Raw genomic sequence first — 72089 nt, 5'->3', positions numbered from 1 at the left:
TTTCTTTGGCTGAATACCCAGAAGTGAAATTGCTGGATCATGTGGTAGTTCTATTTTCAGTTTTTTGAGGAACCTCCATACTGCTTTCCATAGTGGCTGTAGCAATTTACATTCCCACCAAATTTATGAAGAGAACATAGGAGGAAATCTTTGTGACCTTGGGTTAGAGGAAGAGTTCTTAGATATGACATCAACAGCAGAATCCATTAAAAATAGATACATTCAACTTTTTTATTTTTAAAAAAATTGTTTTAAGTCTCCTATTGTATTCCCATCATTTTAAAACTTTTTTTAAATTAAAAACTTTTTCTCGGTGGGAAAACCTTGTTAAAAGAATGACAAGACAAGCCATAAACTGTGAGAAAATATTTGCAAATCCCAGATCCAACAAGAAACTTGTACACGGAAAATATAAAGAACGCTCTAAAATTGAACAATAAGAAAACAAGGATCTGATTCAAAAATTGGCAAAAGACTTGAACAGACACTTTACCAAAGAAGACGATATGGATCTAAAAACACATGAAAACATGCTCAACATCACTAGCCATTAGTGAAATGCAAAGTAAAATCATAATGAAATATCACTACACACCTATTAGAATGGCTAACATGAAGAATACTGACAATACTAAGCGCTGACCAGAATGGAGTAATTTGAACTCTCATAACATTCCTGGTGGGAACAAAAACTGGTAAAGCTACCCTGGAAAACACTCTGGCAATTTTGTACTATAGGACTCAACAATTGCACTCGTGGGTATTTATCCTAGAGAAATGTAAACTTATGTTCACACAAAAAAACGTGTACATGAATATTCAAAGCAGCTTTATGTGTAATTACACAAAACTGGAAACAACCCAACATCCTTCAGTGGGTGAACGATTAAACAAATTGTAATACATCCACCCAATGAATTACAACTCAGTAATAAAGAGAAACAAGCTGCTGATACAGGCAGCAACAGGGATGGATCCCCAGGGGCTTGCGCTGAGTGCAAGAAAGCTAGTCCCTTGTGATTCCATTCCCTTTTGAGAATATAAAATTCTCAAAAATGACAATATTATATATAGAGATGGAGAACAGCTAAGAACATATAGGTAATGAGAGGAAATATATAATTATAAAGTAGCAACATTGGGAGTTCCTTTGTTGTGACAGAACACTTCTGTCTCTTGATTGTGGTGAGGGTTATATCCATCTGCACGTGTGATGAAATGTAATAGAATTATACACAAAGACATAACCCAAAAATGAGTGCATGCAAAAACTAGTAAAATCTGAGTAAGAGCTAAGTCTAGATAATTGTATTGAACCAGTTAATTTCCTGTTTTTGATATGCACTTTAATTATGTGAGATTTTACTGCTAGGGGAAACTGGGTAAGGGGACACAGGACTTCTCTGTGTTGTTGCAATTTCTTGTGAGTTTATAATAATTAAGAAATGAAAAGGTTTTTGAAAAGAAAGAAACCTTGAGTTGGTAGTTAAAGCTATGCCCTAATTTTCTAACACTCACATCGCCCTTGTTTGCTAAAGACTATTTGCCCAGGGGTGACTTTCCAGGATATAAACCTTGCCACCAGTGTCTCTATAGAGCCCTTGATCTTGGGGAACTACCAGACTGAAGAGATGGAACATTAAATATTTGGGCAGGCTCTTTCCTCTAAAACAAATGTTCTTAACCTGGAGTCCATGGACCAAGCTTTTCAAGTCTGTCAGTGCCCTCTTTGATATTTTAGAATGGTATTTTTGTTTCTTTAGAAGCTATACACACATGATAAAATATTTGTAATGTACGAATAGTTAAAATCTTAGATTAAAAGCTCTCCAGGGGACTTCCCTGGTAGTCCTGTGGTTAAGACTCCACGCTTACAATGCAGGGAGCATGGGTTTGATTCCTGGTCAGGGAACTAAGCTCCTGCATGCCATGGGGCATGGCCAAAAAAACCCAACTCCCCAGCCTCAGAACCCTAGTCCTTCTATCCAAATGTAATTTTACTTTTGACAATTTTGTGTATTCTTCCAGGAAAAAGAAAGATACAAGTGGTAGCATACTATAGTCACAGTTCCTACTTTTCACACTTAAGAACAAATCATTGAGATCATTCCACATCACTGTAAACTGGTACAGACACTATGGAACCAGTATGGAGTTTCCTCAAAAAACTAAAAGCAGAGTTGCCATATGATCCTGCAATCACACTCTTGGGCATATATCCAGACAAAACTCTGATACGAAAAGATACATGCACCCCTATGTTCATAGCAGCACTATTTACAATAGCCAAGACATGGAAGCAACCTAAATGTCCATCAACAGATGGATAGATAAAGAAGATGTGGTACGTATACACAATGGAATATTACTCAGCCATTAAAAAGAATAAAATAATGACCTTTGTTGCAACACAGATGGACCTAGAGATTATCATACTAAGTGAAGTAAGTCAGACAGAGAAAGACAAATACCATATTATGTCACTTATATGTGGAATCTAATGAACACAAATGAATTTATCTATGAAACAGAAACAGACTTGTGGTTGCCAAGGGGGGAGTGGGGAAGGGATGGATTAGGAGTTTGGGATTAGCAGGTGCAAACTATTATATAGAGAAAGAATAAACAATAAGGTCCTACTGTATAGCACAGGGAACTATATTCGATATCCTGTGATAAACCATAATGGAAAAGAATATGAAAAGGAATTAATATATCTGTATAACTGAATCACTTTGCTGTACAGTAGGAATTAACACATTGTAAATAAACTATACTTCAAAAAAATTAATTTTTAAAAAAGATCATTCCAGGGCTTCCCTGGTGGCGCAGTGGTTGAGAGTCCGCCTGCTGATGCAGGGGACACGGGTTCGTGCCCCGGTCTGGGAAGATCCCACATGCTGCGGAGCGGCTGGGCCCGTGAGCCATGGCCGCTGAGCCTGCGCGACCGGAGCCTGTGCTCCGCGATGGGAGAGGCCACAGCAGTGAGAGGCCCGCGTACAGCAAAAAAATAAATAAAAATTAAAAAAAAATAAAATAAAAATAAAGATCATTCCACATCAGCACTACAGCTCTACCTCTTGGTTTTAAATAACTGCTTAATGTTCTCAGAATTAACAGATGAACCACAGTTTATTTAACCAAACTTCAATGATGGACACTTAGTGTTTTGCCATTATGAAAAATTCCGCAGTATCTTTATATGCTTACACCATGACATGCTTTTGAGTATATATACATATGGTAAAGTCTTAGCAGTAGTCTTGCTGGGTCAAAGATACATAAATGGTAAATGCTGATGCACGCTGCAAAATTGCCTCCAGAGAACCTGTACCAATCATCCATCAACAGTGGAGGGTAGCACCTATTTCCCCTTATGCTTGCCAACCATGAGCATTATCAAACTTTAAAATATTTGTTGTCATTCTGTTAGACCACAAATGGCATCACTTGTTTATTCCTGGAGATAACTAGCTTTGGATGATTATGATTCTTCTGCAGTCTTTCTCCGAACTTCCCTCTTTGTCTGTTGTCCTTTATTTTTAATTAAATAATTGTATCTCTTTTTGTTAGACAAGTACTAAATAACATTCATTGCATGAAGACAAATCAAACAATAAAGAAGTATAGAGAGTAAAAGGGAAAATCCCTTTTCTCCTCCCCAACCCCATCAGTCCCACTCCGTCCTCAGAGCTGCAGAGACGCTGCTGTGTGCCCATGAGTTTCACTCTGCTAGATGCCAATGCACCAGCACTCATTCTGAGTCCTCTCATTTGGGACTGGAATGCTTGTGCCGGGGCATGGCTGAGGTTCAGCTTTATAATATCCAGAAAGAAGGGGGGTGCTGAGCACTTCAATACTAATAAAGACTGCAGAGAATGGCTAAACAATGTATGTGAACAAAATGGCTTAAAAGTCCTTCAAAAGCTTTAGAGGCACCATTTCCCTACAGCAAACCATAAATAATGTGTTTATGAAAGCAGAATCCAGAAGCACTTCAAGGAACCAAAGCTTAGTTAATTTATTTCCTATATGCTTTGAAAGTAGTGAGCTGGTTATTTAAACAGAGAGGGAGAGAGAGGGGGAATTAGTAAGAAAAGACAAAGGTGTAGTCTACATGTATAGAGACAGACTGGGGTAAATTATTTGACCCTTAATTTCCTCACATCAGATGGGAATAATTAGAAAATATCTAGCTCATAGGGCTATTATAGTAAATAATAATCTACGTAAAGTGCCAAGCACAGAGTTAGGCATAGAGTAAGTACTCAATAAATGGTAGCTACCCTTAGCTATTCCTAAAACCTTTCCTGGAAGGGGGAAGGTATTGTGGATAGGAAGCACGGAATGAATCAAAGCTTGGATTCAGTAATGGGGATAATGTTCTTAGGACAATGATGAGACCTGACCAGAAGTGGAAAATTTGTGCAGGAAAGGAATGATTGGGGAGGAAAAGTACTAAAGCAGTGGGGGAAATGGAGACATTTTAGGCAAAAATCACTGTGAGAAGTGGGCAGAACAGTTTGGGATGGGGAAGTCAGTGGAGCTGGGGTGCAGTAGGAGGCTGTGGCAGTACAGGAGACGGGTCAGGGATATACTAACACAGGAGGAACCAGAAGGCAGAAATGTTGTGAATTAAGATGAATGGACAAAGAAAATGTGGTATATACATACAACAGAATACTATTCAGCCTTGAAAAAGAAGGGAATCCTGTCACTTGCAACAACATGGATGAAACTTGAGGACATTATGCTAAATGAAATTAGCCACTCACAGAAAGACAAATATAAGTGCATGATTCCACTTATATGAGGTATCTAAAATAGTCAAATTGATAAAGAGTGGAATGGTGGTTGTCAGGGGCTGGGGGGATGAGGAAATGGGGAGCTGTTAATCAGGCATAAAATTTCAGTTAAGTAAGATGAATAGGCTGTAGAGATCTGCTGTACAACATTGTACCTATAGTCAACAATACATACATACAAGACAACAATATCATACACTTGAAAATTTATGAGTAGCTATCATGTCACATGCTATCACAATAAGTTTCTAAAAATAAAATTTAAGAAAAGAAAGAATCCCCAGACCCTGATGCCTAACTATTTAAGGTATTAGGAAAGAAGGGAGAAGAGAAAACTATACTTGTTTGCTGAATGGCTAGAGGGCTGGTTTTACTCTAGGTGGAGAACTGAGGCCAGCAGTCTGTTTCCTTCATATTGGGTATGTGTGCAGTGACTGCAGAAGACTCCAATTAGTAAGGTTTGCCTAGAGGTAAAATCAACAAGGCCAAGGTCTTCAGATCTCCCTTCCGGAATTTCTGGCCTCTAAACAGTTCCGATTCAGAATGGCTGACACGACTTATTACATGTAACCAAGGTTGCTAATTTAGAAACACTCACTATCCTCCTCAGACATTGTTTTTCACCTGCAGATTTCAGCACTATTCCAAAACCTCAGTCCCAGGCCTGGTGGACCAGGGGTTTGCTACATCAAGAAGGCTGCTTTGAGGCCTGACTCCAAAATGGTGCCCATTCCAACCTATGGTTTCTCTGGCCTCAGACTGGTTATGGTCCAGAGATCTAGACCCTTGCTATTTCAAGTGTGATCCAAGGACCAGCAGCAATGGTATTACCTGGGAGCTCATTAGAACTGTAGAATCTCAGGCTCCACCCCAGACCTGCTGAATCAGAATCTGCATTTTAACAAGGTCCCCACATGAAAGTCTGAGAAACACTGACCTAGAGCATGGTTTTGGGAGTCTGACAGGTTTTGGATTCTTTTGGGGCAGGACGGGGAGAAAATGACTTTGAATGCAAATGTAAAATAATGGTGTGATGAGTCCCAATTTCAGAAATTTGAAAAAGATACCAATTCATAGAATTGAGGAAATGTGGTAGTTATATATTCAATAAATATATTATTACTTCTGTAACCCAGCTAGATGATGATATTAGCAGTTAACATTAACTTTCATTGAGCACTTACCTTGTTTTAGGTACTATTCTAAGTAATTTCCAGATAGCTTCTCATTTAACCTTCAAAATAAGTTTATGCCTCACAACAAACCTATGAGACAGGTACCGTTATCATCCCCATTTAACAGATGAGGAAACTGAAGTGCAGGGTATTTAATTGACTTGCCCGAGTTCACATAGCTAATAAGTATTGGAGCCACATTTTCAAACCAGTATGTCTGACTCCAGAGGCCACAGGCTTAAATTCCATATGTCAGTTGACAAATTTTCCCCTATCCCAGACCTGGGAGTTCGACTGTCTCTCCAAGATGTCTATATTCTCAATGTCACTTGATCACTTTTGGCTCGAAGAACCCACTGTTACTGAAGTACTCTGCATCTCACTTGTATCTTACCTCCTGTGGCTGATCTCTTCTCCTTTCTCTGAAGCAATCCCTCCATGAGACTCAGTCCCTTTTCCTTAATTTCCTCCAAAATCACTCAAAAAAGACATCTGTGTAGGTAACAGACTTTACTGAAAGCTCCGTTCTTCACTTTTGGCATTGATCATTGGCTCATTATTAACCTTGGGTCTTACTTATCACCCAGTGCCCATTTGCATTCTCTTGCTCCCATGCCACAAATCATAGCCTATGGCTCTCGTGCCATTGCTGTGCTTTAGTAAGAAAGGGCTTGAAACTGTGACTTAAGGGAGTCACAGATTCTGGTTCACTCCTTCTACCTGTTCCCAGAGCTGCCATTTCTCATCTTCCCCAGTGAGGTTGCAGGTGAAAACATAGTTATTGAACAGTCATATGACCTGAGGCAAGTCCACAGGGGGCAAACCTCCTTTGGGCTTGGAGCCAGAGCCTGAAACAGGCTGAAGCTGGCTCAGAATAGGCTGGAGAACAGGAAGTCAAAAGCCCAGGAGAGAAATCATTCTGGAGGAAAAGACATCTGTGAAAAGCAATCTGCTCTAATAAATATTAAATGGGAGAAAGAAATATAAGGCACTATGAATCAGCATCACTCTAATTCTGTGTGTGTATGTACAAACTGTAATATATAGAACAAATACTAAAAATAAATTCACTAAAACCTTAACAGTGGTATCTCAGAGAGAAGGAATTATAGGTAATTTTACTTTCTTCACTATGATTTTCTGTATTTTTTGACAATGATCCTACATTTTATAATCAGAGAAAACGGAACATTATAGTTTTAAAAAGCAGACTGTTGCTTTTCACATGTCCCAGTGTCCTCTGTTGAGCAGTTGGGAACTGAGGGAGGTGGGTTCTGATCGCTAGATTCTAAGAACTTTACCCAAGGAGGGTGTATTAGTCAGCTCAGGCAGCTGTAACAAAAAATACCATAGAATGGGTGGCCTAAACAAGAGAAATTTATTTTCTCATTGCTCTAGAGGCTGAAGTATGAGATCAGGGTGCCAACATGGTCAGTTTCTGATGAAAGCTCCCTTCCTGGTTTGTAGACAACCACCTTCTCATTGTGTCCTCACATGGATGGCCTTTCCTCAGTAAGTACACACAGAGGGAGCAAGAGAGGGTGAGCTCTCTGGTGTCTCTTCTTAAAGGGACACTAATCCTATTGGGTTGGGTCCGGGCCCCACCCTTACAACCTTATTTAACTCATTACTTCCTTATTCCAATTACAGCCATAGACCCTGGGGGGTCTAGGGCTTCAGCATATGAATTTTAGAGGGACACAAATAGTCCATAACAGAAGTAAAGGGAAGGGGTCTACATAACTACTAAAGACCAGGCAGTTTAACAAATAATCTTACGAAATTCTCACAACAATCTTGGAAGACAAGTGTTGTTTTTCCTCTTGTATAGGTAATAATAGCAACAGTAAAATTTATTAAGCATTTACCGTGTGGCAGGCACAGGGTTATGGGGGAATCCCTGTTAAGTAGTGGAAAAAAAGCTTATTGAAATTGTTGCCTGAAGTTAATGTGGAAAGTAGAACACGAAAGTGATAAATTTGCATATTTACTCAACAAGACTTCCAAGCAAAGTGTTGAAGGTGTGGCCTGGTATTTTCTTGCTACCCATAGTAAAATGTGAGGGGAGAAATAAATTAAGAAAAAAACTGTTAAAACTAGAAGAAACCAGTACATGATTGATTCTCAGCCGCTCCAGATGGCAGAAGATGCAAAAATTAAGAAATGGCAGACTTCCCTAGTGGTCCAGTGGTTAGGACTCAGCACTTTCACTGCTGTGGCCCCAGGTTCAGTCCCTGGTTGGGGAAGATCCACAAGCCTCGTGGTGTGGCGAAAAAAAAAAAAAGAAAGAAAGAAAGAAAGAAGGAAATGGCTTCCAAGCACTCTTAAGAAAGCATGGCATTGAGAAAAGGCTGAGAGAGTGGCTGTACAACCTTTTGTTAAAACCTCAGAAAGATCAAAGGATCAGAGTGGTATTCACTCATACAATGGGCCCTTTCAAGAGATTAAGGGTATGCCTCCCGGAACCTTTCAAACAATAGGGCCTCTAGGAAACTTAAGAGCTATGTACCTAGCCATCTCAGGAGTCCAAGGTAGAGAAGAGCTTATCTTGAACAGATCTGTGTGTATGTATTTTTTTCTAATGGAGTGAACCTCAATTAAATCCACTGAAGACTCCTAAAGTTTTTGAGAAAGTTATTTCAGCAGAAACACTGTTAGCTTGGACTGAGACAGAGAGTACAAAATTAAAGAAATTTTGGACGCCCCAAAATTCTATTGGCAGGAAGCAGGCTGATAAAACTACTCAGCTGCAAACTTGTGCCACCTTTCATGAAAAAGGAAGGATAAGTCAGAGGGCAGAACCAAGCGATTCAGAACTAATCAGGGAATATTTAACATTTGCCCAGCTGGATTTCAAAATTGCCATGGACCCTTTGATGCCTCCCAAGACCCCCTGCACCCTTTTCAAATGGAAATGACTATAGTGGGTATTCTATGCCTCCCCACCATTTTCTGTTGGTTGTATAGGGGTAGATTATTTGTCTCTTTAGTTTTATAGATCATCATATTGAGAGGAATTATACTTAAAGGACCAGATTTAAGTGATGATACTCTTAAATTTAAGAGTATGATACTTGATACTCCTGTATCATACTCTTGTATCATATGATACCTGGACCTGATTTAAGTGATGATACTCTGGACTTTAAGCAGATACTATAATGGGATGAGACCTCGGGGAATTTTGGGAGGGACTGAATGTATTTTGAATGTGGGAGGGATGTGAATCATTGGAAGTCAAGAGGTGGACTGTGGCAGAAAGGCTCTAACATGGCCCCCAGAACCCCCATCATCACCATCCCTTTGAATGCAGGCAGGACCTGTGACTTTCTTCTAACAGAATATGGCACTAGTAGCAGGTTAGCACTTCTGTGGTTATGCTACATAATCTTGTAAGGAGCCTCCTGCTAGGACACTCTCTTCCTTACTGGCTTTGATGAAGCAAGTGGTCATGTTGGGGAGGCCCACAATGGCAAGTGTAATGGTTAGTTTTAAGTGTCAACTTGGCTGGACCACGGTGCCCAGATATTTAGTCAAACATTATTCTGGATGTTTCTGGTGGTTTTGTATGAGATTAATATTTAAATTGATGCCTTTGAGCAAGGCAGATTGCCCTCCATACTGTGGGTGGGCTCCATCCAATCAGCTGAAGGCCTGAGTAGAACAAACGACTGACCTCCCCAGAGCAATAGGGAATTCCTGGACTTAAACTACAACATTGGCTCTTCCCTGGGTCTTCAGCCTGCTGGCCCACCCTGTGGACTTTGAATTTGCCACCTCCCTTATCACATGAGCAAATTCCTCATAACCTCCTCTCTCTCTCTCTCTCCCGCCTCCCTCTCACTCTCCATATCTGTACACACACACACACACACACACACACACACACACACAATTGGTTTTGTTTCTGTGGCAAACCCTAACTAATACAGCAAAGAAGCAAGAGTGATCTCTGGCTGACACTAAGCTAGGAACTGATGCCTTCAGTGGGGCAGCCCACAAGGAATTGAATGTTACCAATAATCATGTGAGCTTGGATGTGGATTCTTCCCCAGGTGAGCCTCAGATGAGAGCCCAGCCCTGGCCAATACCTTGATTTCAGCCTTGCAAACAACCCAGCTAAGCTTTGCCAAGACTCTTGATCCACAGAAACTGTGAGATAATAAATGTGTATTGTTTGAAGCCACTAAGTCTGTGGTAATAGTGTTACACAGCAATAGACAACTAATAAAAGAAGGTATGAAAACTTGGAGATTCCTTTCTATTTAATGTCCTATTTTTTCTTTCAAGAGCTCTCCTAGGGGGCTTCCCTGGTGGTGCAGTGGTTGAGAGTCTGCCTGCCAACGCAGGGGACACGGGTTCATGCCCCAGTCCAGGAAGATCCCACATGCCACGGAGCAGCTGGGCCCGTGAGCCATGGCCGCTGAGCCTGAGTGTCCGGAGCCTGTGCTCCGCAACGGGAGAGGCCACAATTGTGAGAAGCCCATGTACAGAAAAAAAAAAAAAAAAAGAGCTCTCCTAGCTTTCAGTAAGTCAGTCCTGTGTAATGCTTCCTTAGCAAAAATAGCCAATAGCCTATGGAAATATTGAAGCGTCGTGGTATTATAGAAAGAGGCTCGGGAGTCATACAGACCTAGACTTGAATTCCACCTCCACCACTTCCTAACTGTATAACCTAGGATGAGTCACTTCACCCTCCCACCAGCATGTGCATCCCTTTCCTCAGCTGACATAGGGTATAATAAAAGTATCTGTTTCTCAAGGTTGTTGTGGGGATTAAACAAAATAATAGATGTAAAGCATGGAATCTACCACTTCAAACAAAGCAAGCACTCAATATGTGGAAATTTTTTAAATGCTAATTTGTGGAGGGTTCCTAAGCCTGCAAAACCCCAAGGATGAACACCATTGCCTGTGGCTGCCCCAGATCCAGGGCTACTTGGTCATCTCGGGTAACAACTGATAGTGGCATGATGTCACCATTCTCTCTAGATAGCAAAAGCCTGGAAGTACCAGGCCCAATAAATATTTGCTGAAAGAGTACAAGGAAAAGAAACAAAGAACCTCTACTAGCCTGTAAGCCCTGTGAAGACAAGGACCATGTCTGTGTTGTTGGCCGCTGTACATCCAGAACTCAACACAGTGCCTGGGACAGAATTGATGTTCAATAAATAGTTGCTGAATGAATGAACGAACGAATGAATGAATGACTACCTCATAATGGGGCATGAAGGGAAGTAGGTTGGGTGTTTATTTCCAACATGTGTCTTCTCCACTTGAATGGCTCCCCGGAGATCCCTGATACAAGTACTGGGGCCATCCAGGGAATCCCTTTAGACCAAATTATTTCTACTACTGTCTTGGGGAATAGTTAATTTCCCCCAAAGGGAGACAAATAACTGTGAGCAGAAGGGCCCTGGTTATTTAATTAGAGCGAAATAGAATGCCATTTTTTTTTTTTTTTTTTTTTTGCGGTACGCGGGCCTCTCACTGTTGTGCCCTCTCCCGTTGCAGAGCACAGGCTCCGGACGCGCAGGCTCAGCGGCCATGGCTCACGGGCCCAGCCGCTCCACGGCATGTGGGATCTTCCCAGACTGGGGCACAAACCCGTGTCCCCTGCATCGGCAGGCGGACTCTCAACCACTGTGCTACCAGGGAAGCCCCTAGAATGCCTTTTAAAGCATTTACTGGGTACCAGGCACTGCTGAGGTTTTTAACACACATTATCTGTCTCATTTATTTCTTACCACAACTCTCTAGGTTAGGTATTAACATTATCCCCCTTTGGCAGAAAAGATTACCGAGGTACAGAGAGGTTAGGTGCCTTGCCCAGGATCACACAGCTAGTAACTGAGAGTTAGGACATGAACTTAGGCCTGTCAGACTCCAAAGCCTATGCTCTTTCTACTACAGCAGTATTGGAATCTGGCAGTAGCCACAGACTTTTAGAAAGACAGCGGGCAGGGACCCTATCTTATTTGCCTTTGTGCCTTGAGTTCCGTCAGAGTGGCTGTCAAGTAGTAGAGATTCAATAAATGCTTAATAAACAAATCTATCAGTGAAGAACTCTTCTCATTCATTCGATCATTCATTCAATAAATATTTATTGAGTGCCTATAGTGTGCCAGGTATGTCTAGGTAGAAGCTGGGCATATAGTGGTGGACAAAAATCCCTGTGGAACTTACATTCTAATTGGGGGGAAATATACTACAAACACATAACTAAGAAAACCTCAGATGACGATGACTACTCTGAAGAAAAAAGAGCATGAAGTAATTAAGAATGACTGGGAGGTGAGGGAAGGCTTCTATAAGAGAGGTCCTTTAAACTGAATAATAAGAAGGCACTAATCATGCAAAAGTCTGAGGGAGGTACATTTGAGGAAAATGAAACAGCTAGTGCAAAGATCCTGAGGCAGGAATAAACTGGGTGTGTGAGGAACTGAAGAAAAAAAAAAAGGGAGTGTGCTGGTAGCAAGTGAGAGAGAGGCTGAACACTAAGAGATGAGGTGTATTAGGTTGTTGGGGCTGCCATAACAAAGTGCCACAAACCAGGTGGTTTAAACAACAGAAACGTTTATTGCCTCAGTTCTGGAGGCTAGAAGTCCAAGATTAAGGTGTTGGCAGGGTTGGTTCCTTCTGTGGCTGTGAGGGAGAATCTGTTTGTGCCTCTCTCCTAGATTCTGGCGGTTTGCTGGCAAACTTTGGTCTTCCTTGGCTTGTAGACACATCACCTCAATCTCCACCTTCATCTTTACCTGGCATTCTGTGTGTGTGTGCGCGTGCGCGCGCACTTGCTTCTAAATTTCTCCTTCTTATAAGGACATCAGTCATATTGGATTAAGGCCCGACCTACTCCAGTATGACCTCATCCTAATTTAATCACATCTGCAAGGGCCCTATTTCCAAATAAGGTCACATTCTGAGGTACTGGGGGTTAGGACTTTAACACATGAATTTCAGGTGGACACAATTCAACGCATAACATGAGGTTAGCAAGATAGGCCAGATGAAGGTCATGGAAGGCCTCAGAGGCCAGGGTAAGGGGTTTGGGTTTGCTCTGGATGTAATGGGAAGCTACCAAAGGGTTTCAAATCAGGCAACTGACATGATCTATCTTTGAAAAGGATCATTCTGTCTGCTGTGTTAGAATATGAAAGAAAACAGCCCCTGTGCCTGCATGAGTCATATGGCTCCCCTACTGGGGATGGGAATTCTCATCATAACAACCATTTACTGGACCTGAGGCTTTAATTTTCTTTATATATCATTAGTTTGCAAGAAAAACAAATTTAGCTTCCAACTGATGAGATGAACACATATTTAGAGCCACATATAAAAATACTGTTTTCTTTCCTGGATGTTTACTTTTAAAAAAATATAAAAGTGACATATGCTCCCAGTAAAAACTTCAAATAATACAAAGGGAAGTCAATTAGTAAATACAGGCCCCCCAGACACTGCTCCCCAACCTCAATCCATCCCCACTTCTCAACACAAGCACATTTTTAAAAAAACCTCTTTGGAGATCCCCTTCCTAGGATTGCTTCTGATCACCTCTACAAGCCTCTATACAGATTCTTACCCACAGTAAATTTTTAACACTAGGCCAACTGCCCAACCAGGCAGGCTCCTGTTACTCTCTTCCCATAAACTGGCCTAGAAACAGTCAGGATCAACAGGAGCACGTAGCCATAAGATTAGTCTGGATCTGGGGTCAAAAACACTGAGTTCCAGCTTCTGTTACAACACTTCCTGCCTCTGAGATACTGAGCAAATCACAAACAAGTCTTAGTCTTAGTATCCTCATATTTTGCCTATCTCACGGGGTTGATGTGAAGTTCAAGGGTATTTGTGTAACAAAATATTTCTAAGTATATTGCTGCTAGTGTAGACAACCCTCCTCTCCACTCCCCATATTCACACAGCCGCATCTGTTGGTATTCACCCACATACGAGGGAGTAACTAGAACTAGAAAGAGAAGTCATGCTGGAGGACAGGCAAGAAAGGAAAGGGTACAATCGACTTTCTCAGGCTGGGTGATACCTGGGGTAGGGAAGGGTTCTCTGAGTGGCTTTGCAGGCTTCAGCTGTGGTCAAGTGGGGGGCTGGAGCTAGAGGGAAAAGATATAGGTGCATCCCTCTTGACAACCATAGCTGACAGATTGGTTTGAGTGTAGCCGGGATGCCCTGATTCCAGAGTCTCAGAGGCAGAAATAATTGGAAAACATTTTGGTGGGAGAGGAGGTGCCAAGATTCTGCTAATACTCAGCAGAGGCTGCTAAGCCCACGGATATCGGACTTGGAAAAAAATCTCTTTGTCATTAGAATAGACTGCTGGTTGATGCCACTCTTAATTGACTGTGTTTTGGATTGTCATCTCGGGAATGGGTCTGTTTTTTTCCTTTCATTGAATCTCCATTGCCTAGCGGTGCTCAATAAATACTGGTCGAGCGAACTGACTATTCTCATACATTACCTCCTTTAGCCCTCAGGACCAAATGAATAACAATGATGTTTGTATAGCCAACTTGTAAAACCCTGTTTTCTTACCTGGTTTCATTCATTTCAACAGTCCAATTAGCAGGTTTTATCATCATTACTACTCTACGGATGAGGTTACTGAGGTCACAGAGGTTGAATCACATGGGGAATAAGTAGCAGAGCCTGAAATAAACATGCTCTTCCTCACTTACAAAGGTTGTATGACATGGTGCTTATCAGGTTGTGACTTGTAGTATAAATTATAAGAATTGCTTGGGGGTGGGTAAGCCTGGTGTCCCTGGAAGGTGGTATACATCTAGGGAAGAGACACATCTTCAGGCAGGCAACAGGAACTAAGAAGGCAAGTTTTACACAGGCTGCTATTCTACCAGTACTGCATTTTCAGAGGTCTTGCTCTGTGCTGGGCGCTCTATCTGGCACTTGGGATACAAGAGTGAACAAGAGGAGGGACAATGAATTCTCCCAGGTGGTACTAAGTTGATGCCCACCACGTAGAAGTCTGATAAAGCTTCAGGGCAGGGTGAAGCCTGTAATATCCCCCATATGGTTTTTCAAATACTAGTCCAAGACCTGGCACCAAACCACCAAGAATCAGTCAGGGTCAGCCCGATGAGCTCATTGCACATCACGATGGCTTCATTTTCCCCAAACTTTTAAATTAGAAGTTCTACCTCCGTCTCAGCTGTGCTATAGAGGCACTTTCAGACTAGAATATTAAAATGGAGTGATCTCCACTACACCCCAAGGCCAGTGAGGTAACCAGAAAGATTGTCTCAACAGGAAGGAGAATCTTATGGAACACACAGCTGCACTGTGTGGTCCAGGAGCCCCTTTTCAAGAGAAGACTCTTCCTCCAAGGCCAATCTCAGAGATCCTGAGTTTTGTTTGATGGAGAAAGGTAGCAATTCCTTTATAGGAAGCCTCAAGTCCAGGTCCCCTGGCTCCAAATTCTATGCTTTTTCCATTCTCTCCGTCTTCTATTCTATCTGCAGCCTCCTGAATCAAGATCCTAAAACGTCTACTTAGAGACACTAGCAGTGGGCAATGTACAGACACAGAACTTCCTCAACCCGACAGCTTGAGGAGGCCTAAGGGAACCCAAAAGCCATAAGTGTCTTTCTCTTACCCTGAATGTTGCTCTCTGCTCAGAGTCCTATTATTATTTTTGAGAATAAAATTTTTTTGCGGTTGTCTGAACACCTCTCTACCCCATGTCCCAGTAGCAGTTAAGAGGAGATTGCTTATTATGAAGGAGGGAAGAGAGGCCAGGAGAGGGGCTTTGGGAGCTCAAGGGAAGGGCAGAACCTTTGATCCTAGGGAAGGAACTTAGGAGCCCTGGAGCTAGAGTCCAAAGGACAGGAGCTGGAGATCCCTCAGGAAGAGGGGGTGACCACACTTCTTGGTTTGCCAGTGTTATCGACTGGATGTTTGTGTCACCCCCAAATTCATACATTGAAATCCTAACTCTCAATGTATTTGGAGGTAGGGCCTTTGGGAGGTGATGAAGTCCGGAAGGTGGAGCCTGAACATGAACAGGATTAGTGCCCTGATAAAAAGGACCCCAGAGAGCGCTCTAGCTCTCTTTCTGCCATGTGAGGATACAACAATTCTGTAGTCTGCAACCTGGGAGAGGGGATCTCACCAGAACCCCACCATGCTGGCACCCTGATCTCAGATTTGCAGCCTCCAGAACTGTGAGAAATCAATTTCTTTTGTTTATAAGCCACTCTGTCTATGGTCATTTGTTATAGCAGCCTGAGCTGACTAACACACCTGGGATAGTCCCAGTTTGAGCCTGTTGTCCCTGGGTAATTATTAACACCACCATCCCACTGTCAGAAGTGTCTTAGTCACACAATAAATTATATGGCGATCCTAATGAAGGAAGAACTGGAGTCCTTTCCTCATTGTTTTTATCTGAGGCACCGCTTCTAAAAAGAAACTACAACTTTCAGACACCAGGACGATAGGCTCCTTAAAGGCAGGGACTGCCATGTGATTGACTTGTTTTAACAATAAGAAAAATACAGTTTATTATGTACGTTAAAAAGAGAATATCTGATCAACTAAGAAATACCTTGTGATTGAATTTTGTATTCCCAGCATCTAGCTGTATGTATGAATTAACGCTTTTTGCCCTGCCTACTACCCTCAGAGACAGTTTTTTTCTGACCAAACCAGAGCTATACCAGTATTTTAATGATTGCACTGACATCTGGTGGTCATTTCCAGGTTCTTCTCTGGGCAGCTCCTGTACTAGATGATGGATTAATCTGTACCTTGTACTCCATCAAAGCCACTTTTATCTGAGCCCTACAGCAACTAGACATGATACTCTAATTCTTCGCAAGTTGTTGAGAGCTGGTAACAGCTAGATGCAGTGTTTTTTTTTCTTAGAAGGTATTTAGATTAGAGGCAGGGATGATGATAAGTGTGGAAGGGGTCCAGTAAAATGATAAATAACGTCAAAAACTGAAGTTTCCTTGTGGAATTTCAGGCTTATGAGGGAGTTATTTATACATAGAGGTGTCCTTCCTGAAATGATACCAAGTAGGCCAAAGTCATTAAAGTTCTTGGTAGCAACAAGGTATCAAGTCAACACCAGTGCAGATGTAATCAAATGTCAACGGGAGAAACTCTTAAATGAAAACTTGGACACACAGTAAACTGCCTTCCTGGTGGTCTGGCTAACAGAGAGAGGGAGGGAGAGGGGAGGAGGAATCAGATACAGGAAAAATAGAGCGAGAAAGTAGGAAAACCATACTTCAAAGTATAGCTTTCCTTTGTTTTCTGGGTTCCAGAGAGGTGTGAAATGGAAATGTTTGCATATTCAACCACTTCCCCGAAAAGCCCCACTCCTCAGTTACTTCAAAGGGTTTCCCACAGAAAACATTTTAATCCCAACCCACCATAGCGAGGATACTACTAGCCCTACTATTCATTGGAGGAACATTTCCATCACCCATCCTACTCCTTGTAAGAACTGACTATAGGCAAGAGGCCTGTCAAAGCCCATAATCTTACATCATTAAAAGCTTAAAAAGAGAGGGGAAAAAACACAGCTCCAGCTAATCCTCATTTCATCAGGAAAGGATCACCAATGTATGAGACAGGAACATTTAAGTAGCCATAATGAATGAGGTATCTGGAATCTCTCAGAAAATACAAGGTGCTCCTCATTTGTCTCCTTATGGTAAAAAGTATTACTCGATCTGTAAAACTAATTAAGTCTTTAATAAATCATCTTAAGAAGTGAGCCTTCTAGCAGGAATTTGCAGGTACCTTTTACACTACCCTTCCCCAACCTCCACACCGAGCTTTTATGATCAGAAATCAATAGCTACAAAATTGAGAGTCTTCAGAAACACACCAGACACCAAGGTGGATAAGGCTGTGCTTTATTACATGCATAATTACAAATCTGTGCTAAGTGAAAAATGTATAAAGCAATGGCGACCTGGGTTTAAGCCACACAGAGAAAGGGCTGGACAATCCCATTAACCTTTCTGCCAAAGTCCATTCCATTGCCTTTAATGTGATTGTTTCCTTTTCTTGCAATTTGCATAGCACTTACTTGTCAAAGTACTTTCCTTTCATTGTCTCAGTTTATCCTCACAACAACCCTGTGAGGTAGGTAGGGCAATTAACACTATCCCCATTTTGCAGATGGGAACACTGAGGCACAGAGCGGTTAAGATCTCGAGGCTGGTTAGTAGAAGCATAGGGAATAGAAACCAGGTCTCCTAACTCCCCAGCCCACATCATCCTTTTTAGACTATGTTCCTATGCTTGACCAGGGAGCAGAATGAACTGTGCAGTGAGCCACAGCTTTGGTACAGGCTGTGCCTATGAACAGGGACCAATGTCTCTAAAAGTTAGAATAAAGCTAAGAAAGCATGACTAAAGGGTTGGCAACACTCAGATAAATAACTGCTCTGAACAGCTCAGCACCAAGTTTCCTGTGGAAACTCTATTAGCTTTAGTTGACTCTGGTTTCTGGACGCCTAGCTACTGCTAATGTCTATACCTTAGCTTCGGTTGAACTTTTACCAACTCTCAGGAACTAAAATGTCGAGTCAGACAGGTTTTCTTTGGCTACTGCAGTTGGAGCCGGCCCTACAAATGAGCTTATTACAGAGACATTCATATAGTGGTCCATGGGCTAGAACCGGCCCCTCTGATCCTCCTGGCCTCACTGGCTCACCTGACAGGTGGTATTTTTCCCACAGCCAGAAATGAATGGACAGAGGTAAGAGCAGGAGGCTGGCCTTGGTCAAATGAAGAAGAGTCACCATCATTACATCAATGGCATCCTTAGGTGACATGACCAGGGTGCTGTCCATCAAGCCCAACTCCTTTCTGGCCTGTACCTGGTTAGCAGCATAGCTTCAAAAGACAGTTTAAAAGAACAAAATATTAAACAACATCATTTTTTTACCTAGAATGAAATTAATTCTTAATCATTACATAGTCCCAAGGGACCAAATATATAATAAAAAGTAAATATTTATTAAAATCTGAGTGCTAAAAAGGCGGGACAATGGGAAAGAGAGAGAAGGGATAAAGTGAAATGGAGGAGGGAAAAGGAACACTCTTGAAGGACCATATACTTGAGGTACACTCAATAAGATAATGAGGCTAAACATTCCTACCCTGACAAAACCATCTCGGGCCATTCCCTTATCTCCATTCTGCCAGGTGGCATTTCACTCATCAAACCCTAGACCGCCTCTGCCTTTCAACAGATTTGGACTAGTAGATGATAACAAGGTTTAGCAATGAATACTTCACATGTCTGCATTAAGATGCTAAAGCCCTGGACACTGCCAACAGATACCATTGGCTTTAGCCCCTACAGTGGAGCAAAGCCCCACTGGTCCCATCAACTCAGAAGTATCTTCCATTCTCTACTCTCGGAATGATCCTCTCCCTCCCCAAGGTCCACATTCAAAACAATACACTTAGAGTAACTGAGAAAATTTTTTGAATTCAGGGTATTGGGGTGAGGAGAGACAGGGGTGGGGAGGAAAGAGGAGGAGAGGCAGAGATCATTTATTTAAACCCTCGTATTTTTATACCATCACACACTTTCTTCCCCTTAAAAGGCCAAACTTTAGGCAAGGCATTCATTCAATGAGTGTGCACCCAGAGGCTGAAGACCCTTTGGCAGGAACTTAGAGGTAGGAATTTAAGACTGCGGGATTGGGCTGGATGACCTGATAGGTCCCATCCAAGAAACGCAAACTCCGCACATTATAGACCTTCTTTCTTTCTTGGGTGATTTGGCAAAATCAGACTACAAGGTGGAAAAACCGATTTTGCTCCCTACGTCACTTCAAAACTTTGCCGAGATGCAGATGTTTAGAAATGAGACTGTGACCAGCAAACATTTAGGGAGTAACTTGAAGTTGCTAACACCTACTAGTCCAGGAACTCTTCCCCTTGGGGCAAGCAACAAAAATCGAGGCTGAGCACAGCTCAGTGGTTACGACGGGTCAAATTTACACAGCTCCCTGAGCTCTGAGAAAGCCTCACCTTTTTCTTTTTAATCTACAATAAGTACATACCAGGGAGGCTAACAATATAGATTTTAAAAATATTTTGCTATCAGAATTCAAGATAAGCTACCTAAAGCTTATCACTCAGGCAATGGCAGTAGATGCTGCCCTCCTCCGCAAGAGGGTCTGGTCTTGGGTCAGCCCTCTCCACAAAAGTAGACTGCCTCCACCAAATGCTGCTTTGAGCCTCTTGGTTGCTTGGAAAGACTGGTCTTTGGGAGACTACTAATTTTTTCTCTCCTTGAGGCACATGATCAAGCAGTTTATAAATGTCGGGGCGTTTGGCTTGGGGCATGGAATGGCCTTCCTCCCACCATCTTACAAGAACTCGTATACTTGCTTACTAGGCTTTTTCCACTGCCATAACTTTCCATTCGCTCTCCAAAGGGAATCCAGGTTATCCCAGAGGTGGTTAAAAAAAAACCAAGGTCGTCGGACACTGAAGTTCAGACCACATATTCAGACACCTTTTTTTTAAGGACTCAATATTTCACCTCCCCTTTACTTTCGGAACTCCTCATTTTTTCTCAGAGTTTTTAAGAGCTCAATACTCTATGCACCACCATGAAAGATGCTCTCCTGCTTTCTCTGAACAGATGAGTGGCCTGTGTTTGGCTCTGATCCAGTGAAAGTAAACCGATTCCTCACAATACAATGTGGTCAGTCATCAGTAAGTACTCTGGCAATATAAAACACACTGGTCATGTCAAATTTTCAACTGTCTTCACTATCATTTATTAAAAACTCAACTTCAAAAACTGCACTCCTTGTGATTTATTAAAAAACAAAACCAAAAGATACTGTGGGGTAACAAGTACACCTTCCTACTCATCACCTAACTAAACAAATCAAGGTCAGGATCCAACCGGGACAGGTGATCCAAATACTTAAAACATACAGCAGTGATTACATTCCCTGATCGACTCTCTTGCACGCTGTTTTAAAAAACACATTTGCTCCCCCGACACCTGAATGGGTTCATAAATTCATAGCTAAGAATTACTTCACAGCCTTAGACCACACAAAGTCCCCATTACTTTATCATTCTTGTGTTCAAGCACAACTGAAGACTTGCTAGAGACATTTATGCTTCTTCTCTGCTCTTCCTGTAAAGGGTTCAGATTCAGCCTCTGGGGCCAAAAGAACGGAACTGCTTTGCAGCTCCATCAGCAAATTAATCGACTGCTCTGCCAGCTGGCAAATCCAAAGTACCATCAATGTCAGATTATCCACCAGAGGATATCTGCTCTGTGGATTATACCACCTCTACTCCACAGCTGGGCTGAGCCTGAAGGACACCAGAGCCAGAAAAGAGGGGGAGTGTCTGAACGTACATCCAAATAGAAGTGATCTTAAAAGTGGCCATTATTTTGCTTGTTCAGTCCCCTGCTTCTGCCAGTGGCGTAACTAATCATGCCTTAACTATTTCGGCTTCTTTAATTCTTTACATCACAGATCTGAAGATACAAAATATAGCAGTTAGACTTTTACAAATCCATAGACTCTCATTCCTTTCGTGGCCTGGATGCCTACCAGATATTTTGCCTTGGAAAGCCCTAACTCTCTCAAAGCACTTATTGGCATTCTTCTGTAAATCCTTTCCGTGTGTCGGGAAACCTTCTTTCTTATTACCAGAATCGACTGGTCTCGGCTCATACTAATTTTTAAATCACAGATTATCCAGTCTTTTGCCATTGAGGTATGTGGCCATTTGAGACTACTGACAGACCCCCCCCCATATCAGCTTTGTTGGTTTAAGTATGTCCAACTGCTGAATTGGCAATGGCAGAAAGAACATTTTCCTTTGCCTCAAGACAAGAAACTCTGAGGGTTAAGGTGCTGAGCTAGCAGTCTAGCAGAGAGCTCCACCACAATTAGCCAAACTTGGAGCCAAACCATCGGACTGGACATATAATGGATACCATACACTACAGCTACTTCTAGCATACGAGTTACAAGGATTCCTGAGAAGCTGAGGTTAATGAATGAGATTTATCAGGAGTGAGGTATCAAAGGGATATTATTCTCTGGAGGGCCAATCGGTGCTTAGTATCTAGAAAGTATACCTTGGCACAGTGTTATCTGATTTCTTGAATTTATTCTCTGAAGTAGCACCTGAACACTGGCTCATCTGTCTCAAATCAAAAACAGAGCCTAGAAGAAACACAAAGGCAAACTTAGACACTCTCCATATCACTGCTGTACTATGAAATGCGACCAAACCTTTCACCATCACCAAATACCAGAGATACTAACATTTCCTGTTTTGCAAACTTTAGTTGGACGGCTGATAAGAAAAGACAGGCAGTGAACCAGAAGTACACACTTAAGAACTTTGATTTGCGCACAACAGACGCGGTGGTCAGGCAAATAGCCTCATCTCGTGTGAGGGAATCAGTGGTACAGAAGGGACAAAAGACGTGAAGTTACTGAGTCGTGACTATAATATAATATAACCTAGGGAGGTTTTTGTCTTTTTCATTAAAATGCTAGAGTGATATACTTAAAAGGAGAAACTCTGGTGACTGCCTTGATATTTTAAAGATAAAAATCAAAATAAGCCTTGGCTCCCCAGTTCTAGGCAATAAAAGAATTTCAGATTTTGGAAAGATAAGAAACTAGGGGTAAAAAATCCTAGAATCAGAGATAGACAACTTTTAAAATGAGGTACGCTGAGGTGCCTGGAGTGGGAGGAGAGGCTGTGCCGAGTGACTGCTGATTCTAGGCTAGAAGCATGGTGGGGAGCGCTGGGAACAGACTTGTAAAATGGGAAAGGCTCAACGCCCACCCCTAGCATTTGAGTCTCACTGCTGTGGGCGTCAGCATGGAAATGGAGCTACTGGGCTATAAAGCAAAGCAAATGGTTGTGCGTCACCTCTCGTCCATGGGCTGTAAGATTGTAGAGGCTGGGTTTACAATTTAACTAGACCTGGGAGTTATTTTTTTTGTAACAGGAATGATTAACGGGGCACACTACTCAATCCCAAAGACAGGACTCAGGACTGAGGCGTGGGAAAGGGAGAATGGAGGGGGAACAACAGCACGTGGGTAAAACTGTAGAAAACGAAACAGTAGTCGGAATGATGACGGTGGCTCTGTAACTCCACCAGGTGTCCCTAGAGTGTGATATTTTCTACTGTAGTAAAGGTGGTAGGAAATTGAGACAGGCACCTTTTCAATTGTATACAAGCACCTTTGGTGTCACCAGGCCTTGTCCACACCCCTGGGTCTCAGGAAGGTTCTGCATTTTATTTAGAATTCTAAGGAGCCTCAAGAGAGTCACAGCTGCCTATCCTGTTCCAATGCCTTGAATATACCTGAAAGTACCCCAAGCCTAAATTCACGATCACGGGGACAACACTGGCCTGTTATATACATGTACTTAACACTGGGAGGAGGCATGAGTGCCCAGTCATTTTAGTACTGGTGGTTGTTATGAAGGAATGCATGAGAACGCAGATACAGTTCGGGATCTTCCCTGGTTTACCAGTATGCAGTCTAGACTTGGTTCCCTTTACTATTCTTACATATTCCAGAAGCCAAAAGCACCATCACTCATGGAGGTGGCATCTGGGTAAGAGTTGGGACCTCACAAAAATGTGAAAGTCCTGGTCATCGACTTTGCTTAGAACTTTACTAATCATTCGTTTCAAGGAAGATGGAGAAATCATTCCTTGCTACTAACAAATTCGTGGCAAAGTCCTTGTCTACTAGCTAACAAAGGCCATCTGGAAAATTACCCTTTTTGCAGACAAGGAGAAAATCCTATAACTTATCTTTTGTGCACTTCAAAAGAGTACCAGGAACAAGCAAGCTATAAAAGTCAACCTCTCTACATTCATTTAGAGGAGATTAACCAAAGCAGCATTGTCTTATAATCAGGTATTAAAATTAACATACACACACACACATAAACTAATAATGCTAAATATTGTAACAAGAACAAGATAACATTTGAACTGAATTCACAGTCTGGAAAATACCATTCCTATTTTCCTTCTGGCTTTCCTTTCTGTGGTTGGAAAAGCAAAGTCCCTGGTTTACACTTCATCTTCCACCAATGACAGAGTCCAAAAAAGTGACTTTTTCATGAGCTTCCTGCAGGCTATAGGTCAGGACGGTTGGAATTTTTCTTGCATAGTTTTCAGTGATTGCATATTGGCTAATACTTATGTTGTAAATTAAAAAAATCTTTAGAAAAAGAAAGAAAAAGAATTAAACCATAGCAATCTTGTTTACTCTTTCATGAAATCTTCCTAATGCAATATCACAGAAGCCTAACTGAATTTTCTCCTAAAGAGAAGATTAATTTCCAGAGATTATGTAGTGCAACTGGTTAACTTGTAGGAAAGAGACAACACACAAATATAACTTCACCATCCAAATGTGGGAAATGTTTTTTGGGTACCCAGTTAATAAAATATATCCATGGTCTGCAATGTCCTTCCTGTTTTATATCCAGTACAACCCTGTGATTCTAGTTGAAGAGAATGGAATCAGGATCTTGGTTCGCCATCTGTGCTATATGCTTTAGCACATCCTTTTTGGTAATGATTCCAAGCAATCGCCTAAAAGATAAAACAAGACAAAAATTAATCTGTAGTTAAAATAACATTCTCAAAGGTGACACTTTTTGTGGTCCTTTTCATCTTTGTCTTTGAATACTATCTGTACTTACAGAACGATGACAGGACTAGATTACATGTACCAGGTAAATGGGACAATGCATGGGTCCCGAAGCATGCTCTAAGCACTTCTTCCTCTAGGTCTTAAATCCTGCTATTTCCTGTGGTTTAAATATTCTTCTCTCTATATACAAATCTTACCTTTTGCAACCCAGTTCAAATGTCCCTCTTCCAGAACACCTTCCCCGATCCTACGAGCCAGTAATAACTGTGCCCTCCTCCTGGGAACAGCATGTTCTGTGCACACCTCTTCCGTAGCATTTGTCCAATTTGCTGTGTTCTCAGCTTCCCTATAAACACTGTATGCTCCTTGGGGGCAGAGAAGGGTCTCATTGCTTTTTGCCTCTCCCCAGAATCTAGTGGAATGCCTTCTTACATGAAGTACAGATTCAGTAAAGGTTGAATGGATCAGTTAGGAAAAGTCCCCTTACTGATCTCAATCCTGCAAGACATCTGCTACGCTATTCAGAAACTGTAGAGGGCGAAATTCTTATATAATCATTAGATTAACATACCAGGGTCAAAAACAACAACAAAAAAAAACAAAAACACGCACCCTTCTCCTCAACCTCCTTTCTTTTCCAATAAAAATAGCATGGCTTCCTTCACTGGATAAGAACTATCCCAGAAAGAAAGAGCCTTAGCCTTGGAAGTCAGAAGACTTGTGTTTAGGGAGTTCCCTGGTGGCCTAATGGTTAGGATTCCGGGCTTCCATTGCGTGGCCTGGGTTCAATCCCTGGTCCGGGAACTGAGATCCCGCAAACTGTGTGGCGAGACCAAAATAAATAAATAAATAAAGGCTACCACTACTAGACAGTAACTGGGAGTCCTTGTGCAAATCTTTAAACCTCACTGGAACTTGGTTTTCTCACCCTCAAATAATAACAACAAAGGTATCGTAAGCACCAAATACTATACATATACTACCTAATACCATTATAATTTCAGCGCTGCCTGTTCATGAGGACATAGTTGTTTCCTTTGTGGGGGAGGAACTGAGTTATTTATAATGTGCAACCAGCAGTTCGCATGTCTCAAACCCACTATCTTCCCCAAACTCCTTTTCTATTAATTATGACAAAAAAAGAAACACATTCATCTTCATCTCAGAGCTTCAAAAAGGTCTATAAATGCTACAAATATTCACGTGAGTTGGGTTCTTCTTTCTTTCTCTCTCTACATTCTCTTTTCCTCCCAAATCCAATTTGCCTTCACCAAAGAGCTCTCACCCATTGTGTGTAACCAGGCACTGCCGCAGTCCCAGCTTGCGGAAGATATCTACCACGATCTCCATGGGTGTAAGGTCAGTCACAGTGAAGGGGCTGAGATCCAGGATGTTCCGAAGCTTGAGGGTAGGTGGGGTGTACGGTGGCACTGGAGGAGAATGCTCGGTGAAATAAATGACAGAAGTGCTCACAACTCCATCCTGTTTTTTTCGAGCATTTTCTATTTGAAAAGTAGAAAACAAAAGGTTGAGAAAGGAAGGACTACTTCTAAGCTTCTAGCCCCTAACCAGTCCCCTCTCCACTCTGTCCTTCCCCTTTTCACGCATGCATGCATGCTTAGTGATTGACTGACTGATTGTATAGTTGATTTACAATGCTGTGTTAGTTTCAGGTGTACAGCAAAATGATTCAGTTTTATATATATGTATATATACATATAATTATATATATATCGATATATATAAACATTCTTTTTCAGATTCTTTCCCATTACAGGTTATTACAAGATACTGAATATACTTCCCTGTGCCATACAGTAGCCTTGCTGTTTATCTATTTTATATATAGTAGTGTGTACCTGTTAATCCCAAACTCCTAATTTATCCCTCCCTTCCCCTCATGCATATTTATTTATTTCCATAGTGGATTCCCTTATCCCATTTCTGAAATCCTTACCAATTGAAATAATGAGGTCTCTTCGGAGGACAAAACCCACAAGTCTTTGGGACTCCCGGGACACCACAACTGGGAAGCCACTGTAAGTGGTTTCACTGATTATGGTCTCTACGTCTTCCACGGTCATACTGTCCTGAGTAAGGACAGTCAGCAAAGGATCATTTCTCCGGGGTTTCATCACATCCATTGCCAGGGTCTTGTGAGCAAACTCTTCTTTGGCTTCAAGAAAGGGGTATCCGTTGAGACGGATGTGGGCATCATAGATGCCCTCCCGCCCAAGAGCATCTGCCACCCACTTGCTTGTCATGGCTGCGGCCATCAGAGGCACAATGTATTCCAAGCCACCAGTTAGTTCAAACATTATGACAACAAGAGAAACAGTCATCCGAGTCACCCCGCCTGCAAAAAACAGACACAGGCTACTTACTGAAGGGAGCAAAAGTATAGGATTCATTACAGTTATGGGCCTGTCACAGGCCCCATCCAGAAAAAGCTACTTACCAGAAACATCACTAAAAGGAGGCCTCACCTGTAGACCCCTGCAACTGCATTCAAGCAAGTTTACAGTGAACATGAGTCAGACTTCTAAAAAAAATCTCTACAAAAGTACAAGATACCTCCTTCATTCATCTTCTTTTTTTCATTTGTCTGTTGCTCCCCACCCCCCAATTATATAAGTAATTGCATAAGATCTCTATGATTTGTGTAACACTACAGATATGAGAGGTTCTCTGGGATGTGCAGGCTCACTGTGGAAAGATCAGAAAATACATATATTTTTAAAGTGTATAAAAGAAAGCCATTATCCATAAGCTCACTGCCTAGAAATATGCTGAGTAAAGATTTCAAATGACTTTTTTCAAAAACGTATGTTTTTATACAGATGAACTCGTATTATACGTTTAAATTCCCCACCATGCTTTTTCTCCTAACTTTATATTAGGAATACTTTGTATATTAGTACAAATGTATTTAACATTGTATGTAAAGATATTAAACGTATTAGCATCACATTCAGTGGCTGTATGGTATGGCATTATATGGATGCACTATACCATAATTTATTTAACCAGTCCCTAGGTTGATTCCAGTTATTTGCTATTACACATAATACCATGATGCACATTCTTGTGCAGATCATCTTTGCTCAAATTTCTGATTATTTCCTCAATATGACGGAATTTGAGAGAAGAATTACTCTCAAAGGGGAGGAATGGAGATATACGGTAAAGAATGCTTTCTTAAAGCACTTGAAAATGGCAAGCCCAACAAGAAACGGAGAGTCATCTTTAAAAAAATCTACAGTCGGGCTTCCCTGGTGGCGCAGTGGTTGAGAGTCCGCCTGCCGATGCGGGGGACACGGGTTCGTGCCCCGGTCCGGGAGGATCCCACGTGCCGCAGAGCGGCTGGGCCTGTGAGCCATGGTCGCTGAGCCTGCGCGTCCGGAGCCTGTGCTCCGCAACGGGAGAGGCCACAACAGTGAAAGGCCCGCGTACCGGAAAAAAAAAAAAAAAAAAATCTACAGTCAATTGTGTTTAATATCACTCGTCTTTATAATGCCACCTGGGTAGCAGTCTCTTTGGAATCAATGCAAACAGTACTCACCCAAGCAGGCTGCAGCCCCAACCATTGCATAAAGGCCAGGGGTGATACAATCCGCTCCTTGACTGCACCAGCTATTGAAGATGGCCCAGTCATGGTGGTAATAAGCCAGCTGTTCCATCCCTACTCCCAAAAGCCGACCCGCTATAGCACCAACAGCCATGCTAGGGATAAAGAGGCCGGAAGGGATCTGCAAAGAGAAAGCAAAAGATGGTCAGTGAGAAGTGACGTGATCGTCCGGCACATGGTAAGGGCTAGAGGACTGACCCTCTGCGAAGCGAACAGGCCAATGACAATTTAACTATGCACTACGCTAGCAAGTGGCTGCAAAGATTTGTGTAACACTACAGGGACTAGAGGTTCTCTGGAACGTGCAGGCAAGGACGACTGCAAAGACGCTTACCCTGATTCGGGGTCCATCAGGCAAGAGCCTGAACTCTCCAGACCAACACAGAACTGGAGGCAGAAATTAAGCCTTTCCCAAAGAAAAAGGAAAATAGATGGAGTTTCTCATATATGCAGACATTTTCCCCAATTTTGAATTCTAATCAACAACAATTACCCTTTATTGACTATCTACAATGTTCAATGCTGGATGCTCTATGGACCAGATTTCATGGGTTCTTTACAACCACCCCAGGAGGCAGGCGTTATAATTCCCAACTCGCAAAGGACCTAAGGTGCAGAGAGGTTAAGGAACTCACCCAAGGCCAAGATTTAGTAAACGCTGGTACTGCGGTTTAAATGCAATGCTTGTAACCACTCTCATGTATTGAATCTTGACCCATTACTCACACAAAAAGGATGGCACATGAGGTTTCAGTTTATTTTAACAGTATAAAGAAAGAATAAATGATTAAGTTTTCTTAATGAGATAGTGACTATGGTTGCATGACTGTCCCAAAAAGGAACCCCCATCTGTCTCCCCACTCTTTTTTTTTAACACCTTTATTGGAGTATAATTGCTTTACAATAGTGTGTTAGTTTCTGCTTTACAACAAAGTGAATCAGTTATACATACACATATGTTCCCGTATCTCTTCCCTCTTGCATCTCCCTCCCTCCCACCCTCCCTATCCCACCCCTCTAGGTGGTCAAAAAGCACTGAGCTGATCTCCCAGTGCTATGCGGCTGCTTCCCACTAGCTATCTATTTTACGTTTGGTAGTGTATATATGTCCATGCCATTGGAAGCAACCTAAGTGTCCATCATCGGATGAATGGATAAAGAAGATGTGGCACATATATACAGTGGAATCTTACTCAGCCATAAAAAGAAACAAAATTGAGTTATTTGTAGTGAGGTGGATGGACCTAGAGTCTGTCATGCAGAGTAAGTAAGTCAGAAAGAGAAAAACAAATACCGTATGCTAACAAACATATATGGAATCTAAGGGAAAAAAAAAAGGTCATGAAGAACCTAGGGGTAAGACGGGAATAAAGACACAGACCTACTAGAGAATGGACTTGAGGATATGGGGAGGGGGAAGGGTAAGCTGTCCCCACTCTTTTTTGGACTCCTAGGATACAACAGTGCATTCTCAATTTTCTGTGCTAAGAGAGGGAAAATGATGACAGAGATAATCCAAACAGCAGATTATTTTAAAATGGCTTGTATTCAATTCTGGAATATATTTGAATCAGGGTGGGTCTGATGGTCTGCAAATTCACTTTAGATGAAAGAATGAAGCCACGAGGTAAAAAGTAACTCAAGAAGCACTGCAAATCTGTCCAGCGTGTTGAGGAGGATGCATATCAATTCAGAGATTACAGTACTGCCTAAACCGACTTGCTGGCTCTTATTTTCTGGTTTGAATCTCCATTTCCCTAGAGAAGAGGAAATACCTTGGTAGCTGAGTGCTAAAAAAAGAAACAAATGAAAACCAAGGAAGAGGAGGAAAATACTTCACAAATTTTCCTTCCTGGTTTCTTCTGACACACGGAAATGATAAGGGGTACTGAAAATAAAAGATGCTGGCCTAATACCAGCTGTTGATAATCTAAATACTAATTTAGGATCACCTGTGAAGTTCTTGATAATTGGACACTGATAACTGTAAAAAATACATTTAGCTACCTATTGGGTTGAGCCATATGAAATTGCTATTTTAGTGGTCAAAATGGTCGGCAACTTCTTTTGGTTCAACCTATTATATTGCTTTATTCGTAACTCTAAAGCCACTTGATAAGGACCAAAAATGTGTTGGTCAGATATTGTTTCGATATAAAATGCACTGGAATAAATACCTCAGCATCCTTTTCGAGAGGCAAAATATGTTTTCCACAGAAAAGGAGAAAATGTTTCTACTTGAAATCTCATCACTGAGGTCTGCATTTGGCCTAAAACTGGGCTTGCACAGTTTTAGATAGAGGTACAATCATCTAAGAAGTTATGAGAACACATGGGGGTAAAAAGGGATTTGGGTCTTTGAAGTTGGATGCGCCACACGAACTATGAGAATCGTACAATATCTTGGCTTTGCCCTCCAAACTTACAGCCACACAAATATCCACCAAGGACCAAAAGAATCTCCTCACCTTCATGCCAAAAGTGAATATAGTGATGACAATTTTCAGTATGAGTGTCAAGGCCAGCTGCCACATTGCGCTGTAGACTCCCACACCAGCTGGTCTGTCGGGCAGCTCACCCGCCTTGCTTGTGTTGAAACGGTTCTCATAATCACAGAGCTTAGAGGAGTCCAGAAGGCCACAGTCATTGAACAGCTCGGAAATGAGCTCACTTGTGCTCATACGGGTGTACTCATTGGGGAAAGCCAGGATGGCAGTGATGGCCGTCATGACGAGTACCTCTATGACAGGATACTTGCCCAACTGGGTGGTCTTACGCTTCCGACACCAGGCAATATTGGTGCGGATAAACAGAGCTCCCCACAGGCCACCAAATATGCCCAACAGAATGAAGGGCACGAGCTCAAAGAGATGCCATGGGGTGTGAAACTCCACATAAAATAGAACCAGGCGGCTGTTCCCAAACGGATTGATGGAGCGTAGGGTGAATGCTGCCACTAAAGCAGCAAAAAACGAACGCCACAGTGTTTTGAGGGGGAAGTAGTAGCTGACCTATAAGAGAGAAAATGAGAAAGTAAGCTCAGTCAACGTGCATAAACTGGGGTGAAAACTGGTGCTGCAGGAATTAGAGTTGAGGATGAAAATGGCCTGGAGATCTCCGGCCCCGTGGCAAAGCACTGGAGTTGGGCAGAGCACTTTGGGACTGCAATGTACACAGACAATGGCCAGAATTCCTGGCACAAAATCATGTGCGTGGCTCTACAGACAGATAAAAGTATTACCTCTTCCAGGCTGAATAATACTCCGCCAATAGGTGCCCCGAAGGCTACAGATACACCGGCTGCAGCTGCAGCTGACAAGACCTATGATGCAAAACCCAAAATTAGTGAATAGATCAAGGCCACTTTCCTACCTTCAATCACATTTTAAAAAGGAATGTTAGTGGTCACTAAATAAAAAAACAATTTTATATGCTCCATATCCAGTTTATCAAAAATGAAGTTCAATGTATATTTACTTTGAGAGCAAACACTGTATGCTGAATTTTGGACACATGGTTCACATGCTGGTACATGTAGAGGGCCTTCCTTCGTAATTAATTTAGGCATGTACTTGATCCCAAATGATGCCCCCATCCCCAACACTCCCAATTCCGTAACTGATTTTGAGTCTGCAGACCTATTTATCACCTAAATGAAATACTTCCAGTGATGTATTTACATAGCACTTTCTTTATAAAGGAAAGCTTTTAAAATGAGATTTTAAAGGTTCTAATGATACAAAACTGAAGTAATGACTGGCTCACAGCTAGTCAGAAGTTGAAAATATTCAGACAATAAGTATTTAGAGTTTCCTGTACTATGTGCCCTACTCCATGCCTAGTGACCTATGGAAACAGAAGTAGGGGGGCAACTAGAGGCAAAATTGGGGATAGATTTTGAAAGGAAGAGAAGACCTAAATGTGTTTAGGTGTGGCAAGGAAAAGGGTGAGGAGGGAGGGGAAGAGGAAGAAGCTGTGAGAGAGAAATTAAAAGGGACAAGGAGATGGGGAAAGAGAGCAAGTGATATTTCGAGAGCACCATCTTTGTATGTCATAGGCATTGGCGTGTGTATGTAAAAGGTGCATGACAAACACACCAGAATTAATAGAAGGATAAAGTCCTTTCATTGGATTCTGGTTGCTGTGGGGTGGTATATAATTTGTGGTAGTGAGGAACTATTTTTAAAAGGAAGTTGAATAAAATTAAGAGTTTTTGAAGAAAAAATGGTTCTTGGCAAAAATAAATAGGCAGGTTTCTCTGGGAGTGCAGGATGGCCAAAGAAAATGAAGGGGAGGGGAAGAGTGATCTCTGGTGCTAGCTGGGGAGGACTTTGAAATTCAAGGCTAGAATGACTTTCATCTGAGAAGGATGAGGACATTTAACATGGAACTTGAGAAAGGGGATTTCAGTGACTTTGTTTAGGTTGAATTATGAGGGAGAAGAAAGAATCGAAGTGGCCTATTTGCCTTAATATTATGCTGTAGAGTAGGGTCTATCTACACCCTACCTTCTCAAATCTCTATTTTACTCTCAACCATCTGGCCACTTTGACAAGGCCCTGGGACATAAAAGGGTTACTGCTGATGGTGAGAACAACAGGAAAAAATAACTACAAAGTCTGAATAAGCAATAGGAAGTGAATGACATTCAAATATTCATGAGTTTAGTTAGAAATATATATGACATCTGTACAGAGAACCAGCCAAATCAAACTCCTCTCTTATTTTATAAAGAACTATTTGAACAAAAATGCCAATTTTTATGGAATGAAAGTAACCAGCAATCTACAGTTTCAAAGTTACCTCTACCTATGCAAAACCAGCAACAATCAACACTTTACTCTTGACAGTTAAAATGTTTTTTTTTTCATGTCTTTAGCTTCTGTTATACATTATTCCTGTCTAACAACCTCACTAATTTAATACTGCCTTTATGTCCCTCTACATTTGACAGATAGGTAAACAACCTACCCAGATTTCCCCCTCTCTCTCCTGCTAGCCTACCTCTCCTGCCAGGAACTTTCCCCCTTGAACTATCAAAATGTATTCCATATTTGAAATTTCAACATGTTTGAGTTTCCTTCCGAGTGTTACGGTGAATTTTGTTTTGTTTTGTTTTGTTTTCAGAACAAATCATTAGGTTCCAATTTTGTGAAAAATCCTTTCCAACGAAATGACCTTGGTCTCGACCCATTCCATATGTGATTTCTTTGTAATTCAAGGAAAATAGAGCAAGAACCATTTTCTTAAATCCTTAATTATAGCAGGACAAAAGTAACCAATGACTTGGAACTTTTAAAAAAATGTTCTTCCTCCTCAAAATGACATACATTAACAACTGTATGAACACGAGAACAACTATAGAGATGCTGCAGCGGGGTTAATTTAGCGGGGTTGAGCCAGAAGACAAGGGAGAGAGAGATCCAATACAGAGAGAAACCAATGCAGCGTCCTGTTAGGTAGAAATAAAAGATGGAAAAGCTGGCATCTTAAACACATGCTGAATTTTATATTCTTTCACAGGGATAAACAACTTTCTTTTAAAATAATCTTCCATTAGTTTTGTACTTATTTTGTAATAGAAATAGCACATGCTTGTATAGAATTATACATAATAAAACGTTGACGTCCTTACTTCTCCCTCACTTTCCCCCTCACCAGAGGTAGACATTTTTTAACAGTTTGGGGTGAAACCACTTTCCAGTCATTTTCTTTCTAGGTGCATATATACATACTTTTCAAAAACATTAACTGATTTTTACTATACACATTATTCTGAGATTGGCTTCTAAAAGTTTAATGGTATTTTATAGCCATCATTCCATGTGAGTATACATAGCATTATCTCATTCTTTTTAACAGTTGCACAGTATTCTAGAGTATGGACAGAATATTGTTTATTTAATCAGTCCCCCATTGATGGACATTTTGATTGCTTCACTTTTTCACGATGTTGACAGATGCTTCACTGTCCATCCCTATACATCTTTGTGCACACATGGTAGGATGTCTGTAGGATACATTTCTAGAAGTGGAACTTCTGGGTCAAAGGGCATTTGCATTAACACTGGTAGAATCTCCCAACTCTCATCCCCAAGGTTGTACCATTTATGCTCTCACCAAAAAAGAGACTATTAAGGCCGTTTGTTATTACCTCTCTGCGTTTGGCTTCATTCTTCCTGTATTTGTTGAAGCAGTGGCACAGGATGTTCCCACAGCAGCAAGCCACGTGCACTAGGGGGCCCTCTTTGCCCAAGCTCAGGCCAGATGACACTGCCAGCACCAGTGTTATGGTTTTGATAATCAGGGTCCACTTACCCAAATAGCCCCTAATAATGAAACCACTCAAGATAGTTTTTATCTGCAGGTCAAACACAGAGAGATTGAATACAGACTAAGTAAGGAAACAAGGCTAAGAAGCTATAAATCTGGTCCTCGTTATAGAAACCGCACCTTTTGAAAACAACTGATATATAAAGGCTTGACCCACAGTGATCCCAGTTTGGGAGGGAGCCCAGCAGCCCAAGGAAGTGAGAAATGTTCTTTAAACTTTCATGTTCCTTTTTTTCTTTTTGGCCACGTGATAGCTGGGCAAGGTAGTATTGTAAGTATGAGAGTGCATTGTATGGAGAAGGGGTGGCAGAGAGGGAGGGTGTTTCCCTTACTTAATCCTTACAGGCTAGTATAGCCCTGACTCTCTACCAAGGAATATGTAACTATGACTTGGTCAGGAAACAGAGGGGCAAGGTCATCCAGGTAACCTAAAATCTCTGTGGTTTCAGTCACTGTCAAGCAATCTAAACCAAAAGTACTTAGAGATAGGGTTTTAGTCACCCTCCTTCTAGCCCAAATCATGTTGCAGGAAATGTAGCAAAACAGTTTTATTTCTTCTGCTCTAACAAAGTTGACAATACCACTATTTTTTCAGACCAGAAGCCTGGGATCTACCCTAGGAGCTTCTTGGTTAGGGAGTCGGGGAGGTCTTCAGGGGGCCTGGTTCACCAGGAACCCGGAGGAGGCTAGGAATCAACTCCCTTTATTTATTTATTTTTAAAATATTTATTTATTTATTTATTTATTTATGGCTGTGTAGGGTCTTTGTTGCTACGCTCAGGCTTTCTCTAGTTGCGGCGAGCAGGGGCTACTCTTTGTTGCGGTGCACAGGCTTCTCATTGTGGTGGCTTCTCTTGTTGCGGAGCATGGGCTCTAGGCGCGCAGGCTTCAGTAGTTGTGGCTCTCAGGCTCTAGAGCGCAGGCTCAGTAGTTGTGGCACACGGGCTTAGTTGCTCCGTGGCATGTGGGATCTTCCCGGACCAGGGATCAAACCCGTGTCCCCTGCACTGGCAGGCGGATTTTTAACCACTGCCCCACCAGGAAGTCCCTCAATTCCCTTTAATGTCCAGGTAGCCCAGCCTGGGAGGAGACTTAAGGGAAGATCTAGAGAGGCCCCAGATTGCTTCGTGATCTGATCCTGCTTGATATTCAACTGTGGTATATGCTGGAATACATATTAAATCGTTTTAACTAAAAAGGATTCATTATTGTTACCATTTATAAACCATTTTAGAGACTCACCTCAGGGATTCCGGAGCCACAGGCGTATGGTGCGAACACCTTGACAAGAGATACGGCAAGGAAGGCAAATAGGAGAGCCCAGAGGACATACATGAAGTAATTGACTATGTAAGCAAAGGCTCCCTGGAACAGGGGAAAAAGAAAGACGCTTGTTTTAGCCCAGACAGCCTCAGTGAGGCATGCATGTCTTCTGAGGAATGGGTTTTCAGGAGAGGAGGTCAGAAAGAAAAAAAAAAAAACAATATTAAATTGCTCAAGATGTTCCTTCCCAGACTGTCAGCAAAGCAACTGTCAGCCCACTTGCTACTGAAAATGACAGGCTTTGTTACACCCAGAGGACACTGACAATGCCTTCTAAGGATGAACAAGAACGAAGAAGCAAATTCACTTTCTATATGAGTGCTTTGATAGATTTTGTAGTCAAATATATATGATACTATGTCAATTTCATTAAGAGTCTTAACAGCCCTTTTATTGGAATGGCTGAACCTTGACTACACATTTGAAGTGAAGACTGGCTCCAGAGTTCCATTAAATTCATCCTTGCCTACTACCTACCTTGGTGTCAAATTCTCATAGGTTAGAGTATCTAAAATTCCTTGGTGTTTTTCTTAAAATAAGCAATGACATTCTGTAGAGACCACCACATCTTTGAGAGAATTTTGTCACTGTCGTAGCAAAGGTGTAGTTGCTGAGTGGCAACAAGAAAATGCAGTAGAAAGTTTTGGGCTCTGACCATCAAACAAAATCAGTGAGATGCCAGATATCCCAAAGAATAAAACAGCAACAGCTATTTTTAAAAACGGAGAGAATATACTTATGAGACTATCCCCCTATTATAATGAAATCTGCCAGAAATCTAATTTTGACCACTAGCAAGCATTCACCAACATTAAAGGGCTCGCAAAATAGCTATGCCTTACAAAAAAAGATATTTTGAACACTACCAGATGATGCTTGCTCATAGAAACATTTGAAGTTGAAACTCACTCAAATTACATGAAACACAAAACTCAAGGGACTTGCGACTTTTTAAAACCTAAAACACTATCAAAATAATTCATTGGCCTAGACAAGGAGAACCAAAATGCTCAGGTTTTTTCTGAGTTATAATTTTGACACAGGTTTCCCATTATTTTAGTCCCTCAGAGGAACAAACAATTGCTCTCTTGGCCTTTAGAATGTAGCTAGGGAGGAAGAATACTCTAGAAGTAGGAGACAAAGAGGAAAAGGGAGGGAAAGGGGAAGTAGCTGAAACTGACTAGAGGCAGAGACCAGGAGGTCAAGTTCTTGGCAGGAGAACTCTTCTTAAAACCTAGAAGACTCTTTCCCCAGGCAAGAATTTCATTCATTAAAAGGAGGGCCAGAGAAAGTTGTCACTTGTGCAAATCTCCGGCTCCAGTTTGAAAGCTATGGTTGGAACACTTAAACACATGCACACAGCTCTCAAGGAGTAGCATGGGGGAGCCTTGTTGTGATGGAACAGTAGTTCTACATCTTGATTGTGGTGGTGGCTACACAAATCTACACATGTGCTAAAACTGTGGAGAACTACACACACACACACACACACACACACACACACAGACTCACCCTAAATCCGGAGCTTCTCAAACTTTTCAACCCAAGTACATACTCCTAATCTAGGAGAGAGGATAGGGGGTGGGGTACCCAGAGCAGAGCTGAAATAGATATTCTGTTTTATCTTAAACATAGGACTTTTGCATTCCTTTTTAATGATTGTTTACATTTAATTTTTGAAAAAAATTTTCTTCCAAATACTGATCAGGAAAAACTGATATTCTGGGAAAGCACATAGCATGTATCCTGAGGTTTCACATACCCTCTGGTACACTGACCTAACCCCAGTCTGAGAAGCACAGACTTAAACCCTCTCACACATACAGTACGTAGCTAACCCAAGCCAATATGCACAGTCAGATATATGTACATAAACACTCTTATTTCTGACTTTATTATTTTCTTATCCTTCTCTTACCTTCACTGAATCTGTGGGGGTGTGTGCCATTTCAAATTGTTTGTGGACCAAAGTAGGTAGGAAAATAAATTTTAAAAGTACAAACAAACATCCTAGTCTTGTCCCCCTCACTTTACCAACAGAGTAGATGAGGAGTGAGCCGAGATAGTACCCGTTTTAGTTGGTGGAAGCCAGAGTGGAATTGGGCGTTGAGAGTTGTTTTGTGTGCTTTCGTGTTTAGTAGGAGAGATCTAACATACAAACCAAATGGTAAGAGAAAGGTAAGGAACCAAAAAACAAAATTACTTTTACATCCAAAAAGATATGCTAAAAGACAATGACAGATGAACATTTTAATTTAATCTCAAAATGTATGGGCAATTTTATTCCTGGGTTTCTGTTATTTTGCTATGGAATGTATCATAATTTTTTTTAATGTTCTAATGCAATGCTCAGGGGAAAATCGCTTAAACACATTTTTAACCCATTCCATCCTTTGTTAGAAATTATAGCTTACCTGTTGGCTGACTGACATTTCTACGGAAATAGCTAGAGAAAGATTCAGTCACACGGTGTACTAACAACTAAGAAGAAACATCAGGCTTGTTTAAAACAAGCAAAACATTTTAAGTTGTTGTGTAAGCATCAAAAAACTCCACATGTCAGAAGAGATAGAAATAGGACTGCACTTAAACCACAGAGAAAGGCAGCTGGCACTGGTTCCCCTTTTCATGAAAAGGAAAATAAAGGAAGCTTCCACATTTGCCGCAGGGACAGTATAAGAAATGAAGTAAATGTAAGAATAATTAAATCAGTGGTTCAGAAATCTTCACTACGTGTTACCTCATTCGTGCTGATGATAAGCTGGGACCAGCTATTCCACTCTGGGCATCTGTCTCTGTCTTCAAAGGTGACGTGCTGGGAGTTCCAGCAACAGTGTTCATGGTTAAACCAGATTCCCCCTGTGCATATACCTTCTTTTAAGTCTGTCATCCAGTGAGCAGAGATGTCTATCAAGCCAGCTAGGGAACCTGATTTGAGGGGAGGGAAGGAAAGGCCACAGTTGTCAGAGAAAATGAGGGAAAAGGAATCAAAATAATGGACAAGTATACACTTTCTCATTCCATCTGCAACCTCCTTCTGATTGTCTGTCTGCTTGCTTTTCACCTTTTATCTCTAATGGATTTTACCTGTTATTAAATGCCTGTTCAAGAGGGGAAAAAATAATAACAACAACATTGTCTGCATTAAACACTGTGTGTGCAGGATCTTTATTGTATATGGGAAACTTAGAGGAGAGCAAAGTGGTGGGGTGGGAGCGAGGGGCGAGTGGATTTGACTTTTAGCTGCTTCCCCTGGCAAAGACTCTGCTTTGACTTAGAGTTGATGAATACTGATCCATAAAGACGGTCAAGTTTCTTAAAGTTTATTTTATTCTCACTTTATACATAAAACTGAGAAATGTGAATTGCCCATGTTGAAGAATATTATATGATATTTATTTGAGATGGCTTGCCAAGGGCAGTTGATGAACACTGTGAGGAAAAGGGCTCAGTCTCCATGCCGATTTGGCTCCAGCAGCGAGGGAATTTGAGTGGTGGCAGGAAGGCATTCTAGGCTAAGGGAACTGAAGTTATAAAAGCACAAACTGTGATGTACATGGAAGATTAGATGAAGCTGTAGGTAGGCTGAAGCCTCCTGAGCCTAGGATGTGAACATTCTGAAGTTTTCTTAGTGACAAGGAGCAAATAATATTTTATACAGAACGTTCCTCAAAGAAAATTATGAGAAAATGAATGGGGACTAATGCACTGCGGCTAATAGACTGATAGGGTTAAGATAGTTATAGTACTTTCAATTCTGCCCTTCTCATCATTTCTGCTGTCCAGGTGAAGAAACGCTGGCATAAAGAAATTAAATGGTCTAGAATCATGCTTTAGGGAAATAGCAAAGACATCATAAAATTCACAGCCCCTGAATTCCCAGACTGTTCCTGCATTCTGACACACTGCTTCTATTGTTGCTCACCAATGCTTAAAAACAAAATACCCTGTGTGTATGAGGGAAAGAAAAATATTCACTGACCACCTAGTGACAAGACATACATTAAAAATTTGAGGATATTACGCCTACGTTCCAACAGGCTGGAGGCCATGTCATGTGTATGTTTTGGTAGGTGCTAAGAGTGTTAACACACTCTCTTAGTTATTTACATATTTGAATAACCTAGTCAAATCTAACAAATTATTTGACACCTACTCTTGGCTACTCCAGTTCCCGCTGTCTCTTCCTTCTAACTCATATTGCACTTACTGCCTGGATTCAGAAAACTAACATGATGTTAAAGGGTTTGGCTAATTCTCTGGTTGTTTCACGTGTGCATGTCTTATTCTACCTAACACTGGTACCCTCCATCCTATCTTCCCGTCTACATCTCTCCTTCTCCTTCTTTTCCCAATTGGCTCTTTCCTCTCTGGTTACAAATATTAGCAGGTTTCCCCTACCCTAAAGAATGAAATGCTTCCCCTTGTCTATGCTACCATTTCAAGCTTCTGTCCCTTCTCTCCTTCCAGTGACTACCCAGTATCCCCAAAACTTCTACAATGGTTGCCTTCCCTTGAAATCTGGTTCCTGGGTACTCCCTGGTGATCCAGTGGTTAGGACTCGGCGCTTTCACTGCAGGGGCCTGGGTTCGATCCCTGGTAGGGGAACTAAGATTCTGTAAGCCGCGTAGCGCAGCCAAGAAAAAAAAAAAAAGAAATCTGGCTCCTAATATTTATCTGAGATGCTTTTTCAAGGTCACTGGTATCCTCCTAACTGCTGAACTACATAACCTTTTCTCAGCCCCCTTCCTTCTTGTCAGCTTCTGTGCAATACTCGACATTACAGACCACTCAGTCTATTATGAGCCAGCTCTAAATTGTCCAGACCACGTCTCTCTTCTGTGCGAGCCAGAAAAGGGACAGCATTAACACCCTAGACCATGGGTTGGCAAACTATGGCGCGAGGGTCAAATCTGCCTCTGTGTTTTTAAATAGAGTTTTTCTTGGTCACAGTCCAGCTCGTTTATTTTCCTACTTTCGATGGCTACATTCTTGCTATACAGACAATTTGGCCCACAAATCCTACAATATTTACTATCTGGCCCTTTACAGAAAAGGCTTGCTGACCCCTGGCCCAGATAATCTTTGAAAACTCTGCTATGGATGAACCATTTCTCATTTGCTGCGATCATTTTATACTCCATGGCTCATGAACTATCTCTAGGTAACAGCAGCATTGTGAACAACTGGGCACTGTGTTGAGTGCTGTATCGCTGTATTTCATTCAATTCTCGCAACAAACTTGTAATATAGGTACTCTTATCCCCATTTTACAAGTCAGTAAACTAAAACTTCCAAGGGTTAAGAAACTTGCCTGAAGTCACAAAACTAGCAAGCGGTGGGGCTGGGATTCAAATCCAGGTAGCCATAAACTAGAGCCTGTGCTATTAACTACCATTCCATCCCAACCGCCATCCAATTTCCCACCTTTTATTTTAGCTCAATATTCTAAATCTTCCTAGGCCCATCTTCTAAGGCCACAAGGATATAAGTCTCAGCATCTCTGCCTGGTATTCTTGGCTTTCTGCTTTCCCCATGGGAGGGGAAGTCTGCTTGGGAACCTGCTTTAAAGCTGTATTGCATAGCAAGTGTGCTATTCGTGTTTAAGATTATATATTATTTGGAGTGGCTTAGGAGGTTGATGGAGAATATAGGAAAAGGTGGTACCATCCCAGTCCTCGGCCACCATGAAAGAGTAAGAATTTAGGCCCCCTAAGGGTATGAGCCATATCTTACATGCTTTTCTTTACTCCCAAATGAGAGAGTAGATATTTAAGAAATAGCTACAAAAATCTCTCAGGAAGTCCTCTTCTACATGTTCTTTCCTAAACCCCATGCTTACTAATATGTTAAAAAAAAGGAGGGGGATTCCCTGGCTGTCCAGTGGTTAGGACTCAGTGCTTTCACTGCTAGGGCACGGGTTCAATCCCTGGTCGGGGATCAAGATCCTGCAAGCCACGCGGCATGGCAAAAAAACAAAAAAAAACCCTGTCTCTAATAGAAAGGTTCTTCCTCAAGACAAGCACCAAAAGGCAGTACTAACAGCACCTTTAAATGGATACAATATTTTATAGCATACAAATGCACTTAAATGCATTTCCTCATTTAACCTCATTTATTTAAAGAAGGAGATGAGGTATTACTACCTCTTTATAGACGGGGACATCAAGCTTCCCAAAGGTCCACGAACAATTCCGTTCATGTAGGAAAATAGTAAAGCACAGTATTCAATTCAGTTCATGACTTGGGAGAGGGGCACACCACAATTTTAGGAGATTTGTTTAGAAAGCTCACATGGTTTACCATACCTGATAAAAGCCCAATAAGTAGCATCAACAACCAGCCAGAAAAAGCATCGCTCACACTGTGAATTAAGGCCCATGTTGACTCCTTGCTTTTATTGGTAATCTAGGGAGAAATGAGAAAACATTGATACATTCTACACATACTCTTGCTTTTTTACCTCAAAATGTGCGATAAAGAAACACAAAGACAAACCTATTCATTGGGAATAGAGTCCAATTTAGAGTTACTTCTCAAATCTTTGGCTGAACCAACGCCACCGCGAACTTTGAGCTTTATTGAACCCTGTCTTACTGAACCCACCTTCATCTCCAGTATTGCAATGTCTGCAAGTACCTTATTCAGGACTTCCCTATTAGCTGCTAAATTCTTATAACATCAATCTGTTTTGCTTATTGCAGCGGTCTCTTTCTAGCCTGGACATCAGATAGTCCAAAGATGGTCTCTTGACTCACAGCAAATAGTTTGATTGTTTTTCAAAGAATAAACAAACACGGGCTTATCTGAGGGGTTAAAAGTACAATTTGTGGTTTTCTACCTGGGGCTGTGCTTCAGGTCAGGCAAATTCCAAGACTTGATACCACAAACCTCTTACTGTACAGTGATCACAGATGCTAAATGATATCAGGGATGATCTCTTTCATTTTCAAAAACCTGCTGGGAATATCTGCAGCTTTCAAGAGGTACAGAAATTTTTACCTTTTAGGTCCTAGCCTTGTTAATTTAACCCTTCAGTGCCCACACTTCAAAACCAAGCATTCTAACAGCTTTGTCATTAGTACTTCCCCCTTCTCTGTACCTGTTTCTTTTTTTTTTTTTTTGGCGGTACGTGGGCCTCTCACTGTTATGGCCTCTCCCGTTGCGGAGCACAGGCTCCGGACGCGCAGGATCAGCGGCCATGGGCTCCGGACGCGCAGGCTCATGGGCCCAGCTGCTCCGCGGCATGTGGGATCTTCCTGGACCGGGGCTCGAACCCACGTCCCCTGCATCGGCAGGTGGACTCTCAACCACTGTGCCACCAGGGAAGCCCTGTACCTCTATTTCTTATCTTTGAAAGTGTAAGTTAGCTACCCCATCTTAATCTGCAGTAACATCACAAGTAATAAATTATTATAAAATTTTAAAAGCAGTTTAAAATTTCATTTTGACTTATGACTTTAAGTTTCCAATTTAAATGCTGAAAGTAGATGAGGTGATACTTTTCCCCATGACATTGCTTCCATTCAGATGATGAACAGTTAATGCTAAAAAAAGGTCACCTTTGAACATTTGATAAACACATTTTAATTGATTTTAAATTATTATTAGCTGATATAAGGTGCCTCAGATGCAACCATTTTGATATAACGGGAAATGTGCCCTTGTCATATCACAGGTGGCTTTCACAATCTGAGTAACATGTTGAATAAGCAAATGGTGACAAACTGAACTCTGAATACAGATAGCAAAAATTCTAAAGCCGTAAGATTCTATATTTTAAAGGCTGCCTGATGAATTGATATAACAGAAAGCATATGTGTGTATGTTCCCAAATAGCAGGAATCTTATAAAAAAACGAATGTTTTATAGAGATCACCTTTTTGAGTTAGGAGAAGAAAACTCTATGGGATTATGACAAATCCAAGGACTACAAAGAAATTTCTCAAAACCTGTACCTGGGACAACCTGACTCCTGGGTTTAGGTGGTCTTGAGAAAGCCTGTCAGGAGCTCGGAAAGGAATGAAAAGTGATCTGAACCTGACTGCTCAGGAGATTCACTCAGGTCTAAGAGGAGGAAATCATGAATTTAGGAGAGAATGGAGTCAACTTAAAAATCGATTTTTAAATTTGGAATCAAAGCAGAAATAGTAAGGAAGAAAAAATAATCATACTTACTGTTGGCTGAAGAAATGTTCCCTACTGAATCAGGATGACTGGGGCTGGGGCCCTACCTTTTGAATAAGCTCTCTATGTGCTTATGACACAAACTAGAAATCGTGGTTCCCTGATTTAAATGATACAGAGCAATAAGTTAAAGGCAAATGACCTTGGCGGACTGCTCCGAAAAGTTTTCACAGTACTTTGAAAAGAGAAGAGTAGGAAGACTCTCTTGTCATATTCAAAACAAACTGGGCCATAGCTATAAGTACCATCTATCACCTATCATATTAAAGTCGTTGATTTGAATTTGATTGGTCTTGTGGTTTTGTGTGAGCTGAATGCGTAAATTTGCTTTGGTTTTATGGTTGTACAAGAGCTATAATCACGGGTTTACCCTGTAAGCTTCAGTAAACACTACAGCTCTGAGATTTTTTTTCTTTTATTCCTTTAAAAAGAGCCCATTTACTTTTCTTAGGTGTAAAAATCCTGCTTCAAGGGAAAACCATAAAAGAGAGGTGAGATGGGGAAGGAAGATCTTTGAAATTTAATTTGGTTCCTCCCACCAACTTTGTTTTCACCTCTCTGCACAGGCATTTATACCCAAGGATCCTTTTCAACCACTTACTATTGGGAGATAAATCATCATTAAATATAAATTCTTTTCAAAATCATATACAAGATACCTTAAAAATAAAAATATATTAAAAATAAAACCCTACATGTCCAACAGAAAACAGATTCAGCCACATCCAGTGTTGAGGGAAAGAATACATATAAAGAATCTATATCTTCAACTTCTTCTCCTGAAGTTTCCTAACACTCACTCACAAAGCATCTTTCGTCTTACCTCTCGGTGCCTATCCCGGTCTCGAGACTTCTCCCTCACCCAATCAATTGTATTGAAATCATCATAGGTCCCCACACCAGGGATTGGCTCCTCCAAGAAGTCCATCATCCTATTTGAAGAACCTATTCCTCCACCATTGTATGACTTGTCCTCTGGATTGAACAGAAAACAGACATTAGTACTTCAGACACTCTGGACATTTTTAATACCTCTTTTCTGAGCACCAAGAGGTGAGCCCTTAAACTATCAGATGACTACTGTTAGGGTGTGCTGATAAAGCAGAATAATCACCTGGTCGGAACATCCATCACATTCAGAAGTTTCTGTGGCTTAGGCACAAAACGATGAGCATCTCGAGGCAGTGTGAATGGAAAGGGACGTATGAGAGCCACAGTACAAAGGGAGAATTGACAGGGGTTGAAGTTCAGTGGGAAAGGATTTGTGAAACAAAAAACAGGAGCTTGGAGCAGCTTAGGTATTTCAGTTTCTGTTCTAGGATGAAGACAAAAGGGTCAAAGGTCTTTGCAGACAAATCAAGTCAGAAACCATTTTACATTTATAAGGCAGTAATTCCATCCTCAGAGGTGGCTTTTGCCTGAGTGGGGACTCCAAATAAAGCATGTAGGTCTTTTCTAGAGTTAAGCTGCCTGGAATGTACATATTTCCCTTCCATAGACATAAGACTTTGATTCCTGATGCCATGGGTTTGTGGAAACTTTTACTGAGTATACCAAGACAGTCTAAGATTTCCAAGTAGAGATTTTAAAAAAAGTGCATGGCTCAGAGATGACATGTTCCTCCCTGATCCTTCAACTGGAAGAAACATATCCTTTTGGCCAACAATCACAGTCCTTCACCTGCTTCGTTTTTAGCACTTCTACTACAATTACTTAAGCAAATGCTTTATCTTCTTTTCTAGACTATAAGCTCTTTGAGGGTAGCCCTATTATCTGATTTACCATTGCCTTCTCCAGTGTCTAGCACATGGCTACGACCCAATAAATATCAGCTGAACCCAAGTTTGTTTGATGAACAGTTGGGATGAGGGAGGAGTGTCCAAACTCAGAAGTTGCACTTATACAAGGTTCCTTAGTATTGCTTAACAAACTTCTTCAAAATATTTCCACAATCCTCTGGTGAAACAAGATTTCACTATTAAACACAAAATGTAAAACCGTATTCAGGAATGCATGCAAATGCACAATGAGGAAAAATGCAGAGTAACGCCATCAATGAACTCAACCAGCCACAGCTCACATTTGCAGCATCAACCTTGGCAGGGACAAAGTTCTATCGAGACTGTTTGGTGATGAATCCCTCTGTGAAGAAGGCCAAAGTGGGCCTGAGCTGACCCCCTCTTCCCCCATCCACACCCCCACCTTCACTCTAAACTCCTAATAGACAACTTGAGCACCCTCAAAGGATAAGTTTGAATTAACACCCGAGTTGCACCTGGTTTACAAAGTCTAAGTCTCCTGAATACCTAGTTCAGCGTACCTTTCACAAGCAACACACACACATGAAAGGAAAAGCTCTGCAGAATCCAAATCATAATAAGGGTGGGGGTGGGGTGAGGGTGGAGTGGAGGAGATGAACAAGTTAATCTTAAAACCCCTAACCAAAGTTCTTTCCATATCTTCAAGCATACCTGGCCATAAAATGGTTGGAGGCTTAATCACCAGCCCAGCATTTCCTATCATGTCAGTGGCATACTGATAAAGATTAATGCTGGTGCGTTGTTTGAGAGCTTGGAGGGAAACAGCCAACCGGGAAATGAGGGCAGAAAGAGACTAAAGTATGTGGGGCAGGGGGGAACCAAGCTGTTTCAATTCTCAAGACAAATGCTGACATGAACACAGGACACCAACCAACCAGAAACTGACTTTTTAAAGCAGGTTAATGCTTCAATTGAATTTGGTCTGGTTTAAGTGTGCTCCTTTCAGGAGAAATTTTCAAAGGATTTCGTGAAACTGATTTTTAAAAGCACCCAATAGTTACCTAACGTTACACTGTATATCAAATGAGGCCCCCAGCTGGAAGAATATTAAGACAAAATGAAGATCTGCAACAAGCTTCCTAACAGGAAAGAAAAAATCCTATTACATCACTAGGTAACATGAGCACTGCATCATCCTTCTTTGTAGATAGTCTCCTATTATAAATGCAAATTGTCAGGCAGCTCTAAAAGAGCAGGCAGTGATTAGAATCCGACAACAGACTGCTTGTGATTCTCCAGATCCCCTTCTCCCTGGGGTCACGCTTCGGTCCTTGGCCAGGCTCAAGTCTGCTTACCTTCAATCACAGCTTTCTTTTTTTCTGCCTCAAGGAAGAAATAACCTTGGCAGCCCGCATTTGCTCATTTAGGTTGAGGAGCTTTTACAGAAGGAGCCCCTGTCTGAACTGCTTTAGAAGGGCACTTGCTGCATTCTCTGCCTTTCACAGGAACAAACGCCACCTAAAGAACCACCAGTGTTCCCTGGCGGTCAGAATGTGATGTCACCGTTGGAATCACGTGACCAGAACCTTGGACCAGCCTTGGAGAAAGGAAGATTTTTAACCGAGCACAGAAGCCTTAAAGATGTAGTCTCATCTAAACAAATGTCATCAAACTTGGGGCAGTCAGGTCAGTTCAGAAAACTGGGATCCAGAAGTTTTAGTTTTCAGACCTCATTTAGCAGGAAATCTATGAAGGCAAAGTAGAAATATCAGAAAGCATTTAGAGTTACAGGGACCCTAAGTTTAAAAAAAAAAAAACGAGGCAGGGGAGACAGGCAAATATAGAAAGGCTTTTTAAAAAAGGGCACTGGATACCAATAACACAGATAAAATCTCACAAATGTAACAAGCTAAATAAGTGAAATGAGTGACAGATGCTGGACACAAGAGAGCACATAATATGATTCTATTCATGTAAGTTCAAAGTCAGCCAAACCTAAATTATATCATTTTAGGACACAAATGTAAGTGACTACATTCCAAAGAGAAGCAAGAAAATGACAGAAGTAAAGACAATAAAGCCAGAAGTAAAACCAGAGGAGAGAGGGGGTCGCCATCTGGATGGAGCACATGGTGAGGGTGGGGCTTCTGGAAGGCTGGCAATTTTTCTTAATCCGGGCAGGGGTTACCTGAGTATTCACATTATAATTATTCTTTAAACTGTACACACATGTTTTATGTCTTTCTCTGCACACATCATAGAGAAAATTATGAAAAACTGAACCACATATGAACTTACTATACAAATCAGTTCTTTAATACCACCTAGTAACTTTGAAAACTCAGAAAGCAGTCGAGAAAATGAGGCGTGTTAGTGATAGTGCTCTACCTAGAAAGCAACATCAAGTCTGATCTCATTAATCCAACCTGAGTAAAAGTAGCTATTTCAGCCATGAAAATTAATTCCCTACTACAGTTGCATTGTTTCAAAGGCTTTCCCTTCTCCTGTCTTATTCCAAAGGCTATTTTTAAGCAGGTTTTAATAAACTGTGCAGTAGGGCTAGTCCAGTAAAGAAGAATGAAATTGCCATCTCTCACTATACCTACCGCTGCTGTATGATATATAGGAAAGTTGTTAAGAGAGTAAATCCTAAGAGTTCTCATCACACGGAGAAAACTTTTTCCTTTTTTCTTTTCTTTCTTTTCCTTTTATTGTATCTATATGAGAAGATGGATGTTAGCTGAACCTACTGTGGTAATCATTTCACAATATATGTAAATCAAAGCATCCTGCTGTATGCCTTAAACTTATACAGTGATGTATGTCAATTATTTCTCAATAGAACTGGAAAAAAGAAAAGAAAAAAACTGCCATCTCCGCACTCCTTACATGAATCCACAGGACAGCTGCTGTTGAACATTAATCTAGTCAGTGTGCTCCAGTAATCAGACCTGAATGTAGGGCTTTCAAATGTTGTGATTACTCTCATCAGTTCTTAAGGCGCAATGCATCCTGAAATGTCAGTACAACAAAACCTTAGGAAATGTGAGGCGCTTCATGGAACCTGTATGCTTTTGGTCCGTCCATCACTATGATGATATCTCAGTCTCTTGATGAACTAACCTAGCACTAATGAGAAGTAAAATGAAGTGGCAATGGAAAGTATTGTGGCAAAGAACTAAAAAGCGTAAAAAGCAAAGCCTATGGCCCAAGTGTGACTGTCTTATACAATTACACTTTTAGAAAAGTATGTATATCTTACTTAGAGAGGATGACAGGGCCAACCTCACAAGCCTCCTTCAAAGTTATTCTTTACTCAATAGGATTCTGCCTATAGTATCTGAAGCCCACTACAGAATTAACTTACTTTAATAAGATTTACATTATCTTTTTAGATTATTTTATACTTTAAGATACTATCTTTTTGGTACTTAAAAAGTATGTAGTTCTTCAATGTACAGTGATTGGATTGCATAACCAGTACCATGTCAATAACTTTTGATGAAAGTTCATGTGTTTTTCAAATACTCCATCAGTGCTTCTAGGGGAGGAACTTTTTTATTCCATGTAAATTTACCTCTTTTGAAAACTAGAGGGCTGATAGCCATGACACAGTCCTCATACTAAAATGAGATTTAATTACAATTCAGATTAAGAAATGAGGCACTGGATTTGTAGCAACGTGGGTGGACCTAGAGATTATCAGACTAAGTGAAGTAACTCAGAGAAAGACAAATAGCATATGATATCACTTATATGTGGAATCTAAAAAATGATACAAATGAATTTATTTACAAAATTAAAACAGACTCACAGACACAGAAAACAAACTTATGGTTGCTAAAGGGGAAGGAGAGGGGAATAAATTAGGAGTTTGGGATTAGCAGATACACATTACTATATATAAAATAGATAAACAACATGGACTTACTGTGTAGCACAGGGAACTATACTCAATATTTTGTAAAAACCTATAAGGGAAAAGAATCTGAAAAGGAATACACACACACACACACACACACACACACACACACACACACACACACACTAAAATTACAATGAGAATTGTTGTATTCAATTTTTTTGGCTGTAATTTATGCAATTGCTTTTTGTGATTTTTTAGAAAAGGAGGCACCTGTGTTACTTCATTATTGTAAAATTTTCTTAACCAAAATTTGGTGAATTTTAGTAGTCTACCTCACTTTTTGCTTATGATTCTAAATTGTTTTAAGTTGTGTTTACAGTATGTTCTTGTCCTTTAACTTGGTGAATGTAGTAAAATTCTCTCCCATCCCCCCCAAAATATATATGAATCACTTTGCTGTACACTAGAAACTAACACAACATTGTAAATCAACTATACTTCAATTTTAAAAAAAAAAGAAATGAGGCACTGGTATTCAGAATTTGACATATTTCTTTTACTCTTTTCTACCCCTCTATTCCCTTCTCTGCCAAATTTGTAATCTCTAGCACATGTTTCTTTATACAGACTGCCAGGTCAACATATTATTATGGAAATAAGAGAAAGAAATGCTTACCAATTTTTAATGCATCCTATGATAAAACCACAATGATAAAGTTAATATTTGGGGACAAACAGAGTTATCTTTGTGGAACACAGATCTGATCAGATCATTTTCTGTTTCTAACACGTTAGTGGCTCGTACAACAATGTTTTTAAAACTTTCAACATAGGAAGACCACTTAATGAGCATTTGGCACAAGTGTGGACTAGGAATTGTAAGATATTCATTATAATTTTTAGAATAGGAAAAAATTATTTTATTTTTTTAAATAAGTGAATTTTTAAAAAAGAGAGCAGTGTTGTTTAAAAAAAAGATCTTGAAATATTTTTCCAACCACTTTGGAAAAAAATATTTTTAAATGTCTAATAAGGATGATGACAATGACACTACTAATTTTTTAAGGTTTTACCAATGAGAGGGATGAAACTGTTTGCACTCTTTCACAGAGGTATCTATATCTGACTTGATGACAAACAGCTTAAGCTGTGGGTCTTATTCCACATCCAATTGGTTTCTTTTCTTAGCATTTTTATTACTTAGCAGAAAGAAATATTAATGTCATAAAACTAAGTTGTCAAGAATGGCAGTAGAGATTATTCCATTCAGGACCAACTACTGAGGTACAAAGAGAGTAGTAAAACACAAAAGGCGGGCTTCCCTGGTGGCGCAGTGGTTGAGAGTCCGCCTGCCGATGCAGGGGACACGGGTTTGTGCCCCGGTCCGTAAAGATCCCACATGCCACGGAGCGGCTGGGCCCGTGAGCCATGGCCGCTGAGCCTGTGCTCCGCAACGGGAGAGGCCACAACAGTGAGAGGCCCGCGTACCAAAAAAAAAAAAAAAGGAATTAAAAGATTTAAGCTTCTGGTGTGTAAATACTCTACCAAGGGAAGAAGAGTAAAATTAAACAACGACCCTAAATATCAGATTGGGGTGCTTATTAGGCAACTCTAGATTCTTGCCTCTATACAAAAAAAAAAGAGTAAAACTTAGGTTTTTGAAGGCATAGTGTGCCCTTCAAAGTAAGTTCTATTTAAAATGATTTAATGCTCTAGCAGGAAAATGATTCAGGTTAAAGTACATCTAGCTCTTAAATGATAAAAGTCGCCCAAAAGCTAACCTGGATTGCTTGAGTCTGGGAAAAACCGTACAAAAAACAAGTCAGAAAAATAAGTCAACCTTGAAACAGCTTTCCCAGTAAGTTACACTTAGGTCTAAAAACTTAATTAATGGGTGTTTAAAAGCACACTGCTTGAATGAGGAGGCATATAAATGAATGGATTTAGCTCATTTTCCTTTATGGAAACCACTTTCTAATTTTTTTCTAAAAATCACATGATGCTTAAAACTGGAAAACCCCTTAAAATACAAGAAAAGAAACTCCAATTTGAGAATAATGTTTATTTCAATCCCTAACCAATATGCCATTAGACATTTCCCTGGGGAGCTGAACAGTAACTGATTAAGTGAATTAGTTAAACACTAACAAAGACACAAGGGGAAAGAGGATAGAAGGAAACCTCGTGCACCCTGAAGTACTGCTTTAGCGATAACCACAGCTGCATGAGGGCTCACTTATTGGCAGCAGCCTAAAGAAAGAAAGAAGCACTCAAAGAAATGGAGCAGGGCTATTGGTACATATCACAGGACTTGAAAATAGTTCCATTTTTAGAATGTATTTCAGTTTTTACAGGGATATATTGTATTTTTGCAAGGCTAAAAGCACGTGTACAAAAAAGTCAACACCCGACCTAGCACACATCAGCAGATATTCATCCTGCAATCTTTTAAACTGTACCTTCATTCAACAGCAAGTACTAAGGGTCTATTATGAGCCACTTCTCACTTCCATACCTGCACCCTTTTCCCTTCTTGTAGTGGTTCATCCATTCCAGATCTCCCAATAAGCCATGAACCCTTTCACATTCCATTCATCTCTACGTTTGAGAATACATTACAGTTGAATCCCCAATAATTAGTCAACATTTTTAGGACCTTTCTATATATCAGCTTGTGCCTCCATTTTGCTTCCCCGCTTACCGAAACCCAGTGGCTGAAAAGCAAATGCTTTTTTTCTTTTCTCCCGGCCACACGGCCCTGCGGCTTACAGTATTGAACCCAGGCCCACAGCAATGAAAGAACAGAGTCCTGACCACTGGACCGCCAGGGGATTGCCCTGAAAAGCAAATGTCTTCCTACGTAAGCCCTGGAGAATGTCACAGGACCATGTTATGTTTTAATATACTATCTTAGTTTGGCCCCAGGACACTTATTCAGGGTGACTATTCCACTGATACACATCTGTACAGCCATACTGGTTGTTAAACAGTGAAATACCTGTGGCTGTAGATAAATAACTACTCTTTCCCAAGGACTCTCCTCCCCCACAACCATCCCCCCGAGGCTCCTGAACTTTCCCATGATGCAGCAGCTGGAACACTAGGAGGCTCCAGAACACTACCCGCAGCTATATCTGACATCCAATCTGACGGGTCAGTGCCTGTGTTGTTTTGACTGTCACTCTGCACCCATTTCATTTAAGGAATGACTGCTTGGTTCCTGCTCACAGCACGTTAAAATGTGAAGCTAAGAGGCAGGAAGGACAACAAAGAGGAAACTCTCTATCCCAGCTCTGCTGAGCTAGACAATCAGAGAGGTGGTGAGAGAGGTGGGGAACGGGACTGCAAAAACAATAATGAATCTAAGATATGTACTATTAAAATGAAGTGTGAGGGCCATGAGAAGTATATAGGAAGGTGGGGCATGGGAGAAAGGGATAAGGAAAAGGCTTTCGAGATATGCGTGAATCTAGATTCTTATACCACCTTCAGACTCCTTGGTTCCCATTGGATACAGCTCTGCCCCCACTGGGTTGTAGACATTTGCTTGACAGTGTACCTTTTGTGCCTTCTATTCCCAGCATCTGCTCTAATGCGGAAGTTCCCCCACCCAAATCACTTTCATTACCAGTGGAGCCAGGGTGCTAATTGCCAGAGTTACCAGTGTTAGGAAAAATAGCTTGAGGAGTGTGGCTTGATATCTGCAGACCCCCACTGTACAAAATCAATGTAGAAATAGAAGTAGAGGGGATAGGTTTGACAATGTTGCTGAGAGGGTTGTCCACATAAAGAAAATAGCCCTCTGCTCCATTACTTGTTCTTCATTCCTTCCTTCTCAAATTTATACATAAAAGGGACTGACAAGAAGACTGGTAAATGTAATGGGTAGGGAAACCCTGCTCTAAAATGTACATTCCATACCAGAGTATTGAGAAAGCCTTTGGCTAGCACGATCCTGTGTGACTACTTGTGTTTATTATTTTAGAAGCAGCATTTCTCCAGTTCTTCTATATTGAGTCTGCATTGGTTTCTCTCTATTAATCTCCAAAAGGAAGTTGGGGAAAAAAGATTAGCAACTATTCTTTAGCAGGAGAAAAAACTTCAAGAGAGGAAATACCAAGTAGGAGATTCTTCCTGGATTCATGGGAATAGTGTGATGTCGTGGACAAAAAAAAAAACAAAACAGTTAAACACACACACACACACACACACACACATATAATCTAGGAATTGCTCTTAAGGAAACACTTGTACCTGTGCATACCAATGTTTGTATGCTATTCACTGCAGCACTGGAAACAATGAAAGAGTCCAGTAATGGGGGAATAGCATAAGGATAGCAGTAGACTGATGTATACTGAAATAGAAAAATCTCCCAAACTTACTATGTGATAAAAGCAAGTTACAAAATAATAAGTAGATTAAAAAAAAAATTAAAGTGTGTGTCTCTGTGTTAACTGGATAGAAAAAGAATTGAAAGGGTCATAACTGAGTTATTTTGAAGGGTTATCTCTGGAGTGGGAAGTAGTGAGGGAACTTTCACATTTTATATACATGTGTATTGTTTGAATCTTTAACAGTGAGGTGTATTTATGTGTTATATAAGTGTTTCTAAAAATAAAAATAATGATAATGCAGCTAGAAGAGTAGAGACAAGACATTGCAAAGGGAAGACTTCCATTCTGAGAGGCAGACCACTGGGGTATTTAGAAACAAAGCAGGTGACAGTTTCTGTAGAACACTAGGCGGAAAGCACCAAGAGGAAGATGACTTAACTAAATTTTTACATGAAAGTCAATGGGAGGACTTCCCTGGTGGCGCAGTGGAGTTAAGAATCCTCCTGCCAATGCAAGGGATACAGGTTCCATCCCTGGTCTGGGAAGATCCCACACGCCGTGGAGCAACTAAGCCCGTGTGCCACAACTACTGAGCCTGTGCTCTAGAGCCTGTGAGCCACAACTGCTGAGCCCACGTGCCGCAACTGCTTAAGCCCACACACCTAGAGCCTGTGCTCTGCAACAAGAGAAGCCACCGCAATGAGAAGCCCGCACACTGCAACGAAGAGTAGCCCCCACTTGCCGTAACTAGAGAAAGCCCACGCACAGCAACAAAGACCCAACAAAGGAAGGGAAGGAAGGGAAGGAAGGAGGGTAAGGAAGGGAGGGAGGGAGGGAGGGAGGGGGTGGGGAGGGAGGGAGGGAGGGGGTGGGGAGGGAGGGAGGGAGGGGGTGGGGAGGGAGGGAGGGAGGGAGGGAGGAAGGAAGGAAGGAAGGAAGGAAGGAAGGAAGGAAGGAAGGAAGGAAGTCTTTGTGATCTGACCCACTGTCCAGCAGTGAGAAGATACAGATTCCAACCCTAGCTCCATAACTCACTAATTGTGTCACCCTGGGCAACTGTCTTGATCTCTGTGGGTTTCAGGTTCCCCATCTGTAAAAATGAGGGCATATCAGCATGTATGATTTTTTACGGTCCTTTCCAACTCTCGTACTCTATAATTTTAGCAATGATTATTTGTGGGTTATTCGTACATTGTGTTGAATGACTTCTGAGAAGACATTAGCTTTGAGGAATTCCAAATGGTATTTTGATTGCAGAGTTATCACAGAATACCCTTCTGGCAAGATCAATAAATGGTACTACCAATCCTTAGGAAAGTAAGATTCAGCTGAGAGATGAAGTAGAGCACAACCTGGGACCCAACACTTCCGCTCTGTGCCTAACTAGAACTATACCAACATGGCCACGGTACCTCTGGAGTACCTGCTAGCCACAGACCCCGGAAACACCCAGCACACACTCCTGAAACATCACAGCAACCCTCTCATCTCCCACATGATGCCATAAATTGGAACAAGGTGAGGTTCATAATAATCCACTCAGGATTTATTAGAGGCCAAACGCCCTCTAATTTTTTTCTCCCTTTGAGAGGGGACCAAAGTGGTCTCACTAATTAGAAAATAAACGGGGAGCTTCCAGATTCAGCTCTGGCAAGTAAAAAGCTCAGAAACTGTCTTGCTGTATACCTGAAACTAATACAACATTACAAATTAACTATACTTCAATTAAAAAAACAAAAAAGTTGTTGCTCCCATTCGTACAGCAAGAAAAAGCTAGACAAACTGAAAAATCAATAACTTTTCTTGGACCCACCGGAGAACTGCTGCAAGGGAAACTCTGACCCCCAAATCTGAAGAGACAGGCTTATCCAAAAAGACACAGAGAGATCTGCTTACCTGTAGTAGAAACTGCTAGAAGCATAACTGGTAGGGCTACTTAAAGGCAACTTTGATGAATTGCTGAAGGCTGTGTGTGGACTTGTGTGAGAGTAAGGATCTCCTGAGCCTATACTTCGGTGGCTTTTATCTCCAGGAACCCTACCAAGTTCTCAAAATGAAGAGCTAAGAAACATGTCCTCCTAGCTCAGAGGAGGAGAAGTGAAGAGCTATCATTGTGAAATAGGCCAGACCTGTCTCTGTAACAAAGGCCTATGCTCCAGGGGAAAATACTTTGCCTGAGCCTTATCCCAGTTGGGGGAAGGGCATTCTTCCCTCTCCAGCCCTAACCCGTCTCACTTAAGGGAAAAAAGCAAAGTCAGTAGGGGTCTGGGCTTCCTGGAAATGGGCTGGGAATGCTGAGGTCAGAGACAGGAGTAGGGGGCAGGGAGAACAAAAAGCTATAACACCAGATTACACTTTGTGAAGGTTAAAGACACAGGTCCAACAGACACTGCAATTTAATCAGAAGATTATAAAATAACCTGCTCCCCCATACCATACAACTACACCAATGGGGCTCCCATATCTTAATAACAGTGGATTACAGCTGCAAGACACAGAATCTCTTTCAAGGAATTGTACTTAAGGAAACTCAAAATCAAGAGAGGAGACAAAAACAAGGACACTACAGGAATTTAACCCCTGGCACTAATAATTACACCAAACATTAAACAAAGCCCAACTCCTAGCCAGTTTAACATAAATCTTAACACAAGGGAATTAAACTAGAAACCAGTAACAGAAAAATAGCTGGAAAATGACTAAATACCTGGAAATTAAGCAACATACTTCCAAATAACCCATGGGTCAAAGAAGTCTGAAGACAAATTTTAAAACATTTTGAAGTAAATGAAAATACAACATAAAATTTGTGGGATACAGCAAAAAGCAGTACTTAGAAATTTATAATATTAAATGTGTATACTAGAAAAGAAGAGCTAAAATCAAAAGATCTGAACATCACCAAAGAAGACATACAGATGGCAAATAGCAAATGAAAAGATGCTCAACATCATTTGTCATTAGGGTAATGCAAATTAACAACAAGTTCCCACTACACACCTACTAGAATGGCTAAAACCTAAAACACTGACAATACCAATTGCTCACAAGGATGTGGAGAAACAGGAACTCTCATTCATTGCTGGTGGGAATACAAAATGGTACAGCCACTTTAGGAGACAGTTAGGCGATTTCTTATAAAACCAAACATAGTCTTACCATATAATCCAGAAAATTGCATCTATATATTTACCCAACTGACTTGAAAACCTACACCCACAGGAAAAACTACACACAGATGTTTGTAGCAGCTTTAGTCGTAATTGCCAAAAGTTGGAAGAAACCAAGATGTCCTATAGTAGGTAGGTGAATAAATAGACAAACTGTGGTATAGCCAGACAATGGAAAATTATTTAGGGATGAAAAGGAACGAGCTATCAATCCACACAGAGACATGGAAGAACCTTAAATGCACACTGCTAAGTGAAGGAAGCCAATCTGAAAAGTCTATGTACTGTATGATTCCATTTATAAAGACATTCTGGAAAAGACAAATTTATAAAGATGAAAACGGATCAGTGGTTGCCAGGGGCTCAGAAGAAAGGATGCTGAATAGGTAAGACACAGGAGATTTTTTAGGGCAGTGAAACTATTCTGCATGATACTGTAATAGTGGATACATGTCACTATACATTTGCCAAAATCTATAGAGCTTTACAGCACAAAGAGTGAACCTTAACGTATGCAATTAAAAAGAAAATCTCAGAATGGAATGCAGAATGTGGCAAAAGAATCCAATTATACTACAAATTTGTGAAACAGCCTCACTAAAGGGGTAAAGGAAAAAGATGCTGATCCAAGTAACTGGAAATGAGTGGAGTCTGTAAGACTAAAGGTAAAAGAATTTTGTATAAGCACTTTACTGTAGTTGATAAAGTAGTTTCCCACGGAGGGTATGGGTTAACAATTTGAAACCATGCACGTACACTGGAAATGAACAGTTAAATATTGGATGGTGGATGGTGGGAGCCACGTTTCTCACTACCTGGAGGGGAAGGTTACAGATAAGCAAGGGGAGGAGGCAAGAATGATCCATGTGGTAACGGATTACAGTTAGAGACACCAGTATGATCTCATGTTCAGCTTAATATAGATGCAGATAGTTACATACAGATAATCTATTTACAGGTATGTGTAAATACGTGGGTCAGAATACACATATATTTATATTTCCTTACTGAGAGGACCTAGAAGCAACAACACTCCAACAGCAAAAAGCACACCTCGTGCCCAGATCTTGCTTTCTAATACCAATCTCCGCTGAAAGGAACTAGGGCTCCTTGGAGAAATGGCTCACTCTAGGACTGAGGCAGGAAATATATAACATGGGCCTGGAGCATATTGTAGTACCAGAAAGTAAGTAAGTGCTTAAGAAACCTGCACAGTGACAGGGGTATATCAAAGGGAGACAGAGCCAACTGAAAGAGCTCCAAATGCAAAGTCAGAAAAATTTGAATAAAATAAAGTAATAATGGATTATAGCCCAAAGTATTAAACAGATGAGTCCCTACTGATATAAATAAGTGAATGAATAAATAACTGAGAATAGAGAAATCTCCGATGAAGAACAATTCCAAATAGTGTTTGTAGATACTTCACCCTCAAGGAGGTAGAGAATAACTTCCTTATTCTTAAGTGTCAGCTACGCAGTGACTTCCTTAACCAAAGAACACATTATGGAAAGGATGAAAAAAGAGTAACTTCACAGTGGAGAAAACTGACAAACACTACCTCAGCCACGTGATCAAGGTGAACATCAGAAGTGATGAGTCATATTGATGGTATATACCTTTGATATGATGTGGTAAGAATGACACTTTACCTCTAGTCTTCCCCCAAGCCCCAGTCCGATTATGAGAAAAACATCAAACAAATCCCAACTTAGCAACATTCTACAAATACCTGGCCAGTAATCCTCAAAACTGCCAAAGGTCACCAAATACGAAGAAAGTCTAAGAAACCAACACAGCCAAGAGGAGCCCGAGGAGACACAACTAAATGTAATGCGGTGTCCTGGATGGGACATTAGGTAAAAACTCAGTAGACCTGAATAGAACATATACTTAAGACAAAAATATAAATATATAAATGGGGGAGAGATTAGAGGGCATACATTCTGAAATCTGACCGGGTATTTTCCCATTAAGGAACCTAAAGGAAGCCTTTAAAGCCTATGGACCATCACCATAGGCCTCATCTTATGGGGTCAGCATATTAAAACAGGTGAGGTTTATGGCCCCACGGAGCTTTTGATAAGGGCTACTTTTTCTTTTCTTCAAGCTCAAAAAGCAGCGATAACAATTGCCATTCTCCTAGGCTAAGCGTTTAGGGAAGTTTGAATATTATGAGGGTGACGGTTCCCAAATTCCCTTTCCTTCTCCTCCTGGCACCATCCACACAAATGAGTCAGTTTGGGAGAGCCTAACTGAGATGATGAAGGGAGGATTCTCCATGAGCTGAAGCCTAAGATGTTTTCTGTTTCTCTCTGAAGGAATACTATGATCTTTCTTTACAGCGGGGCAGAACAAACAGAACCGTTTCACAGCTTCCATGGTGGATTTCATGCACCGTCATGTTTTTCATTTTAAAAGATTTTTCCCTTCCCTGGGACATCGGGAGGTTATGCTGAGGCTGGCAGGGGTGGTCTGGGCATGTTCTCACACGTGAGGGGGAAATGGCCTCCACCTGGGCTTTGAAGTCATCTGTGACTCTTCTGGTTTATTCTCCATGTCTAATTGGTCCTATTGATCCCCACTCTGAAATTTCTCCAGAACTTATTCTTTCCCTCTCTCCATTTCCTGCTGCCTTAATTCAGGCCTTTGCTCTTTTGCCTAGATTGTTCAAAACTAACAGTTTAACTGGTCTTCCAGTCTCCAGCATACTCTTCCCTTGAACCTATCTTCCACACTGCCATAATTCTCTAAAACACCAATCTGATCACATCATTCCTCTGCTTTTAAATCATTTGGTGACTCCTTGGTTACAAGATGAGGTCCAAAAGCACAGACAATCTGGACCCCCACCTAGATTTCTAACTAGATCTCCCAGCCTATATCCTGCTCCAACTCTCACCATCCCCACCCTTGAAGTCTCAGGCCTCAGACAGACAGACTCTGTTTCTTGAGCAGAGGACGCTCTCTCATGCTGCTATGTGTCTTTACCTGTGCTGCTCTTTCTGCCAGGAATGTCTCCTCATTCTACAGTTAGGGGGTAGCAGCAAGGTATGCTAGGTAGAAAGACAAGGAAGCGAGGGGGAAAAGAGAATCGAAGAACATTACCAAAACAACACAGTTCGTATCTGGGTGTTCCATAAATGAATGAATTGCTGAACTGCTGACCAGGAGTTCCAGGCTGCGGAGGCAGGCAAGTGAGAACAGATGGACTATGAGAATAGCTCTGAATTTCTTCCTGTTACTCAAACCCTTTTTCTATTTGCCTCCTCCTCCCCTTCTTTCAGATCTCTGTTTATGTTTCTTCTAATTTACAGACTACTATAACACTACCTCAGATGCATTTAACCATGCCATGCATAATTTATTTATTCATTACTCATAAATCAATCCCTCCAGCCATCTGGAAAACAAGGACCACTCCTACTGCCTTTCAAGCTCCTTTTAACTAATCTTTTTAGTACGTGCCATTGTGCCTGGTACAAAGTGTAATATTTTATGCACAGTTTCACCATCAAATATCAAGGACTTTATGACCTTTTTTTTCTGTTGTTGTTGTGTTCACTAGGAAATCCGATGTGAAAACATTAAATAAAATAAGAACAATTAAAAAGCAAAGCAAGAAAATTATATCACTAGGGAGTATTGTAAGTGGACTGATTTCTGTGTGTGGCTCATGGAATACAGCCTCATTATTATACGGTCAGACGTTGGAAGCCACAAGTAGTAATTCGCAATGTCAAAATCTTGTCTGCCTCAGTTTTCTAGTTTATTAAATAGGAGTAATGGATACTTGCCCCAATCACCTACCCAGAGCAACGTGAACACAGAAAAACTACTTTGGTCATACAGATGCCATATGAAATCATTTTTCATTAGAAGCAATGATGATAACTATGCTAAACCACTCTGGTTTAGCCAGAAGGCTTAAGTAGAGGTAGCCAGTTTAAGCTAATGGATACCCTAACTGACCACTTCACTAGAGCCAGTAATTGGTATGACTGACTCACTGTGGTTGTAAGTACTCATAAATGGACATGATACACACATGTCCCTTTTATATTAGTAGGCAAATAGGAAAACCCACTAAATACCAAACCATGAGTACCTTTCTTTTATGAACTTTAAATTCAGGGGCTCTCTTCTACTGTCACTGCCCTGAGGTACCTTTACCAGGCAAATTTCTTGTTATCCTTTTGAACCTGTGGTTTTCTTACCTGTATATTCATCCCAAGTTGGGCACCTCCCCTCAGAGGAGCCTTCCCTGACCTTTCCAACTATTGTGGTATTCCCCAGTTATCATCTATTGTCATTCAGTTTATTTCCATCCTCGGAACTTATCACAATGTGTAATTAACTAGGGAATCTGTTTATTTACCCAACTAGATCTAAATTCCAGATCAGCTTGGATCTTATCTATGTTAATCCTGCCACTGTATTCCCAGTGCCTATAGCAGTACCTGGTTCATACCAGGTGCTCGAAAAGTGTTTGTTGAATGAGTATGTGAAGGAGTTTTGTCCTCACAGTGACAATAAGGTTAATTCAAACTTCTTAGCATGACATTCAGGCCCCAATTTACTTATTTGGGCTTATATTCTGCCTTTTTATACCTCTGTATATTATGCCTGTTGCTATCTCTGTAAAATCTTGCTTTCTGCCTCAAATGCTCTTCCTCCTACCAAATAATTTACCTTTCAAGGCCCTTCTCAAACACACCTTTTCTGTGAAATTTTTTCCAATCCTACACACACACACACACACACACACACACACACACACACACACAGAGAGAGAGAGAGAGAGAGAATGCGTCCTCTGCTAAGTCCTTGTAATATAGGGTTATAATAGACATAATAATGATGATGATTATGATAGCGAACATTTTATTGAGCATTAACTCTATGCTGGGTACATAAGCACTTTATATGTTATTATCTCATTTAATCCTGAAAACAACTCTTAAGAGGTCGGTAGGTACTATCATAAGTACTTATGTGTCTGTTAGGCTAGCTAGAATCAACTTCATGAAGGCAGGGATGGTGCCTTAAAGCCTTGCTAATTCCCAGAACCTAGCAAAATATCTGTAATGTCATAGGCCCTTAATACAAATTTGCTAAATAATGAATTCTGACAGTAGCTTCTTGTCCCCTGATTTCACTTTGAGAATGGCAATCCCAATCACTTAAAAGAACCAGACAATAAAGTATATAAATTTAATCTTAAAGTGATACGGTCCTTTCTAATTACAACAAGAAACTCAGAAGTCATAAAAGAAAAGGGTTATATACCTAGCTATACAAAAATTTTAAAATATTTGTAGATTAAAAAAACAAAGTTAACAAAAGCAAACCAGAAATAGAAAATATACATATTCAACCTACATCAGACAAAAGATTAATAATAATAATATAAAGGGCTCTTATAAAAAAATAAGAAAAGGGCTTCCCTGGTGGCACAGTGGTTGAGCGTCCGCCTGCCGATGCAGGGGACACGGGTTCGTGCCCCGGTCCGGGAAGATCCCACATGCCATGGAGCGGCTGGGCCCGTGAGCCATGGCCGCTGAGCCTGCGCGTCTGGAGCCTGTGCTCTGCAATGGTAGAGGCCACAACAGTGAGAGGCCCGCATACCGCAACAACAACAAAAAAGTGTGAGAGAAAATAAGAAAAGATAATCAGCCCATTAGAAAAACAGGAACATCATATGAACAGGAAACTTCCAGAAAAAGAATTTTTTTTGGCCAAACCGCACAGCTTGTGGGGTTTTAGTTCCCTGACCAGGGATTGAACTCGAGCCCTCGGCAGTGACAGTGCAAAGTCCTAACCACTGGACCACCAGGGAATTCCCCAGAAAAAGAAATTTAAATGGTTAATAAACATGAAAATATGCTCAAGCTCATTAATTTTAGAAAATTAAAACAATAATAGGGATGTATTTATTTATTTATCATATTGTAAAGATGAAAAAAGAATTATAATATTTAGTACCAGCAAGGCTGGTGAAAGGGGAAATAAGCACTCTTACACACTCATGCTACAGAAATGCTCTCATACACTTAAAAGATACACACACACACACACACACACACGCACATGGTTGTCCATTGTGGCATTGTTTGTAATAGCAAGAGATTGGAAGCAACTGAAATGTGCATCAATAGAAGCTTGGTTAAGTAAACTGTGGTACAGCTATACCATGAAATTGTATGCAGCCAATGAAGAGAATGATGTTACTGCATAACCAAATAATAGATAAGGGGAATTCTCATTTTATAAATATATTCCAGATAATAAGAAAACAATTATAAAAAGGGGAAAGGATTTGAACAGACACTTCATCGAAGAGGATATAAGGTTGGCAGATGAGCACATGAAATGATGTTCAACATCATAAACCGTTAGGGAAATGAAATTAAAACCATGATGAGATAACACTACATAGCTGTTAGAATGGTTAAAGTTAAAATTACTGAAAATACTAAGAGCAGAACAAGTGGAAGAACTACCATACATGGCTAGTTCAGATGCAAAATGGTACAGCCACTCTGAAAAATGGTTTGGCAGTTACTTACAAAGTTCAGCATACATTTATCACACAATCCAGTGATCCCACTCCGGGGTATACTACTCAGCAAGAGAAAGGAATGAACAACTTAAATGAATCTCCAAGGCGTTAAGCTGAGTGAATGAAGTCAGTCTCAAAAGTTGAAACTATGTGACTCCATGTATATGACATTCTCAGAAAGGAAAAACTATGGGACAGAGAACAAATCAGTGGTTACCAGGGCTTGGGGGTCAGGGAGGGCTGACTGCAAAGGGTAATAAGAAGGAATGCTTTGGGGGTGTTGAACTGTTCTTACCCTGTCAGTGGTGGTAATTACAAGTATCTACGCATGTGTTAAAATTCATAGGACTGTGTGCCAGGAGATAAATAAATGTTATTGTATGTACATTGGAAATAATTTTTAAAAAGATAAATTGGGGGCTTCCCTGGTGGCGCAGTGGTTGAGAGTCCGCCTGCCGATGCAGGGGATGAGGGTTCGCGCCCCAGTGTGGGAAGATCCCACATGCCGTGGAGCGGCTGGGCCCGTGAGCCATGGCTGCTGAGCCTGCGCATCCGGAGCCTGTGCTCCGCAACGGGAGAGGCCACAACAGTGAGAGGCCCGCGTACCGCAAAAAAAAAAAAAAAAGATAAATTGTCATCAGCAGTAATGATACCTTCTATTTCTCCATCTAAGGGAGGAACATCATCTCTCATGGAGAAATCCATAGCTGTCCCTGGTATGTCCATCAAGTCCTCATCACTGGAGCTGCTCTGGAAGCTATTGAAACTCCCCTGCTGAAAGCCTCTGTTATCCATGGCTCCTGTACAGAAAAAAAAAAAACAGGAGGCTTATTACAATGATTTCCAAGCCCCTTACCACTTATTCTTTTTTTATTGTGGTAAATAAACATAACATAAAATTTACCACTTAAACCGTTTTAAACTGGCAATTCAATAGCATTTAGCACATTTACAATGATGTGCAATCATCACTATCCATTTCCAGAAATTTTTCATTATCTCAAACAGAAACTCGCTACCCAGTAAACATAACTCCCCATCTCCCTCCCACCCCAGCCCCTTATAACCTCTATTCTCTTTCTGTGTCTGTGATTTGCTGATTCTGGATATTTCATATAAATGTAATCATATAAGATGTGGGCTTTTGTGTCTGGCTTCTTTCACTTCTCATAATTTTTTCAAGGCTCATCCATGCTGTAGCATGTATCAGTACGACATTCCTTTTTAGAACTGAATAACACCCATTGTATGGATATACCACATTTTATTTATCCATTTATCAGTTGATGGACATTTGGGTAGTTTTCACCTTTTGGGTTACCACTTATTCGTATGTCCTCTTTCGTGCTCTTATTTTGACAGTATAGACATACAAACCACTTAGCATAGTCAGTTACCCTCCAGATATAACATACCGCTACCCTTACCATGTAGTTGATATTGGTTTTTTGAGAACCATTGCAAATAAGCAAATCAAATGAGGACATGCATACAAAACTCATGGGAGTTCACAATAAAAATCTGAAATAAAAACTAGACAGCAGTATTCAGAAATGTGCTAGCCATCTGGGAGTGGAAAAATATTATTTTATGCCTCCGGCTCTCCCAGAGTTCTTAACACAATATAGATGCACAGAAATACTGGGAAAAAGAGGCATACTGTGCTGTTCAATGTTGTTCTCTGCTCAAGAATTTAATATTAAAGATGAAACACTTTTCACATCCCAAGTGGGAATCTTCAGATCATAACATTTTATTCAAAAAAATCTTAGTATATTGATCTTTTTTTTTTAAAAAAAAAAAACAGCATTACAGCCAACTTTATCTAGCCCTGCACCACCACCACCCCAGTTTTTGATGAAATCTTGATCAAGTTTCATAGCCAGCAAAGTTCTATTCGATTAGGCAAATAATACTATTTTTTTAAATTTCATTCATTCATTCATTTTATTTTTGGCTGCATTGGGTCTTTGTTGCTGTGTGCAGGCTTTCTCTAGTTGCAGCGAGCGGGGGTGCCTCTTCGTTGTGGTGCGCGGGCTTCTCATTGTGGTGGCTTCTCTTGTTGTGGAGCACGGGCTTCAGGCGCGCGGGCTTCAGAAGTTGTGGCAAGCGGGCTCGGTAGTTGTGGCTCACGGGCTCTAGACACAGGCTCAGTAGTTGTGGTGCACAGGCTTAGTTGCTCTATGGCACGTGGGATCTTCCCGGACCAGGGCTCGAACCCGTGTCCCCTGAATTGGCAGGCAGATTCTTAACCACTGCACCACCAGGGAAGCCCTAAATAATACTCTTTTAAGAAACTTCTTACTCTGGGTTATCAGAATTATGTGCAAGAATGTGGTAAATACCAAATCCGTTAAATTAAACTTTAGGGGGACTTCCCTGGTGGTCCAGTGGTTAAGACTCTGTGCTCCCAATGCAGGGAGCCCGGGTTTGATCCCTGGTCGGGGAACTAAGAGCCCACATACTGCAACTGGAGAGCCCGTATGCCACAACTAGAGAAGCCCGTGCACTGCAATGATGACCCCGCGCAGCCATAGTTAATTAATTAATTAATTTAAAATTAATTAATTAAATGTTAGGCCTAAAAACTTGGAATCACAGCAGTTAAATTAAATATTTTAAACATTGAGCATAAAGGAGAAAGAAGCAACATTTACCAGGATTTCAATTAATTTTCAGGCCCTGGGCCATGCGCTTAAAGTGAACACTTTCACTTAATTTTTCCAGCGTTCCTAAGCTGTGGCATTAGCACTCCTAGTGCAGATGAGGAAACCAAAGCTCAGAGAGACTAAGTAACTTGCCCAGTTAGTGTTTTTAAAAGACGGTAAGCTCCAAATCATGTGTTCAGTTTCACAACATCTCACTTATGATAAAGAGGTCAGCCTGAAGGAGGAGGTCAGCATGAGTGACATTTATGAACCACCTATTATGTATGAAGCATTGTGGGATAGTGGGACAGATACAGAAATGATGCTGGGTAGGCCAGATGAGATGAAGATTGACAGGCAAAGACTTGGGAGTTATCAACATCAAGGTGATGACTGAAATCAAGAGAACAGATATTCTAAGGGAAATCTGCCATTCACTTATGGATAAGGATGAATATAAATAAAAGAAACACATTCTCAGCAACATTCTTTAGTATACACCAACAGCTTGAACTCTGTGCAGACATGAATCTAAACAACAGGTTCTCCAGGAACATTACCATGCTTCCATGGTGACATATGGTCAGGTGGAGACGGTAGGGTCATTTACCCAGAGGTACTAATAATTTAGAAAATTATCTATCATAAAACCATTCCCTCAGCTACAAAACCTCTAACCTTCCTATGTGGATCAAATGTTTCCTAGGATACTAAGAATCCATGCTTTGCATCTTCAGCCCAGCTCCCTCGCTGCCAGCCAATCCTTCATCCTCGCTAGACTCTTCCTCCTGCTCTATCCTGCTTCCTTCACGCCCCTTCTCTGAGCACACCTGCAAAAATGCACTTACACGAATTCCTCTGAATTATGATTCTAAGCAAGAAGGTGACAAAAGCAGACTCTGCTGCTGCTTCCAAGTCTAACCTGACTACCACGGATCCTTAGCAGGTTTTTCCTATTACCAACGACACACAGGAAATTCTGAATCTCTCAGTCTTCCCTCCTGTCATCCAGGAAGAAGTGTCTTTAATCTTTATTTAAGAAAAAAATTAGTCTCTCTATTTTGTTCTTGATCTGACTGAGATAACAGAACCTTACCTGCCTTACTCTGAGTTACTTTATCTTATCCTTTAAGGAAACCTACTATCTCTAGCCCTCATCTCTATCTCAAGCTCCAGTCCTTAATTTCCAAGAATTCCATTTGACACTTCCGTTGCTGCTTCAAACTCAACAGGATGAAAATGAAAAACAAGCAGAAATAACATTAGCCTAAACACAAATAACAAAATCCAAACAAGGCATGTTTCCTGCCCTCACCCCTCACATCAACTTTCCCTTTTAAATGTAGGTGGCATCAGAGTCAATAGTTGTACTTAATATTTGTCTAACTCTGGGATTTACTACGTTCAACGAACCTATAAAAGCAATCTCAAAAGTAGGTATTCCAGGTTTCTAGAAATCTTAACGGAAAACGAGCACCATTTTAGCTGATGAGAAGAACTTGGGAGATTTTCTTTCTGTTTAAATTCATCCAACGCCTGTGAATTCCAGTGACTAGCACTGAAAGTAGGCAAGAAAATTTGCAAAATGATGCACAATCCTTTCCCTCTCTCTTCACTGGTTATGTGCTTCATTCAGGAAATGATTTAAAATACAGTTTCAGCAACTCTACATTAGCCACACAAATCATAGGAAGAAAAAGTATGGGGAGTCCAAAAATAATTTATATTTGGCTTTGGAATATGTCCTGTAGTCATATTTTCAGAAGGTGTACCTATTGTTCTGGGAATTCATTAAAACAAAATAATGACGCTACAAGATGAAGACTCAACAAAGGAGAAGCTGGAAAACTCTTCCGTTTCCCCATTAGGACCTTACAAACTCCTTCCTGTAAGCCACTGACACAGAACAACCCAGCTAAATTGAGCTGCCTCATTTCAAACATTTCGTGGAACATTACCTGGTTCAGTGTTTGGGTTATAAAGTGCTTCCTTAATAAGTACATAGAAATAAAGGGTCAACAAAAGAAAATTAGAAGCAGCAAGCAGATCAAGCAAAACAGATGCAACAAACTGGAGTTCAACAAAGAAAAAGAACATAATCAGTAAAACTCAAAGTGATATTTTGCCCGTGGATAATCCATTCTGGTAGTATTTGGTTTTATTTTGCAGATATAAAAAAGCTCCAGACAAAAAGTTAAAGCAGCAGAATAATGAGGAAATAATTTAAAGTTCCTCCAAGTTGAGATTTGATCCTGCATTTAGTTGAACTCCAAGCCTATTGCTCTTTCCATAACACTCTGGGGCTTCCCTATGACATGTCAGTCCAGAGAATGGCACATCTGGAATAAATCAAACCTCTAGATGGTCACAAGCCTGAGGTCAGCCAGAATTTAGGGTAGACCAGGAACAAAGTAACAGGATTTATTATCCCAACTAGTGGATTACTATAGGGCTTGTCATACAATGAAGGGTTATGGGGGGAGGGCAAACAGGGAAAAATGTTTGGTTGATATCTGCATTACATAGCTGACACTTTCAGTGCCTTTTGTCACCTTCTTGCTTAAAATCATAAGCTGGTTCCCCATTGCCTTTTGGGTCAAGTTTACATTTCTTTGTATGGTATTCAGAGCCCTATCAAATCTGGATCCCATCTACCCAGACAGACTTATCTCCTGCCATAGATTTGTTATACTCCACATAAGCCATGTACTTTAACACCTCCATACCTTTGCTCAGGCCATATATTCTATCTGAAATCCCACCCAGCCCCCATCCTCTTTTTAGCCTGGTGAAATCCCCTTCAATCCATCTCGGGCCAGCTCATACAAGCTTTCCCTCAACACCCCCTTTGTTCAGACATCTATGCTGACTGCATAATCTCTTCCACTTGAGTCTTGTGACTACACCGTATCCTTCTCATTTTTGTGGTCTTAACAACTCTAGTGTTGTTCCAGAGAAGGTATTCAATAAATGCTTATTGAGGAGGATTCTAGTTGGGGAGGAATGGTTAATAGCCAGTCAACATATTTATATAGCCAATACTCAATAAATCTATGCCTTGCACTATGGGGGTAGAGGATTAAGGATACAAAAAACATTTGTTACCCTGTCACTGCTCTCAAGAATTTATTATCTAGTTGGGGAGGAAACTTCCACATAATGTAATTATACAACAGCTAAGTGTTAAACTGTTAGAATAAAAGTGAAACCGGCATTTAGAAAATGGAAGGGAGATTGTAAGCTAGAGAAGCCTTCATGGAGGAAAGAAGGTATTCGAGGACCAGGAAACAAAATGGCCAAAGGCTTGAGATGAGAATGAGGCTGGCATCTGTGCTTGACTAGAGGACAGGGTAGCTGTATGTGAGCAAATGGTTGGGAAGCCAATGGAGTCACTGTAGTTTTTGAGGAGCAACATGATAAAAACATAATTTTAGGAGGTAAGTGTGGCAGCGGTGGACTAGAAGAGAGAGGATGAAAAGGCTAGGAAGGCAGTTCACCACTTCCAGTCTCAATGTAGGTCATTTAGGATGGAGGAAGAAGGGGGAAAAGGGGAGGAGGAGTGCATATTCCCAACAGCTGTACTGAAAGAGCCAGGTGGGGATGGGGTGGGATGGTGCTAATTTGGGGTATGGCATACTAGCATCTTGTTTAACTAGTGACAGCAACACATGTTGGTACAAACAAATTAATACCTCCATCTCAACTAGCCCATTTGGCAAAAGCAAATGTATAAACCAAATGGGCAGGCTGATACACACAACCCTTCAAATAAAAATATGAAGTATGTCACATATTCCAATGCTAACAAACACAAAGAAGCAATAAACTTTTCTATTTCTTATTTTGGTTCAAGAACGATAACTGTTGACCTGCACATGGTATTCCGTGTACATAATATGCCAGATACCACAAATGTGGAAAAGGGAGGATGCAAAAGGAAAAAAGGGTAAGAGAGGCATTATACAACCTACCAAGATACGAGTATTGTCTTATCACTTAAAAGAAAGAACATTAAGTCAATCCTAAGTATAACATTGAAGGTGATAAGAACTGGCACATACATAAAATCACCCTTTTTCTACCCACTATACTTTGAGCTACTTGAGGACAGGGTGCCTTAAATCTGTGTTCCTAAGTGCCTGACACAAAGAGAGCTCAGTAAATAATGTAGTTTATACTCCAGTTCCAGTTTTAGTTACTTTATTTTGAGAGGCAGAAATGAAATGCAAATCTTGGACAGTAGTCTCTGAGGTGCCTTATTTCAGAGGTTTGGGCCAATCCTAACCCAAGGCACCTTCTCTACCTGTCAAAATTTCAAGTAAAAAGTTCCAGGAGGAAATAACAGTGCTTCTTCTCACAGTGTGGTCTTCATCTGGGAGTCATCCTCACAGACAAGTAGGAGTTATGAGAAAAAACAAAACTCAGAGCAGGCAGTACGAGAACAGCAGTTCTCAAACTTTTTGGTCTCAGGATCCCTTTAGTCTTCAAAATTATTGAGGGACCTAAAGAGCTTGTATTTATATGGGTTCTATCTATAGATATTTACTGAATTAGAAATCAAACCCCAGAAATGTTCAAAATAAATATTATTAATGTATTTAAATATAATAATACTCATCCCATTATATGTTTACGTTAACTTTTGGGGAAAAAATCTATATTTTCCAAAAACAAATTAGTGAGAGGCATTTTGCAAATCTTTTTATTTTTTAATTTTTTAGATTTTTAAATTTTTTATTCTTACTTTTATTTATTTATTTATTGGCCTCACCACGCTGCTTGCAAGATCTTAGTTACCTGACCAGGGTTCGAACCCGGGCCCCCTGCAGTGGAAGCTCAGGGTCCTAACCACTGGACCACCAGAGAATTCCCACAAATCTTTTTAATGTCTGCCTTAAGAGGACACATATTCCATTAGCCATCAGAGCAATGACATTAGCACCTGTCATACAGCCTCTAGAAAACTCCACTGCATATTCATGAGAAAATGAGAATGAAAAAGGCAAAGAAGGTCTTAATATTAATATGAAAATAGTTTTGACTTTGCAGACCCCATGACAGGGTCTCAGGAAGCACAGACCACTCTTTGAGAATTGTTAAAGGAGAGAAAGAACACAGAATGGAGAAACCATACTTGGGCAACACTCATGACTGGTAAGAAGGAGGAAGAGGACAAACCAGTCAGATGAGACTGCGTTGACAGATGAAGGAAGTGGAAGTGAAGCAAACTAATATTTCCTATAAATATTTTTCCAGAGAAATAGCCTTGATATATAAAGAGATTGTTCTAATCATTAAAACTGAATCCCAACAGATGAAAGGGCAAAAGATATTGGTAAGTAGATAATTTATTAAAGAAAATGGGGAAAGGGGTTTTAAAAATTCAGAGAAATTAAAATTGAAACAATAATATGCTATTGTCCCTTAGCATTTCTTTAGTTTTATCTCAGAGATTCTTTCTTTCTTTCTTTCTTTCTTTTTTTTTTTTTTGGCTGTGCCACATAGATTGTGGGATCTTAGTTCCCCAACCAGGGATCGAACCCAGGCCCCTGCAGTGAAAGTGCCAAGTCCTAACCACTAGACCACCAGGGAATTCCCTCAGAG

General features: G+C 40.9%; 1 protein-coding gene and 1 non-coding gene across 3 annotated transcripts; both read right to left on the bottom strand.

Annotated features, from left to right (window-relative positions):
- Positions 1-24520: 24520 nt before the first annotated feature.
- CLCN5 (chloride voltage-gated channel 5) lies at positions 24521-64632 on the bottom strand. 2 transcript variants are annotated; one of them, XM_065901413.1, is made up of 12 exons: positions 64491-64632; positions 44967-45118; positions 42265-42364; positions 38697-38884; positions 35876-35998; positions 34455-34661; positions 31542-31622; positions 30769-31311; positions 28235-28421; positions 26630-27028; positions 25958-26174; positions 24521-24611 (listed from the first exon to the last, which is right to left on the bottom strand). In XM_065901413.1, exons 1-12 carry the CDS (start codon positions 64630-64632, stop codon positions 24521-24523), a joined length of 2430 nt encoding a protein of 809 aa, XP_065757485.1. The 2 variants fall into 2 exon arrangements, with proteins under 2 accessions (XP_065757485.1, XP_065757486.1); XM_065901414.1 differs by lacking the exons at positions 31542-31622; positions 64491-64632 and having other exon boundaries at positions 44967-45098.
- On the bottom strand, positions 63042-63114 carry TRNAD-GUC (transfer RNA aspartic acid (anticodon GUC)). Its single transcript has one exon. It is a non-coding gene; the product is annotated as a tRNA-Asp (tRNA).
- Positions 64633-72089: the final 7457 nt, after the last annotated feature.

This window comes from Phocoena phocoena, chromosome X, assembly GCF_963924675.1.
Source record: "Phocoena phocoena chromosome X, mPhoPho1.1, whole genome shotgun sequence".
NCBI classification, from domain to species: domain Eukaryota; kingdom Metazoa; phylum Chordata; class Mammalia; order Artiodactyla; family Phocoenidae; genus Phocoena; species Phocoena phocoena.
Note: the sequence above shows the minus strand (reverse complement) of the source record. Positions and strands in the feature narration are given on the sequence as shown.

Bases quoted from the DNA above. Each gene is read 5' to 3' on its own strand.
- CLCN5 (XM_065901413.1), bottom strand. From the start codon at position 64,632: ATGGATAACAGAGGCTTTCAGCAGGGGAGTTTCAATAGCTTCCAGAGC. The intron at 35,999-38,696 runs GTAACACGTAGT...CCCCTGTTCCAG, and splicing joins TTATCATCAGCACGAATGAG to GGAGCCTTTGCTTACATAGT. The intron at 26,175-26,629 runs GTAAGGATTTCA...CTTTTCAAATAG, and splicing joins AGACCTCATTATTTCAATTG to AAAATGCTCGAAAAAAACAG.